Source organism: Ctenocephalides felis, unplaced genomic scaffold (assembly GCF_003426905.1).
Source record: "Ctenocephalides felis isolate EL2017-DRISC unplaced genomic scaffold, ASM342690v1 CF-g0.4_SCAFFOLD_00845, whole genome shotgun sequence".
In the NCBI taxonomy this organism is placed as follows: Eukaryota; Metazoa; Arthropoda; class Insecta; order Siphonaptera; family Pulicidae; genus Ctenocephalides; species Ctenocephalides felis.
This window is the reverse complement of record NW_020536999.1, coordinates 83064020-83136108: the sequence shown is the minus strand read 5'-3', so window position 1 is coordinate 83136108 and position 72089 is coordinate 83064020. Positions and strand designations below refer to the sequence as shown.

Sequence of the window (72089 nt, the reverse complement as noted above, 5' to 3'; positions counted from 1 at the left end):
AGCAATCGTACTGCTTTAACTGCATAGAGAAGAAATATCGAAGTGCGTAAGCGCCTCGTCGCCGTCTAACGGATAAACATTGGTACGGAACCCATAGAAATGTAAACAAAATTTATACTTATTGTTAAAATCTCTATAAAATATCTGATAATTTGATATGCATTTGTCTAATAATCATTTTTGACCGCCAAATGGCATTTTTTTTTACATTTTTTACTAGATCTCCAAAACCGCTAGACCTATCTTCATAAAAATTTGATCAAATCTTCATCTTGTTAATACAAGTAAAATGTTTTTTGAATTATACCAATCGGACGCTCCGTTCTCTTAAAAACTGAGTTACCGTTTTTGGCCCTTTTTGCCCCATATCTTCGGAACGGCTAGACCTGCCTTTGACAAAAAATAATCAGCACGTCTCCTTATCAATACGAATCACATATACATCAATTTTCTCTAAGGTATGCCAACATATTCAGAAACCTTTGAAACGTAAAGATATATAAAAAATTTCATTTTCGATTTTTTTGCGATTACTATGACTTACCCTACGGAAAGTTAATTATAAATAAATCAATTTATCATCTCCAGAATATTAAGAATCGTCATTTCATTTCGAATCAAATTTCAAAAAAAAAAATAGTTGCCAAATTTACACAAAATTGAAAAAGTGCTCCCGCATAGTCACAGTCTAAACGCATTTGCAAATAATTCTTGCGCTTAGCCTGGGTGATTTTTTGAATTTTTAATCCAAAATTACAAAAAAGAATTTTTGAAAAAAAAATTAGAAACAAAAAAATTTTTTTTTCTAAAATTAATTATTTTGTTGAAACAAGCAGAAAGTTCTTTGAATCATTTAAATCGGACGCCTAGTTCTATCAAAAACTGCCATTTTTTTAACATTTAGCTCTGTATCTCCGAAACCGCTGGGCCTACCTTTGCCAAAAACTAATCAGCACATCTCCCTATCAATAAGAATCAAATGTTTTTTAAACCATTCAAATCGGTTGATCCGTTCTCTCAAAAACTCGCTTTCTATTTTCTGCACTCGTTGCCCCATATCTCCGTAACGGCTGGACCTGCCTTTGCCAAAAACTAATCAGCACATTTCCCTATCAATAGGAATCGAATGTTTTTTAAACCATTCAAATCGGTTGATCCGTGCGCCCGAAAACGTGGATGAAAAAAAGCGGACATACAAAACACACACACACACACATCCATTTTTTCTGAGGTATGCCAAAATGTTCAGAAACCTTCAAAAGGTCGAGAAATGCAAAAATTTTCATTTTCAATTTTCGGCCCATTACTATAACTATCCTACGGGAAGTTAAAAAATCTAAGAAACTATGCATGTACCTATATAAGGAAGTGTTAATTTCTTAATAAACGTTGACTTTCGTTGATATCTATGTATGTATTTGTTATTTTAATAAATACACTACTTTATTCTTCATACATTCTATTATTTAAATATTCGATTATAGAAATGCCTATTGACAATAATTAGTCCGGCTAATCGAGGTTCTACTGTATAATAATAAGCCATTTGAACATGACGATTCCTACTGGTTTAATGACTCTGCTAGAAGATAAGTATGGGCAGAATGTACCATGTCCGAAGATGCTTATAGGACTCATTCGATTACAACCAACTAGTGCCGATAGAAGGACCACATATAATCTATATACAGATAGCTATTTTTTATTTGGGTAAATTTATGTGTCAATAATATGTAAGAGTCCAAAACGACTTTTAGTGTTTATTTTAAATCCTCAAATAACTCTCCTGAAGGAAAATACAAAAATAATTTTAAATGTATGTATAAGTACATACACAAAATGAAATTTAACCGAATTAAAACAAGTGCAACAATAGACATAAATCAAGATATACATGAACACTACACTAGACAACACAACAATTTTCACATTGAACACAATAGAAAAAAGAATTTGAGAGAAAATGTCATATGGAGTGCTAGCAAAATATATAACAAATTGCCAAACGATATTAAGATGACCAATGATGATGATAAATTTAAAAGAAAAATAAAGAAATACCATAAGGAAATTGAAGACAAAGAAGACTGAAGAGTTATATATAAATATATTTTAATTATACAGTAGAATCCGATTAGTATGACGCCGGATATATTGACAACCGCTTATTATGATGTAATTGCACTAGGATGTTTGGTTTCCATATAAAATTCCTTAAAAAACAGGTGTCTAGTCGGATATATTGACATCGCATACATTGACATGTCGCTTATAATGACCCATTTTTGCAAAAAATTATGTCCAATTATAATGACCGACATAATTTTACATGATGTGGCCAAGTCTACAAAAGCAATTGCTATGTCTTTTGTGCACAATAGCACTAGGGACTGTTTTTACAATAAAATTATGTAAAAAAAATCAATCAAAAATTACTGATTACTTACATTAAAAAATCATTTTAATGTATTTGTATGTTTATGAATAGGGTAGACCAATTATTAATGGTCCACTATAAATATCTTGTAAACAAATAAAATTAGATTTTTTTTTAACAAAAATATTTGATAGTAGAGGGCAAAAAATGTATAAATTCATAATCAGCCATCACCTTTATTCCTATGACTTTGCTATCAGAAGATAAGCAGCACATGAGTGGGATAAAAAGGACCAGCAGAACCTTTACTTTAGCAAAGGTGTAAGCAATAAAATAGTAAAGTTTTAAAAAAAGCGATTTTTCAAAAGAGATTAATTAAATATATTATTATTTCAGCTTGTCTGATGAATATTTCTGATCAATAGCAGATCAATGTAATATACTGTGCTATCTTTGTAACAGATGTACCCACAAGATTACCACATGTACGTAACAAATGTACCCACAGAATTAATATTTTGTATTGGTTCAATAATGTAGCGTAAAATCTCTTTAAAATTTAATAGAAGAAATTGCATCTGTTTGCCCCGTGGTTGCCCCACTTTACCCCATATGTGTGGTAAAATGGATCAGATACCAAATTTAAAAAAATAGTGAAAAAAATAATATTTATATAATTAGGAATCATGTGAATTTTTTTCTATACATAGTTCGATAGATGCTTTTTTGATGTGTGTTATGTGTTGCAAGGTTGTTCATTGGGTTTAGACATTATAATTACTGAAAGTCAAATTGGACCTTAGTGCCCCACCCTATGTCAATTTTATTTTATATTAAATTTTAATATGTGTCATTTTTATTTTTAATTAAAATGTATGTAGGCTCTTCTTTTAAATTACTGAAACATGTAACATATTTACATATTAAAATAGTTTTTCTTCAGTACGTGACAACCTGCTAGTATGACGAGATTTCGGTGTCCCCTCGATGTCATACTAAGCGGATTCTACTGTATATAGATATTATATTAATGAAATAGTCAAATGAAATGTATATATTATATGAAAACTGTTTTTCATAATCTCTCATATCAGGCACCTCTGCCTGACTGAGATATGAAAATAATGTATATATATATATATATATATATATATATATAAATAAATAAAAAAAAGTAGGGTTATGTTGTAAGATGTATATATAAGTAAACATATACATGTGTTGAGTATTTATATATACATTTAATTCATATTTAGTATTGATTGTCTTTTCATAATTAAATTTGTTTTATCTAATAAGCTATTATTTCCCTTTACATTATTTACCTAAAATCAATGTCATTTGCCCGCACAAACAATAATATAAATGCAATGGTTTTGTTTCACTATATTCCTCTTGATCTTTTGTGTCAATACAAGATATACTTCTGGAAATTACTTTCGGCATTTTAAATAACTAATCTAACGAAAAATAAATAAAAAGAAGTAACTATTTTATTTGACTTGTTTACGAATGATGAGGTTAGAGAATGAAAATATGACAGATTGCAAAACGCGTGTGAAGTTAGCAGTAGTTGCTGATATAAAACTTGATATTTAAATTGGCGGGATTTTTGAAAATTATTTTGTTTTTTTTTTGTATCTTAGGCCTAATAATAAGCTAAAAGTATATAATTGAGTTATATTATTCCAGTAACAACATATTTAATTTAAAAATACTTGGTTTCAATTTCAATTCAAAATTTTGTCATAAAATTTTATTAACTTAACATTTAATTGTAATTCAACATCGATTGCCATGAACATAAATAAACTAGTGGTGTATGGCATCGTGCCTTAAGGCAAATTGCGGAAACTTCCTGTACCGTAACGAAATGTTCGAGGAATATATAAATATAAATGTTTTCAGATGGATTATTATAAATTCTGTAATATCGTCTGGTATTTAAAAGAATTACATGAACTGAATTACAATGTTAAAATTATTTACATAAAGTATATAAGTGAGCTTTAGAACTTTAACCAGAATTAAAATTGAAATCTGAATTATTTTCGGAAAAAAATGAAATAAAAGTTTTTTTTCCTAAAGCAATTGTTTTGTCAACACAAGCAGAATGTTTTTTGAATCATTCGAATCGGATGCTTATATCTCTCAAAAACTGCCATTTTTTGTACATTTAGCTTTGTATCTTTCAAATGGCTGGACCTGCCTTTGCCAAAAACTAATAACCACTTCTCTCAATCTTTACAAATGAAATATTTTTAACTTCCCTTAGGGTAAGTTATAGTAATCGCAAAAAATCGAAAATGAAAATTTTTATATATCTTTATGTTTCAGAGGTTTCTGAATATTTTGGCATACCTTAGAAATAATGGACGTATGTGTGTGTGTATGTGTGTGTGCGTGTATGTATGTGTGTTCGGATACAAATTTTCGTTGACGATTTCGGGAACATGGATGAAGCAATTTGAATAATTCAAAAAACATTCGATTCGTATTGATAAGGAGACGTGCTGATTAGTGTTTGGCGGAGGCAGGTCTAGCCGTTCCAAAGATATGGGGCAAAAAGTGCCAAAACTGTTACCTCAGTTTTCAAGAGAACGAAGCGTCCGATTTTAATAATTCAAAAAACATTTTACTTGTATTGACAAGATGCATAATTGTTCAAATTTTCATAGGAGCAGGTCTAGCGGTTTCGGAGATCTAACGAAAAAAGTAAAAAAAATGCCATTTGGCGGTCAAAAATGATCATTAGACATATGCACATCAAATTATCAGATATTTTATAGAGATTTTAACAATAAGTATAAATTTTGTTTACATTCCTATGGGTTCCGTACAATGTTTATCCGTTAGACAGCGACGCGGCGCTTACGCGCTTTATATTTTGTCTCTATGCAGTTAAAGCAGTACGATTGCTTTGAAAAAAAGTTCAGATTTTCCAAAATATGTCAAAATAAAGAAAACATTTTTTTCAAAAAAAAAAATTAATTTTTTTTTTTTTTAAAAAGTAATTTTTTGTTCAATTTATAGTTTCTCAAAAATCTTATTTTTTCAAAAATGTTAATCGCTTTTAAAAAAATAATAATTTTTGGTACGGAAAGTTCCAGCAATTTGCCTTAAGGCAAGATGCCTTAAGACAGAATTCCACTTACAGCTAGTTGAAATTGACTTCGAAATGAAATAACGAATGTTAATGATGTTCTGGAGATAAATTGATTTATGATTTACATTTGATTTGCTCAGATATAACAAGATAGGAAAAATAATGAAAGTTACAGTATTTTAAATAATATATTTAAAAACGTTTAATATTCCTCGAATATTTCATTACGGTACGGGAAGTTCCAGCAATTTGCCTTAAGGTACGATGCCATACACCACTAGTTTAGATTAACAAATCGGATGCTGCGTTCTCTCAAAAACTCGATTTCTATTTTCTGCAATCTTTGCACCGTATCTCCAAAACGGATGGACCAGCCTTTGCCAAAAACTACTTTATTTAAACGATCAGACACATTTGCACAAATGATTTCAAACAGAACTTATAATTTTTATAATATTCAGTAGAAATACACATGCGGTCGAAGCTAATGAAGTTACACTTCTATTTACTTCTCTACAGTTATCTGCTCGCGCAGATAACACAATATTGACGGTCTATTGAGTCTCTACCTTTAATGGGTCAAGGAGACTACAAAAAATAGAAACTACAATAACAATAGCAATGTTGTTAATTAAATTATAAATTGTCACAGAAGCACTTTATATATATAAGATCTGAGCTGTACCACGCGGCGCGAGTTACCCAATTTCTTACTCACATTCAAAGTGTAACTGGATTAAGATAGAGAAAAAGCGATTAGTTTTGTAAGTATGCTTATATAAAGGTACAATATTATAAAATATTATTGAAAACTGATATCGAAAAATTCAAGCAATATGCTTTACATACACCTAGTTGAAAATACTATAATAAATAGTGTCAAGTTTTTAATTTACCAAAGAAGTTTATATTTTCGTCAGAAAATCCGATTTGCGAATTTATGTTTTCTACGCGTTTTATTTATTTTTATTTATTTATTTATTTAATTTATTCTGAATTGTTTGAGGTCAAACTCGGTGAACGTGTGTGTGTAAAGGCCGATTTTTTTTTGACATTTTATGAAAAATCGATGCATCTATTTCAAAATTCTAACAATAATTTAGACCATAGATAAAAGAAGAGTATGGGTCAGACGATTTTGTGTTTTTAAAGTCAATTTCCTTTTCAATCCCACAGTTTTACTTGTCTATTTTAAGACAGATGTAAAAATTCATATATAATAAAAAAACTGTTTCAAAAATATAAAAGCCATCTACGTAACGCGATTGAACACAATAAAATTAAAAAACTATTCGAAAAATATTAGGTTTGTTTCTAATAAAATTATTAAATAAATGTCGATTTAAATCATAGTTTCCCAAACTTGTTTGTGTCGTGGACCCCGTTTTGCCATAGACCCCCTATTTATCCGATATGGATTTAAAAAAAAAAATCTATTGTACTAATATTTAATGTTAAACATTTAAAGTATATATTCAAATACAGGTTTAGACATTAATTAATTGACTAAAATAATAATAAAAAATAGATATTAACAAGGTATGTTGTGATCCACTATCATGGATGTCTGAAATTCCTTTTTGCTGATGTAGACTCCTTGAAAGTTGTCATGGGCACCTGATGGTCCATATGGACCACTTTGGAAATCATTGTTTTAAATAAAACTTAATATCCATAGACTATATAATATAATAGATTTATTAATTCCTTATTATATATGTATTATACGGTCCTAGCCTAAAAAAAACGTGGTCCAATAATAAAAAAATAACTAGTGGCGCATGGGCGCATGGCATCGTGCCTTAAAGTAAATTGCTGAAACTTTTTCATAGAAACTTAATTTTTTCTTTAAAAACTTTGACAAAATTAGATTTTTGAGAATTTTTGAAAAAAATTGACTTTCTTGAAAAATTTGATTTTTTTATATTTCTATTTTTTTTGAAAATTTTGAACATTGTTTTAACGCAATCCCGCTGCATAGCTGTTTTGGAATTGAAATATTGAAGCGCGTAAGCGCCGCTTTGTAGTCAAACGTGTGAACATTGGTACGGAACCAATATAAATGTACACAAAATTTGATAATATAATGTGCATATGTCTAATAACCATTTTTGACCACCAAACACTTTTTATTTTATACTTTAATTAATTATTTTTTACTTTTTTCATTGGATCTCCTGAAACGCTGGATCTTTCTTTCCAAAAATTTTACCAATTTTTTATTTCGTCAATACAAATAAAATGTTTTTTGAATGATTCAAATCGGACGCTCAGCTCTCTCAGAAATTGAAATACCATTTTTGGCACTTTTTGCCCCCGTATCTTCGAAACGGCTAGACCTGCCTTGTCCAAAACGTAATCAGCATATTTCCTTCTCAATAGGAAGCGAATGTTTCTTGTATCATTCAAATCGCCAATGTCTTCACTAAGACAGATTGTAATTTGAATGGTGAATAAAAAAAACTAGTTGTGTATGGCATCGTGCCTTAAGGCAAATTGCTGGAACTTTCCGTGTCATAACGAAATGTTCGAAAAATATTAAATGTTTTGAAATAGATTATTATAAATTGTCTAATATTTATAAGAATTATATAAACTGAATTGCAAAGTTAAAATTGTTTATTTAAAGTATATAAGTGATCTTCAGAACTTTTGTTAGAATTAAAATTAAAATCAGAATTAATTTTGATACATAAAAAAAATTGAAAAATACTGCAAAAAATGCAATTATTTTGTCAAAACAAGCAATAAGTTTTTTAAATCATTCAAATATTATGCTTAGTTCTCTCAAAAACTGTCATTTTTTTGCGAAATTAGCTCGTTACCTCCAAGACATCTGGACCTGCCTTTGTCAAAAACTAAACATCATTTCTCCCAATCGTTACCAATTGAATTCAAATCGGATACTCCATTTTCTCAAAACCTCGAATTCTATTTTCTGCACGCTTTGCTCCGTATCTCCGTAACCGCTGGACCTTTCATTGCCAAAAACTAATCAGCACATCTCCTTATCAATGAGAATCGAATGTTTTTTGAATCATTGAAATTAGTTGATCCGGGTTCTCAAAATCGTGGACGAAAAATTTTATCGGCACATACATACATACATATACACACACATACATACATAATTTTTTTCTCAGGTATGCCAAAATATTCAGAAACCTTTGAAACGTAAAGATATACAATAATTTTCATTTTCGATTGCTATAACTTAAGTTATAGTAGTGTAATTACACTACGGGAAGTTTAAATAGCTAATAAATATGAATTCTTATTAATTAAATCGTATCGGTAAGTTCATGCAACTTATCTTAAAATAAAATTTTACTTACACCTAATTGTATGATAATCACAAAAAAATCGAAAATAATTTTTTTGCATATATTTACGTTTTAAGGTTTTCTGAACATTTTGGCATATCTTAGAAAAAATAGATGTATGTGTGTGTGTGCGGATACATATTTTCTACCACGATTTCGGGAACACGGTTCAACCGATTTGAATGGTTCAAAAACCATTCGATTCCTATTGATAGGGAGATGTGCTGATTAGTTTTTGGCAAAAGCGGTCCAGCGGTTTCGGAAATACAGAGCTAAATGTGCAGAAAATTGCAGTTTTTGAGAGAACTAAGCGTCCGATTTGAATCAAAGTTCTAAAATTAAAGTAAAAAAAGTATAAAAAGTATAAAAAAAAATTTTTTCTTTAAATCTCAACGGTCGATTTTTTCAGAGTTAATATTTAATTTGTGATACGGGAAGTTCCAGCAATTTGCCTTAAAGTACGATGCCGTGCACCCGTGCACCACCAGTTAATAAATATTCGTAAAGTTAAAAAAAGAGTTTGAGAATCACTGCGTAATCTGTCAACTGCTTCAAACTTCAAACCAATGTTCAAACTGTCAAACTGTCAACCTGTCAGAATCAAAATGTCAAAAAACTAATTCTAACCTGAATTAATAAATTAATAAATCAAAAGAAATAAAACATAAACCAAATATTATCAACCATGTCTTCTAAACCAGAAGATAAAGTATCCGAATTCGAATGGATAAAGCTAAGAACCGACATGGGGGGCCACGAGACTACCAGAGAAAAGTTAATAAGAAAAATGAAAGAAAACCCAGTAGTCCCCTTCGGTTGTCTCGTAACTGCCGTTGTCTTAGGAATGGGCTTAGCAAACTTTCGTAAGGGGGACATGGCTAAGTCTCAGAAATATATGCGCCTTCGAGTATTGGCTCAGGGCTTCACAGTAGCAGCTCTCATGGGGGGCATGGTGCTGGCTGCATGGAAACCGCAGGAGAAGAATGATAAATGATGTAATAGTCTTTGTATATAGAGCAAGTGTATAGAGGTTAATTTATTTGTATATGTATATAGTAGTATCGGCATATTTTTAACATTACTGGTTTGATAAATTAAAGAATATGAAAATTTAGAACTATTTGTTTTTATAATATTTATATATACACTGGCTGTACTGATTAATGCATCGCTGTCTTATATATAGATAGATGGATAGATGCGTTATTTAAATTCAATATTTACAATTTACGTCAATACAATTATTATTTTTATCACAATATTATAATATAACTATAGTAATATCAATGATATTTATGAAAAACTCAAGCTTAACCTAATGACTAATAATTAACTTAGATTAAAGAATTCATGTATTGTATAAATAGGTTTATCTATAAGATGTTTTTTGATAGTCGCTTTGAAACAATTCCCGCTTTAAAATTTCCATTCATTGGGAAGCTTGTAGTCGATCTCGACGCAACATTCTATCTATCTATCTATCTATCTATATATATATATATATATATATATATATATATATATATATATCTTATATATAAAATTCTTCTGTAACAATGTAAGTTTCATATTTCCTCCTAAACTATAATTCGGATTTTCATGAATCTTCCTGAAGTTTGTTCGGGAATTTTTTTAGAATGTTTTGATTCATAGAAATATAGTTAAATTGTAGAAATAAATAGAAAAAATTACAAAAAACCGCTTATCATTGTTTGCCCTTGAAAATATTTGAAGCTTAGTTTGACATTAAAAACTATTGAGGACTGTCATTTGCCAAACATTTCTATTCACTTATAGGCTAAGGCAATATTAGAATATAATAAATTCACAATTATGAATAAGGAAAATGTAATGTCTACATTATTAATGCCGAAAAGCAGCTGAGAATTGCCAAAAATTAAATTAATATAATATGCAAATAATATAACATGCGTTTGACAAGTGATGATGCAGTCTGCGCATGCGTCTGACGTGCGCGTGGCTTGCTTTTGCTTGCAATAATTTTGTTTGCGCACTTTGCGAACAGATTCGCCGTACGAATTCGTGCAAAAGAGACGAGCTATAAGTGACTGCGCTCAAAAATATTCAATTTGCGGTCGTTTTGCCTTACTATACTAAGTCACAATACAAAAAAAATTATTTAGAAGTTTCATTGTGTCAAAAATTCATATGTTTGTCATTGGGTACGGAATATTTACTCAATGGAGCGCTTTGGGTCTGAAATTTTTACTATTTTCCAATTCGTTTGGAATTTTGGAACTAGGTTCATCTTACTCTTCAGAAGTGAAAACAATTTAGACTCCTTTACCACTTCTCGGGTGGATGACATTTCTTTTCAGTGGTGTAATTTTACTTTTTTCAAAATAACGTTGGGTATCGATAAAAGAACTAATTATACGAGAAAAATATTTAATAATGTTTTTCAAAAAAGGAAATACTTTTCAAGTTACTGGCTACTGAATATTTGTTTCTTTTTTGCGTTTTTCATCATTTGTTGCTAACACCTTCAAACATATACATTTTAACGAAAATCATGTAATGAACAGAATAATATCAATTAAAATCTTAATAAATCGTTATTTTATAGTGTTTTAGGAACATTATTAGGCTAGATATGAAAATGGGTTTTTATAGTGCTCAAAATAAGCTTTAAAATGAGTACTTCTGCGTGTAAAATGAGTGAGCTATCATGCAGATAAAGGACGCATGCAATGTTTTTTTTTTCATTTAAATCAAATACTTTGAGTGCCATATCCACCAAAATTAAAAATAATCGTATTCAATCTAGAATTAACTTGGTTTAAGAGATCTTGATGGATTCTAGAAAATACCACAACTTTAGTACAAATGATTCTTAAAAAACTCATGATTTCATGAAAAAAAAACATTTAAAAAAAAACAACCAATTTCTCATCGTAATACCTCTGAAAGAATACGTATAAAAGTATATATATAAGAAAATTCGAGGTATTTTTCTGACTAATTATTATTGTTTATTATTTTTTCGTTACACAAATATTGATAGATGTATGATTAATTAAGGAGCTGTCCAACCAGAGGTCTTTCGAGCCCTTTAACCCTTCGCCGTTTTACAATAAGAGAAGTTACGGTAAAATTAATGATAGAGAAAGTTGTAGCTCATTTAATCACCTTTAAAATAGTGTATTACAAGTTCTGATAAAATCAGAATTAAAAGAGTAATAATCCAATTAATGCGATGGATGGTGACGGAGTGCAAATTGTTAAAAACATTGAAATTAAGATAAAGATTAGCCTATTTCCAAAATATCAAGTAAATTGGAGCACAGTAAAAAAATTTACAGAGCAATAATTTTGTTGATCGTAAGTTGAATAGAGCACATGTGAACAGGATTTGACAAATTAATTCACTTCAAATATAAACTTAAGCAATAATGTATATTGATTTATTAGAGAAAAAAATGCAATTTAGATATTAAAATTACTTAAAGCCAGTTAAAATATGGTACAAAATTATAAAAATTATAGGCAACATTATTGAAGCAATTATTTTGGGTAGAAAAATAAAAGGTGATATTGCACCTTTGCCGCGAATGCTATATATTAATTCTTTCTGAATTTGTTGTACTTTTTAAAAGATTTCAATTTTCAACATGAGTATCTTATGCTATGACCATAAATCAAAAAGGCAGACGATCATTTTTAGTGTGATAAATTTAGAAAATCAATGTTTTAGTCGTGAATAAACAAAAAATCATTCATTTATACATCCACATCTACAGGTATGGCTAAAAATACTATATAACCCTTAAATGCAATAAAATAAGTTGAGCTATTGGAAATAAATTTGTTCTATAAATCGCAGTGTATTATTTTTAATATACAATTTTATTGAACATTTTTTAATATTTGTTAAATAAATAATTAAAGTGTTAACTGTGGGAATTGAGAACAATCATTTTATTTGAAACAGTTCTACATTCAACATCACTTATATATTGGTGTAAATAGTAATTCAAAAAACAGTAATTATTATTTTTAACTAAGCAGTAAATATTAGTATAAAATATTGAAAAATTGTAGACGTAGGTACAGAACAACGTCTGTCGGGTCAGCTAGTATATATATATAATATTTAATTTGAGTTAAAAAGTCGGGCGTTACATCAATAAAAATAGTATGAGAGTTTTTAGAAATTTGTTCATTCAAAATCCATACGTTTCGGCTAGCATCTTAGATTTTGAAGATACCGAGCTAAATGTTTAAAAAATGGCAGTTTTTGAGAGATATAAGCATCCGATTTGTTTGAATGATTCAAAAAACTTTCTGCTTGTATTCACGAAACAATTGCTTTGGAAAAAAATTTTTTCATTTCAATTTTTTTTTGTATATCAAAAATAATTTAGATTTCAATTTTAATTCTGGTTAAAGTTCTAAAGCTCACTTATATACTTTAAATAAATAATTTTAACTTTGCAATTCAGTTAATGTAATTTTTATAATTATTGGGCAATGTTACTCTAGCTATAATAATCTATTTGAAAACATTTAATATTCCTCGAACATTTTGTTACGATATGAAAAGTTCCAGCAATTTGCCTTAAGGCACGATGCCATACATTCATTAAAAACATTTATTAACTATTTGCAAGTAGCATTTTGCCTTAAGGCAAGTTGTATAAATTTCCCAATATATGCAAATAATCGTCTTACAAGAAGTCAACAAGAGTATTGATTTAGTATGTGTGTGATAAATATAAAACAAAAACAATATTATTATATATTTATAATCGATGAAAGATTTATATTAACATTTTTAAATGTTTATTATATAATACATGTGAAGAAGAATACTTGTTACTGAAACAAAAAATCCTAATTTACATTTAATATCCTGACGATAAATATTGAACAAGTAAAAAGGATTATAAAGTTGGGCCAGTTTAGGGTTTCACAGTTATTTTAAATTTATATTGTCAGTTGCATTTTTTTAAAAAACTATACTTTGATGAAATTTCAATCTAAAGTGTGGACCTTTTCATGCTATTTTAATGTTTGTTTCATTTTGAATGTTTTATTACATATTGTATACTTATGTGGATTTAATTTACTTAAAATTCTCCAGTGTGAATCATTTTATGGTCTTTTAATGAATGTTTTATCACATTTTTCACATTTATGAGGACGTTTTCCACCGTGCAAAAATAAATGCCTTTTAAAACTACTTGAATCTAAAAATCTGCTATTGCATATTTCACATTTGTGAAAGCGTTCTCTAGTATGAATCATTTTATGTTTATCAGTTTATGTTGGTTTAGTGACAGTTTCATTCCAAATGTTTTATTGCATATTGCACATTTAAGATTGCAAATTATGGATAGTTTCACATTTTCCCAAAACTCTATCGGAAGAGGTGCTGAAATTGCTTGTATCAACCACCAAATTACTTGACTTACTGATTTCTTCAATCGTTCTTTCAGCAACTAAAAATGTATCGTGGCTGGTTGCATTTTGCTCCGGAATCGTTTCATGTTTCATTTCCTCCTCGATTGTTACTTCAGATTTTAAAAACCCCTGTAGATTTATTTCATCATTTTCCGGGCAAATATTATTGTAATCACTAAATTCTTGTTTTACTTGAGGATAATCATTTAATACTCATTTCACTTAAAAAAAGTAGCCAAATTTTTGTTCAACGTAGGATATTCGATCATTTCAATTTTAATTGTTGTGTTTGAATTTGTTTCTTTAGCCATTTTCAACTTTTGTAGGTAATGGTAATTGCTATCTACAAATGACTTCCTTCCTAAAAGTCGAGAAGCCTTGTAATTTATATGTTATGAACTTACAATGAATATATTTTAATATTTATTGATACGTTATAATACTAACACTGACCTGTTTAACTTTCCATAGGGTAGTTATAGTAATGGGCCAAAAATCGAAATTGAAAATTTTTACATTTCTCGACGTTTTGAAGGTTTCTGAACATTTTGGCATACCTCAGAAAAAATGGATGTGTGTGTGTATGTATGTATGGATGATACAATTTTTCGTCCACGTTTTCGGGCGCACGAATCAACCGATTTGATTGGTTCAAAAAACATTCGATTCCTATTGATAGGGAGATGTGCTCATTAGTTTTTAGCAAAGATCGCACAAAATAGAAATCGAGTACAGAGCGGTTTCGGAGTACAGAGCTAAACGTGCAAAAAATTGCAGTTTTTGAGAGAACTAACGAACTGAATAATAAGAACTTTCTGCTTGTACAAAACACAACAAAATAATTGCTTTTGGAAAAAAATATTTGTTCCAATATTTTTTTTCAAACAATATTTTTTTTGTATAGAAAATAATTCTGATTTTAATTGTAATTTTGACTTAAGTTCTAATATACTTTAAACAAATATTTTCAACTTTGCAATTCAGTTTATATAATTCTTATAAATATTAGACAATGTTACAGTATTTATTTATAATAATTTATTTGAAAACATTTAATATTCCTCGAACATTTTGTTACAGAAGTTCCTCAGCAATTTGCCTTAAGGCACGATGCCATACACACAATTGTATAAACTAAATTGACAATTTGACATTTCTCCTTCGTTCTGATTGGGCGACACCAGAAACACTTCATCTTCGAATTTAACGGCGGCAAAATTTAAAATAAAATTTTATCCATGAATATATCATATTCTATTATTGTCTAGGATATTATCATCAAACAGTACCGAGGAAAAGAGTTACATTGTGGTCTAATATTAGTGGAGAACCTATTCATTTTAATTTTCATTATCATTGTATCATTTAAAGCCAAAATGTTCAGAAACCTTCAGAACATGAAGATATGCAAACATTTTCAACTTTGATTTTTGGACGATTACAATAACTCACCCTATGGAAAGTAAATAAATCAATATGTATTAATTTTCAATGTCATTATTTCCTAATAGATATAAAATATGGTGTTGAAATCAATCAAAATGTTTTTATTAAAAAATATTAGAAAACAAACATCTCAAACTCCAATATGAATAAATCTATAATAACTATAAATAAATTAAAAATTAACAAAATAAAATCTTCATCCCTAAAATTCTTTCTATAGGCGTCATCATATAAAAAAAAATCATACTATATCCCCCTGGTACAATATGTATATTTTCTTTAAACCACTTGAATTTTTTTTTCAATATTCCAAATGAGTTTTTGCATGTCGTTTTAATGACCGTTTTGTTTTATATGCAATGCTGCACTTGTCACATTTATATGGACTTTCAATATGGACAACTTTATGTTGATTCAATGCTTGTTTTGTTTTGAATGATTTATTGCATGTATCACAATCATGCTCTCGATCTTCACTATGCACAATTAAATGCACTCTCAAAGTTTGTGATCGAGTAAACTCCTTATTGCATATTTCGCATTTATAAGGGCGTTCCCCAGTATGAATCACTTCATGGCACTTCAATGATTTTTTTGTTGTAAAAGTTTTGTAGCATATTTCACATTTAAAAAGCCATTGGCCAGTGTGGATCCTTTCATGTATATTCAATGATTTTTTTCTTGAGAATGTTTTATTGCATGTTTCACATTTATAAATGCTTTCAGAGTGAGTCAATTCGTGTGCAGTTAATTCCTGGCTTCTTTTGAATATTTTATCGCAATTGTAACACTGATGACAATATTCTCCATAATGACTAACCTCGTGTCTTTTTAAGTACTTTTTTGATTTGAAGGCTTTATTGCATAGTTCACATGTATAAGGTCTTTCTTCGCTATGGCTTATTTCATGTTGGCTTAATCTAGCTTTTGTTGGGAATGTTCTATTACAAGTTGCACAAGCGTAAGGACGCACTCCAGCATGTTTTAATAAATGTAGTTTTAAATTGTTTGCTTGTATAAATGTCTCATTGCATATTAGACACTTATGAGGGCGTTCTCCGGTGTGGACTGCTTGATGCATTTTTAATACACATAGTTTATTGAATGTTTTACCGCATATCTCACATTCATAAGAGCGTATAATGTGGGTCATTTCATGTTGGCTTAATATATATTGTGATAAGAATGCTTTATCGCAATTCTCACATTTATATAAGCGTGGTCTGGCATGGCGAGCTTTATGTCGGTTTAATATACCTAAAGCTTTGAATGCTTTATTACATATCTCACATTTAAAAGGGCGCTCTCCAGTGTGGATCATTTGATGATGTTCTAATCCTTGCTTTGAGGACAATATTTTATTGCAAGTTTCACATTTATGAGATTGTCTCCTATAGGTACTTCGTTTTTTTTTTGTAACCATTTTTGTATTACTTGTATTAGAATTTTCATCTACACTTATCTGGTCTGGACTTGTCACAGCTTCTTGACCTTCAATCGCTTCTTGCTTTATTTCTTCATCAATAATGACCTCAGATTCTAAAAACTTCTGAAGACATATTTCGTCGTTTGCATTCACATGATCAAATTCTTGTTCAACTTGAGAATCTTCGATTGGTTCCATTTTAATTGTTGTGATTGAATTCGCTACTTCAGACATTTTTGACTTTGGTAGGCTATGGTACTTTTGTAGGCTGTCTAAAGATTTCTTCCTTCCTAAAAGTCAAGAAGCCTTGTAATTTATGTATTATGAACGTACAATGAATATATCTTAAAATATATTGATACGTCATAATACTAACACTGACCTTTTTATTATTTTATATTTTCCTTTGCTTTATTTACTCGCTTTGACAATTTGACATTCCTCCTTTGCTCCGATTGGGCAACACCAAAAACATTTCAACTTCAAATTTAACGGTGGCAAAATTTAAAATCATATATTATTATCATAACCAGGAAAAGGAATAGATTGTGGCCTACTAATGGTGTAAAACGTATTCATTTAAATTTTCATTATCATTCAAAGTCGTCATTTTCAAATTCTCGGTAGCTTATTTATCTATGTTGGTAGCCTTGATAAACTCGCAATCGAAATGTTTTTAATGTTGTCTAACGTCTAACCTAAACGAAGTGGAACTGTCAAATTATCAAAGTGCAAAAATAAAGCAAATGAAAATATAAAATAATAACAAAAAGTTCAGTGTTAGTATTACAATATGTTAATAAATATCAAAATATATTTATTATACGTTCATGACACATAAATAACGAGGCTTTTCGACTTTTAGGAAGAAAGTAATCTTTAGACAGCAATTACCATAACCTACAAAAGTCAAAAATGTCCGAAGAAACAAATTCAAACACAACAATTAAAATTAAACCGATCAAATATCCTCAAGTTAAACAAGATTTTGATGATTATGAAAACAACGCAGGTATTTGTATGGAGAATGATCAGACTTGTCTACAGCAATTTCTAAAATCAGAGGTTATGGTTGATGAGGATATAAAGCAAGAAAGTATCGATGAGCAAGATTTTCGAGTGAAACAAGAATTTGATGATTATGAATATACATCAAATATGAGTATGGAGTATGATGAAATATGTTTACAGCAATTCTTAAAATCTGAGGTTACGGTTGAGGAGGGAATAAAGAAAGAAAGGATTGACAGGCAAGATGCTGCAACTAATACAAGTATAGAAAAAAAATCTTACATATTTTTTGAAGAAATCAGTAATTCAAGTAATACGAACAAATCATTTGAAACTGTTTCTGAAAAATGTAGAGTAAACAATAATCTAAAACCATATAGTTGTGAATATTGCCATAAATCATACAAAAGAAAGCAAAATTTAAAGCGTCATAAAATGGTTCACACTGGTGAGCGTTCTTTTAGTTGTGAAGTATGCAATAAAACATTCACAATAAAGACACTTTTAAATTTACATAAAATGATTCACACCAGAGAAAGACCTTTTGAATGTGAAATATGTAATAAAAAATTCAAAATAAAGCAATATTTACATAAACATAAAATAATTCACACTACAGAAAAACCTTATGAATGTGAAATATGTCATATAACATTCAAAAGAAAGAATAATTTTAATGAACACAAAAAGATTCACACTGGACAACGTCCTTATGTATGTGAAATATGCAATAAAACATTTGCAAGAAAAATGGGATTAATAGGACATGGAACAGTTCATACTGAAGAACGTCCTTATAGTTGTGAAATATGCAATAAATCATTCTCAACAAAGCGCTACCTTAAATCGCATAAAAAGTGTCACACCGGATTACTTTACAATTGTGAAATATGCAACAGAGGATTCACACAAAAGCCAAACCTTAAAAGACATCAAATGGTTCACACTGGAGAGCGTCCTTATAACTGTGAAATATGCGATAAAACATTCACAGCAAAACACTCATTAATTGAACATAAATTGCTTCACACTGGAGAACGTCCTCATAGTTGTAAAATTTGCAATAAAGCATTTGTAAGAAAAAATGCATTAATGCGACATGTAAAAGTAGTACATGCTGGAATACGCCCTGTAAGAAAACGTTCAACAAACTCTTGAATTTGCCGGAATCTATCCAACCTTGTTGAATTGCAATTTATGTATTTTTAACTCTGTTACTGATAAAAGTGTATTGTATATAATCGTTTAATAATGTAAATATAAATTTATTAGTTCAAATAATAGTGTTTCCTTCTGATGTGAACTTGCTGAATGATGACACGCATAAAGCGCCAAAACGTATACAATATCGACAACGTCGAACCAAAAATCTATGTACATTATGTGTGCATAATATATATATATATATATATATATATATATATATATATATAAAAACATAAAGCGAGAGGTTTTTCTTCAGATGGTGAAATAATATGATAAAAATGTTTCTTGGGCATCCATCCAGTAATTAAAAAACAGTTTTATTGAAAAATGTTTTTATTTAGAGAAACATAAGTTTCGGGTTTTGATTTGACCCATCTTCAGTGCATACAAATAAATTTAAAAAAATAACACAAAAAACACACAAAATTGCACGAAAAAATAAATATGAAATAAAAAATTGATAAGACGTCAAGGTTTGAAATTTTTTTTTTAAAAAATTGTAAAATTAAAATAAATAATATATCTTATTATAAAAAAGCTTCTCTAAATGTAAACATGTATGTTTCTCTAAATAAAAACATTTTTCAATAAAACTGTTTTTTAGTTACTGGATGGATGCCCAAGAAACAAGTTTACCATATATATATACATATATATATTAAATATATATTATATCTAAATTTGATTTGATTCAATTGTCTCAACTTTGACGAAGCTTATGAAGGTGAAACTAGTCAAAATTTACACAAAAGAATTGCTCAACATAGAAATAATTCAAACAACAAGAATCAGAACAAAACAATGCTCACAGAGCACATAAATAATATTTAGCATAACATCGATTTCCTTAACCTGAGTGTCTTACATTTTGAAACTAATTAATTTAAAAGAAGATTTAGTGAGGGTTATCTAATTTCGTTATGCAATAAAGCCATAAATAAACGACTGACAGTAATTCGCTTTGTAATGAATTCAAAATATTTCTCAACCAATTTTCAAACAGCATTAAATACTGAATGAAGCATGTTCCTGTCATTATTACTTTTTAAAAGCATGTTTTACCATTTTACATATTAAAAAAAAAAATGGAAATACTATTCATTCAGTGTTCAGCCTTATAACAACTATGTACACAAATCTAGTTTTTTAACGTAAAATCATATTTAGTTTTGAATGTTTGAGCTATTGCTAGCTGTTACATTTAGTGTAGTGTAGTGTTCATTTGTTTTTGTCTGTATGTAGTTGTCTTTAAGTCCATATATATATATATATATATATATATATATATATATATATATATATATACATATATTACAAACATGAGTTTTTAAAAATTACAATTTTATTCACGTCTATTTTATATATTTATTAATATGCATTAATTTATCCTATTTTCCTAATACATTCCTGTATAATTTTGTATCCCACTTCTAGAACTCCCACTACCCCTGCCGTCACCACTTTGCTCTTGCAACAAAGAGCTAATAAACTCAGAAAAATCCTTCTTCAGCACCTCGACTTCCGCCAAATCGACTTTGACCTGAGAAATCCTCAAAAAACTGGAACCCAATTTACCAACTCTATCCCCAGTATGGTTAAAAACCAGACAACACTTGGCACTGAGTCCATTCTGGGTAACAAAGTAATTATAAAGCAAATCCAACTCCTGTTGGGTCCCCTGGTTGTACTCGGTGTGCACCAGGACGACTCCTTGAGCCATGTGCCTGATAATTGGCCAGCAGTTGCTGAATTTGTGTTGGCCACTGCAGTCCCAGAGTTCGATCAACACGTTGGTTGACTTCTGGTTGACGTAGATGTCATTTAGTTCAAATTCGACGATTCGACAACCTTGTGTCGGATAGATTTCTAGGTTTTCGTTCACCTCGGACAAGGAGTTGGCTATCATTGATTTTCCGGACTGGGGAGGTCCTATTAGGACGATTTTTAACTTCTGCATTAATAACAGATAACTGATTGATATTAAATTTGATAAAATTAAGTATTTTGGAACATTTGCTCGTCAAAAGTACTTTGTTGAGTATTGGTTTTGTGTAACCGTGGTTACCACATTTTGTATGAAGTGGATTCATAGACATTACACTACATGTATTGCTAGTCCTCATATGTTTTCAGTTGTGCTCAAAAATAGAAGCATCATAGAAGTGCATAGAAAGGTATGTGACGTCACATGTCTGAGCGGACATTACCGACGACAATTGCGGACTCTCCTGATTGGTCAAATGACATATGTCATATGTTAAGTGCCTAACATAATAAGCTTCAAAATATATGAACCGATTTTAACAGGTGGATTCGATTTTTTGTACATTTATTTCACATTTCAGAATATTATTAATATCATTTCCATCACAATTGCCATTATATTATTGAAATAAAACTATCACAGATAATATTTGAATTAAATTAACTATTATGATAAAAATTATTAATATCATTTTTTACAAAATCATCAATCATCACAATTGCCTTTTTTTTTTTTTTTTTTTTTATATATATATACATTATTTTCATATCTCAGTCAGGCAGAGTTGCCTGGTATGAGAGATTATGAAAACAGTTTTCATATAATATATACATTTCATTTGACTATAATAATCTATTTCATTAATATAATATCTATATATAACTAAAAATATCTTTATATATCACTCTTCAGTCTTCTTGGTCTTCAATTTCCTTATAGTGTTTTTTTATTTTTCTTTTAAATTTATCGTCATCTTTGGTCATCTTAATATTGTTTGGCAATTCGTTATATGTTTTGCTGGCACTCCATATGACATTTTCTCTGAAATTCTTCTTTCTATTGTGTTCAATGTGAAAATTGTTGTGTTGTCTAGTATAGTGTTCATGTATTTACATAATTAAAATAAATGATATGACATATCACTTATCAATCGTGAGAGTTCCGCGATTGCCGTCGGCAATGCTCGCTCAGACATGTGATGTCACAGTTCCTTCTATGTTTGAGCACTTTATGTTTAAAACAATGTGTACTAGGTGTACTATATGTTATTTAAACAAAGCTACCAAGAATTTAGGAAAACCCACCATAAAAAATGCAAAAAAGTGCGCGTAAGGTTCACACGCGATTGAAGTAAAACTTTTTTGCTACTGTACAAGATGGCATTTAAGTAAAAATAAATACATTACATAACAATTTTAAATAATGTTTATTAACACTCGTGATGCACACATTTATTAGTGTCAACCATTATACATATTTATATAATAATAAATTATATATTTATAATAGCATTAAAAATATGTATAATATTTAAAAACAATAATGTAATTAAAGTCATACTTCAAATATGACATGATGGGTTTGTCATTGTAATTAGCATTTAGGACTTGGACCTTCATTAGAGAAATGAAGTAATTGCTGATTAATAAATTCTATAATATTCGTTCACGCAGTGGATTATAGTAAATAACGCCTAAACAAATATTGTTTTTGCAACTTCACTCATCATGTAATTGTGTTTGAAGAACTTCATGTAATTAAAATTAACATACATTCATTGACGGCTTGTATTTTTTTACTTTTTCGCTGGCGATATAATCTCATTCTTTGAACAGCTGTAATAACTGTATTGCCTAAAAATTATTTTCCATTTTAATAACTTCAAAGATTTATAAAAACTACGAATAATATAGAAATTATTTCTAATCAATAAACGTGCGTTTAGTACATGGCACAAATGCTTAATTTGCTTTATTATTTTCAAGGAACAGGGTAAAATTTTCTTCTGATTCGGGCATTTTTTATCAAATCAAGATTTGTACTACGATATAACTTTAAAATATTTATTTATCCATTCCGATTTCCTTGTTGATATCGGAACGCATACAACGTTGATGCCGGTACGCATACAACGATAGATCTCTATTCACATACACGACGTGTAATCACAATCGACCTGTATAGAAATGATTTCATCAATAGCGAATAACGTACAGTTCTGGCATTACGCATTTTCGTTGCATTTGTACGGATTTACACCCTAGTCGCGCCTAAAGAAGTTTTACTTCAAAAAAATAAATTTAAATGATTTTAAAATAATATCAGACTAAAATCTATCTTTTTTTCATTTAACTATATAATATATAATTTCAAATTTTTTCGCGTTAAATTCGCAGTTGAAATGTTATTAGTGTTGCCCAATTAGTAGAAATGAAATAAAACATTCGTACTTGAGAGTACAAACATATAAAACAAGCTATGAAAAACAAGATTTTTCCTTCTGTGCCACATTGCAATCACTGGCCTTAAAGATACAACCTAGGGGCCAGATGTTCTGAATACTCTGAAAATGTATTATACATCTAAAAATGATCTGAATAATATAAAAATATTCTAGATAGTCTTAAAACATTCTAGATAATTTGAAAATGTTTTAGGTGTTCTGAAAATATATAATACACTCTGAAAATGTTTTGGATAATCTATAAATGTTCTGGATAGACTGAAAATGTTGTGAAAAGTCAACATTATATTTGTTCATTGGTTTAGCATTAATGAAAATTATAAAAAGCCAATTTCATTTCCAACTAATTATTATATTTTCAATATCATTACATTTTTATAAAATATATAAAGCTCTCTTAAAGTACAACTAAATGGAATTTGTTGGAACAATTAAAATGTACAAGAAGTGGACTATACAATTAATTTTTCTTACTCCTGGTGCACCAGCTTTTGGGTTCCTTCTTCATCTTACTCTTTGGGAAACTGTTTATGTGCCATTTGATCCATGACTTCAAATTTTTCAATAAGAGAACCAAATAAGTTCTGATCTAGTAAATATACCTAGATAAATCTCGAAACTTCAGGATTCCCCAACTTTATAATGGACATATTCATCCTCCATATCTTAAATGATTTAAAAAATCTTAAATGACCTATTAAACAAGTTCATTTGATCTTGGGTATTCGTCCGCTTTTGTTTTCAGTATTCAAACCTCAGAAAAGAGGCTCCAGGTAATATTGTTAGGTAAAAGTACTCATCTGCAATTGTATTTATAATATAGTAGCACAATACAATAAATCAACAGAACTTTTGTCTGCAGTTTTCCAATTCCCTTATGCTTGAGACAAATTTATGTGAGTTTAACTCTGACAACACTGCTCGTGATATTTATTGAAAGAAAGCATTTTCAACTGATTTCTTCTATTGGTTGCAAATCAGCAGCAGTTGCAACCATATGAATCTTTATATGTTGTTTTAATCTTCGATTTGTCGCAAATGATTTGTTGCATGTTGCACATTCATGAGAGAGTTCCGTGGTGTGGACATCAATTCTATGTTGTCTTAATGCTGCTTTTGTTTTGAATGTTTTATCGCATTGTTCACAATTATAAGGTCGATCTTCAGTATGAGTTATGTCATGCCGCATCAATGCTTGTTTTGTTTGGAATGTTTTATTGCAACTTACGCATTTATGATTGCTTTCCCCAGTATGTATCACTTCATGCAGCTTTAATGCATATTTTGTTGTAAATGTTTTACCACATGTCTCGCATTTATAAAGACGCTCTCCAGTATGAATGATTTCATGTTTGGTTAACGAATGTTTAGCTGTAAATGTTTTATGACAAGTTTCACATTTATGAGGACTTTCCCCAGTATGGATCAATTCGTGCTGGATTAGTGCTCGTTTTGTTGTGAATGATTTATTGCATTTTTCACAACTGAAAGGGCTTTCTCCGGTATGGTTTGCTATATGTATTTTTAACACATAATTTGTTGTGAAAGTTCTATCACACATTTCACATTTATATGGCCGGATTCCAGTATGAACTGTTTCATGCTTGTTTAATTGAAATTTGTCAGTAAATGTTTTACCACATATTTCGCATTTGTGACGGCGATTTCCTGTGTGAACTAATTCATGCCGATTCAATGTTGTTTTTGTTGCAAATGTTTTGTCACATAATTCACATTTATAAGAGCGTTCTCCGGTATGGATTGTTTCATGATCTTTTAAGGTATATTTTGTTGCAAATATTTTATTGCATACTTTACATATATGAGGTTTCTTTTTTCTTTGCCTTTTAGTAGTGACTGCGCCTGGCTTATAAATTGCATCCTGTTCTATTTCTTCTTCTGATGCAGTCTCAGATTCTGAAGATTGCTGGACATATGTTTCTTCATTTTCCTGACATATTTCCATAACTTCGTAATCATCTACTTCTTGTTTCACTTGTGGATAATTATCTAATTCTTGATTCTCTTGTTGATGATAAACTAATTCTAGATTTTCTTGTGGATAATCAACTAATTCTTGTTTAATTTGAGGATAATCAACTAATTCTTGATTTACTTGTGGATTATCATCAAATTCTTGCTCCTCCTCTTGAGGATATTCAACTGGTTCCATTTTAATCGCTACAGTAGAACTTGTTTCTTCAGACATGTTTAGCCTCGATATAGCACTTATAAAATTTGTATCCAAAAATTTTAGTAAAGGGTAAAGAAACTAAAACGTTATCTCAACTGCAAGGAACGATAACCTAAAATACAAACGCCTATTTGTACTCAACAATTACTTCGGTATCGATTCAGTGAATTCATGTATCGACATTAAGATTTTATGCTATATATTTGACGCAGTATCATCATTGAAATAAAAATAACGAGAACGAGTATGATAACATACCTGGTGAAAATTTGCCCAACCAAATAAAATCACCTGTTGACATTCAGAAATATATTATCACCATAATTATTATGCAGAAATACATAAAAAACACAATTAATCAAGACGTATACTTGTTAATACATCTTATAAAATCAGTAGGTACAATAAATTAAACAATTAAATACGACAAATAAAAATGGCGTCTTCACTTCAGCCGACAGCCTTCACTCATGTCGCATGTCGCTTATAACTAAAATGTTGCCAACGTTATCATATAAATTTGTCAGTGCTGCCATACCACTAACAAATCCATTTTTAAAATATTATTCGATAGCACAAATCATCGATAAATATTTTATTATTAATATTTTTGGATAAATAAGCATTGTGGCATAAACGGTGCAAATGTTCCCCTCAATAATTTTTTATTTTATTAACTTCCCGTAGGGCAAGTTATAGTAATCGCAAAAAAATCGAAAATGAAAATTCTTATATATCTTTACGTTTGAGTGGTTTCTGAACATTGCCAATGGCATACCTTAGAAAAAGTGGATGTATATGTGTGTGTGTATGTGCGTGTATGTGTGTGTGCGGATACAAATTTTTGTCGACGATTTCGGGAGCACGGATCAACCGATTTGAATAATTCAATAAACATTCGATTCGTATTGATAAGGAGACGTGCTGATTAGTTTTTGGCGAAGGCAGGTCTACCTGTTCCGAAGATACGGGGCAAAAAGTGCCGAAAACGGTAACTCAGTTTTTAAGAGAACGGAGCGTCCGATTTGAATAATTTAAAAAACATTTTACTTGTATTGACAAGATAATGATTTCATAAAATTTTCATGAAGGCAGGGCTAACGGTTTCGAAGATCTAATGAAAAAAGTAAAAAAATGCCATTCGGCGGTTAAAAATGATCATTAGACATATGCACATCAAATTATAAGTATTTTTTTAGAGATTTTAACGATAAGTAATTTTTTTTTTCCATTTCTATGGGTTCCGTACCAATGCTTATGAGTTAGACGGCGGCGCGGCACTTGCGCGCTTTGACATTTCGTCTCTATGCAGTTCAAGCAGTACGATTGCTTTGAAAAAAAGTTCAGAATTTCCAAAATATGTCAAAATGAAGTAAACATTTTTCTTTTCAAAAAAATTTTGCATTCAAAAAAAAAAATTTGTTTTCAAAAAAAAAAATTTTTTTCCAAAAAAAAGTAATTTTTTGTCAAATTTATAGTTTCTCAAAATTCTAATTTTTTTGAAGTAAATTTTTGTCTCAAAAGGCCTAATTTTTTCAAAAATGTTAATCGTTTTAAAAAAAATCATAATTTTTTGTACGGGAAGTTCCAGCAATTTGCCTTTAGGCACGATGCCTTAATTGCCTTAAGACAGAATTCCACTTACAGCTAAGTAGTTATTATTTTTGGATAAATAAGCATTTTGGTATGAACGGTGCAAATGTACCTCTAAACAAGTTTTTATTTTATTAACTTCCCGTAGGGTAAGTTATAGTAATCGCATTAAAATCGAAAATGAAAATTTTTATATATCTTTACGTTTGAGAGGTTTCTGAACATTTTGGCATATCTTAGAAAAAATGTATGTACGTGTTAGTGCGCGGATACAAATTTTCGACGATGATTTTGCGAACACGGATTAATCGATTTGAATAATTCAAAAAGCATTCGCTTCCTACTGATAAGGAGACGTGCTGATTAGTTTCTGGCAAAGGCATGCCATCCGTTTTGGAGATTCGGGGGAAAAAATGTCAAAAATGGTAATTTCGTTTTTAAAGTAACGACGCCCGATTTAAGGGGTTACATGGGTTTCATGATTTCAAAAAATCAAAAAATTTTTTTTGTCTTATTAAATTCTATAACATCTCTAGTATAAGGTCCTAAATTTTTAAGTTGACCCGACTAATAGTTTCGGAGATACAGCCTTGAAAACGTGGACGCTTGAGGTCCACCTTTGTCGTCTCTTAAAACTTTAAACGCGTTTTTCTCAAAACTATGTTTTCAAAGACGGTTGTCAAGATTTCTTAGGAACTACTCAACTGATCTTGATGAAATTTTACACAGGTCTTTGAGATATCGTTTACAAGGTCTTAAACGAAGGATTTTCCTTTTGTTTAATTACAACTATTTAAGAATGTCGAAAAATTTTTAAATAAAAAAAAATTCAATAAAATATTTCATTTTTTATATGTAAAAAACATAATTGAAACTAGTTGGTATTGGTATTTTGCCTTGAGGCAAGTAACATGAACGTCCCGATATGTTAAAATAATCGACTTAATCAAAAAAATAAAATAATTTGAGTGATATTTGAAAACGCGAACACGTAAACTCGGAGTATTTTCTAAAAGCAAATGTTCACAAATCAATAATTTTCATAATTAAACCAGTTTCCGTAGGTCTTTAATGGTTTAGTATGTTCATTAAGACCATGTACTCTATCGTTATACCAAGTAAATCGTCTAATTTTAATTTTAACAAACGTCAAAAAAACTACTCATTTTCTCAAATTTTGATGAAATTTTAAAATTAAACTACTTATTGTTCTAAGACAGTAATATTTCAGTAAGTTCTGTAAGACCATGATATATATCGCCAAAAAAAGTTCCATAAAATCGGCTTAAATTTTTTTTTCAACAGTTAATTACAAGAAAACGGCTCGGTAGATTTTCACCTAAAACTATTCAGTATCATTCCCAACTAATATCTTTCGAACAGTTTTCGATTTGTGAAAATCGATTCGGTAGTATGAGCTTAATTGTGGACAAAAAGTTTAACACTTTTTTCCGAATTATAAAGAAACGACTTGGCAGATCACCGCACAAAACTGACAAGCGATAGTCCTCATTGAGAGACATCAAATGGTTTTTAAATTTCTAAAATCGGTTCAGGCGTTTTGAGCAAACGTCGATGAAAGGTCGAATTTTGACAAGTGCCAAAAATGCGATACTAAATTTTGCAAACTTTGACGAATTTTTAAAGCTAAACGAGTTGTCGTAGAGCCGTAATAATTTAGTATGATATAAAAGTCTATGCATAGACTTTTATATCATACTAAAATATTATGGCTCTGCGACAACTCGATTAGCTTGTCGATTGTGGTATCTACCGTCAAAAAAATAATAATAAAAATCGTCAAAAAATTTTTTTGCAATACTTTATTACAAGAAAACGGCCCGGCCGACCTTTACCAAAAACTAATCAGTATCTTTCCCAGCCAATATCTTTCGAACGGTTTTTAAATTTTCAAAATCGATTCAGAATTGCGGGCTAAAACGTGGACGAAATTTTTTTCACTTTTCTGCTATTTACAAAGAAACGGCTTGGCTGATAGTCGCGTAAAATTGACAAACGCTAGTCCTTATTGAAATACATCGAATGGCTTTTAAATTTTTGAAATCGGTCCAGCCGTTTTTGAGAAAACGTTGATTTACAGCAAAATTTCGTGCACACGCACACGCCCACGCACACACACATACTTTTTCCAAATTTGGTTTCATTCGATTCGGAATAGTTTGAAACGTCGAGAAAACATAAAATTAGCAAATCGGATTTTTTGATGAAAAGAAACTTCTCCTTCGGGAAGTTAAAAAGGCCGTTTCTTTGCCTGAGGAAACCCATGTAGCCCCTTAAATGATTTAAAAAATATTTCACTTGTGTTGATGAAATGGAAAACCGATGAAATTTTTGAAAGCCAGGTCTAGTGGTTTCGGAGATCCAATGCAAAAAGTTGCAAAAAGTGGAATTTGAAAATCAGCTGGTGGTGTATGGCAAATTGCTGGAACTTCTCGTACCATAATGAAATATTCGAGGAATATTAAATGTTTTCGAAGTGATATTTAAAACTTTATCTAGAATGAGAATTTAAATCCGAATTATATTTTGATATTAAAATTTTTTTTTGAAAATTAAAAAAAATAAATAAAAAAAAATTCTTTCCCAAAAGCAATAATTTAGTTCTCTCAAAAACTGCCATTTTTTGCACATTTAGCTCTATATCTCCAAAACGGCTCGACCTGCCTTTGCCAAAATAATTACGACTTCTCCCCATCATTACGAATCAAATGTTTTATGGATCATTCAAATCGGTTAATCCGTTCTCTTATAAACTTAAATTTTTAGCACTTTTTGCTCCATATCTCCGAAACCGCTGGTTTTCGTCAAAAGCTAATCAGCACGTCTCATCATCAATAGAATTCGAATGTTTTTTGAACCATTTGAATCGGTTAATCCATACGCCCGGAATCGTCGACGAAAAATTGTCTCCACACACACGCGCACACACGCATCCATTTATTCTGAGGTATGCCAAAATGTTCACAAACCTCTGAAACGTAAAGATATGCAAACATTTTCATTTCTTATTTATGGCCCATTATTATTACTTATACCATGGAAAGTTAAAAATGGTCTAAGTATATTAGAACCATAGTCAGAATTAAAAATAAAATCTGAATTATTTTCGATATACAAAAAATTAAAAAAAAAAAAAAATTGAAACAAATTTTTTTTTTCCAAAATCAATTATTTTGTTAAGACAAGCAGAAAGTTCTTTGAATCATTCAAGTCGGACGCTTAGTTCTTTCAAAAACTGCCATTTTTTACATATTTAGCTCCGTATCTTCGAAATGGCTGGGCCTGCCTTTGCCAAAAACTAATAAACACTTCTCCCAATCATTACTAATTGAATGTTTTTTAGATCATTCAAATCGGATACTCCGTTCTCTCAAAAAGTCGATTTCTATTTTCTACACTCTTTTCTCCGTATCCCCGAAACGGCTGGAACTGCTTTTGCCAAAAACTAATCAGCTCTTTTCCCTATCGATAGGAATCGAATGTTTTTTGAACCATTCAAATCGGTTGATCTGCGCCCGAAAACGTGACTGGAAATTTGTATCCATACATACATACATACACACACACACATCCATTTTTTTTGAGGTATGCCAAAATGTTCAGAAACCCTCAAAACGTCGAGAAATGTAAAAATTTTCAATTCCGATTTTTGGCCCATTACAATAACTTACCCTACGGGAAATGTGCGACACGTTTTCAACATTAAGCAACTTCAAAATTATTTCAGAAATATATGCAGAAATTTTACATAATCTTTGTTTAAGAAAATATTTCAGAGAATTTATTCAGCTATAGCTTTTTCAAAGAATATAATTATAGTATCCCACAAAGTTCTACTTCAAAAATATTTTAAAAATATAAGCACACATTTTACAATATTTTTGTTTAGGGAATTAATTTGACAATAACTTTGTTAAAGATAGTATTTAGTTATAACAAGTAATTTAAAAGTTATTGATAAAAATATAAATAAATTCCAGAATCAACTTCTCTCCATCAGACAAACACTCCTTATATTGGAATATTCATAAAAATTTTCATTCTACTTAATACTAATTAAATTTATTTTTTCTATTAATACATAAATGCATTCATACATTTTAGAGAAACATTTAATTTAAATGCTATAAAATGTATATAATTTAGTTACTAAACTAGTTGGTATTGGTATTTTGCATTGAGTTTCTGTAGGACTTTAATGGTTTACTATCGTTTACTTTAATAGCACTCAATCGTTATACCAACTAAATCATCTAATTTTATTTTTAACAAATGTCAAAAAACTACTCATTTTCTCAAACTTTGCTGAATTTTTAAAATTAAACTTTTTGTCGCAAGACCGTAATATTTCAGTAAGTTCTATGAGACCATGATATATATCGGCAAAAAAAGTTCCATAAAAATCGGCTTAAATTTTTTTTAACAGTTAATTACAAGAAAACGGCCTCGGTAGATTTTCACCTAAAATTAATCAGTATCATTCCCAACTAATATCTTTCGAACAGTTTTTGATTTTTTAAAGTCGGTTCGGTAGTATGAGCTCAAATGTGGACGAAAAGTTTAACACTTTTTTCTAAATTACAAAGAAACGGCTCAGCCGATCGTCGCACAAAACTGAGAAACGACAATCCTCTTCGAGATACATCAAATGCTTTTTAAATTTCTGAAATCGGTTCAGGAGTTTTTGAGCAAACGCCGCTGAAAGTTCTAATTTTGACAAATGCCAAATAGACCATACCAATGCAAACTTTGATTAATTTTTAAAATTAAACTTCTTGTCGTACGGCCGTAATATTTTATTATGATCTAGAAGACTATGGAATCTACCATCAAAAAATAATAATAAAAACCGACGAAAAAAAAATTTAACACCCTATTACAAGAAAACGGCCCGGCCGATCTCTACCAAAAACTAATCAGCACGATTCCCACCCAATATTTTTCGAACGGTTTTTGAATTTTCAAAATCGATTCAGAATTGCGGGCTAAAACGTAGACGAAAAATTTTTCACTTTTCTGCGATTTATAAAGAAACGGCTTGGCCGATCGTCGCACAAACAATAGTCCTCATCGAGATACATCGAATGGCTTTTAAATTTTTGAAATCGGTCCAGCCGTTTTTTAGAAAACGTCGATTCACGCACACACACACACATAATTTTTTCAAATTTGGTTTCATTTGATAATGGCTCATAATAGAACTCAGAAAACATAAAATTAGCGATTCAGATTTTTGGATGAAAACATAAAGTTTCCTTCGGGAAGTTAAATATTTCTTTAATATTTTTCTAACAAATTATTATACTTACTTTTTCACGTTAACATCTTCTACAAATCCATTATTTTAACTACAAAAATTAAAATCACTATTAAAATTATTACAATACAATTTAATTTCACACAAAACACTTAAATAAATCCGATTTAATTCGATTAATTATAATATTTATACAAACCCGACGAAAGTCACTTTAAAACTGATTTCAATTAAAATATTAAATGCATTATTACATTCACAGTTACTTAGTGCTCTGTAAATTCAGCACATTTATTCATGATTATATCGAATACTCAAAAACTATATATGAATGTTGTATAAGAAGAAATTGTAACTGGATAAATTATCTAAAATAATTACTGAGACAAAAATTATGTAAAGTTGTTATCTCTATTTTTAAAATTGGATAGACAATGTTGTTTAGAGTAAAGACATTTTTTAACATTTTTGTTAATAACTTCTAATCTGTATTTTGTAACTAAATATCATGTTAGATAAAATTATAGCTACTTGAATTATCTAAAACAATTTCTCAGATAAAAATATTATAAAAATATTGATTATATTTTTAAATTATTTTTAACCCTTTCGACTCGGATGCCGCACGCCGGCGGCATGATACGTTTTACCGTTCCACTCGGATGTCGCCGCTCCGGCGGCAAATCGTGTCGTCGCGAACTAAACTTACAACATGTGATTTTTTTTCATTTTTTTGAAATTAATTCACTATTAAGTTAAATTATTGATTAATTTATTTTTTCAGAAATAAAATATGCTTAAATTAATTTAATAAGCTCATAAACGCCATTATTTTTTATATAAAGGTTACTAGCGATTTCATTTTATATATTATTTGTAAATACAATGTAATGTATTATACATACATACACACGTATGTATATACGTGGTATAAAAAAATAACGGTATTATTGGGGTTGTTCTTAATACGGGCATGACAACTACTCTCTTTATCACATTTTTTATTTTTTTTTAAATTTCTATTTTATTATCATACTAACTGTATTTAAAAGAAACATTACCACATTTTAAAAAAATCCGATACAAAAAAATCCGAGATGAGAGATATATATATAGCACTATAATATACCCAGCGCAGCGCACCGTCGAGCACCCGAGTGGAAAGTGTTAAACTTGAATAATCTCGAAACTGATGGTAATGGCGACGAGTGTTGTCTAGTTTAAAGGCATTTTTTTATATTTTTTGAAATAACTTCTAAACTGTATTTCGTAACTAAATATGATATTAGATAAAATTTTAGATAATTAAATTATTTAAAACACTTTCCCAGATAAAAATTGGCTAAAACTATTGCAAAATCGTATACTCTCATAATAAATTGCCTGTAAGATTCTATTCGTCCGATAAAATTATTAGCAAACATATATTATTATAATTTCAAAAACTCCTACACAAAAAAGTTAAATAGTACTATATTAAAAATAGTTACAATTCGGCGTAAAACTTTTGTAAAAATCTGTATTCTAATAATAAAAGTCTGACTCAAATTTTTTCTTCTAAAGCAGTGATTCCCAAACTTATTTCACCTACCGCCCCCTTTCCAGAAAAAATGTTACTCAGCGCCCCCCTTACAAACTTTCCGAAGGAAAAGTTCGTTTTCATCAAAAAATCCGATTCGCTGATTTTATGTTTTCTCGACGTTTCAAGCCATTCTGAATCGAATGAGACCAACAACTCGTAACTCTTCATTTTCTCAAAAATGGCTGGACCGATTTGAAAAATTTAAAAGCCATTCGATGTATCTCGATGAGGACTAACGTTTCTCAGTTTTGTTCGACGATCGGCCGAGCCGTTTCTTTGTGAATTGCAGAAAAGTGAAAAAAATTTCGTCCACGTTTTAGCCCGCAATTTTGAATCGATTTTGAAAATTCAAAAACTGTTCGAAACATATTGGCTGGAAATCGACCTGATTAGTTTTTGGTAATGATCGGCCAGGCCGTTTTCTTGTAATAAAATGTTTTTTTTAATATAAGTAGTAGTGATTAATAAATAGTAGTAATTTTTTAGACAATTTTTATGTTTTTTTTTTGATCGTTCAAGTATTACGTAAGCAGATTTAGTACAATCATTTACCCGCCCATCCCCCTTTGTCAGCAAAAGTAAGCAAAGCTGTCACCAAAATATCACCCAAAATAAGAAATGAATAACCCAAAACGTATGAACCATTCTTTTCATTAAACCTTTTGCGAAACAAGAATTGGCGGTGTACAGTTTTAAAACGGATGTATTTACTAATACACCTATGCACTATGCAGATATGTTTGAATAACTTTAACTAAAATATTATCTTTATATAATTCAGTGTTAATTTTAATCATTTATTTATATATAATATTAATATTATATTTTTTTAGTTTTGTGCCTTAAACGCCCTTCACAACTAAGCATCGCCCCCTAAATACACCAAAGCCCATCACCGCCCCCCAGAATGGCCGCAGCGCCCACAAGGGAGCGCTGGCGCCCACTTTGGGAATCACTGTTCTAAAGTAATCCGAGTACTGAATGTTATCCGCCGGAAGTATCTATATAAATTTTTTTCAAAGTTTTTTCTCCTTGAGGTCATGTGTTTCGTCAATTTTTTTCATTCTGAAATTCTAAACAAGTAAATAGACAATGTTATGCCCGCTGGGCACCCTTAAATTCTATATTTAACTTCACGTAGGCCGTAGGGTAGTTATAGTAATGGGCCGAAAATCGAAGATGAACATTTTTGCATTTAGAATTCGGTGGTATTCGGTTATATATGTGTGTATATATATATATATATATATATATATATATATATATGTAAATTTTTTTGCAGCCCAACCGTCGAATTAAAAAAAAGATTAAATAACAAAATTATTTATTCCATTATACATATATATATATATATATATATATATATATAATTTATTTATATTAGGAGAATATAAATAAGCATGATGACATAAATGAATTTGCTGTTAATATTTTCCAAAAATATATATCGTTATATCGCTATAATCTAATATTCTTCTATTGCAAGGTTTGAATTTTAAACCACGGCGCCATGCATCACTAGTTTTTTATTTGTTTTATTTGAGCTTAAATAACATTATTTTTTAATATTTTAATATGTTGAAGTAGGAAAAGTTATAAGAAATATCTGTTTTCTGCGAATGCTCAGATTAAATTGCGGATTTTTTGATCAAATGTTTCAAACTCGGACTGCTCTGATGGAACGATTTACTGACAATCCACAACAGTTTGGAGTCCGAACTTTTAGATGGAACAGAAAAAAGTGTTCTGCACATGCGCGGATAGTTTCGGACTGTCAGTTTGGCTCGGATGGAACAAATCCCTTATTAAAGTTGTGGTCTGTTATATCAGGGAATAAGTTATTCGCCAAAATGTCCCCTTTGATCGATTCCCAATTTAGGTTTTTAATTTAAATAATCTAAATAAAATAATGATATAATCTAGAAAATGGTTTACAAATACTAATGAATATAAAATTATGCAACTAAGACTGGCCCAATCCGTACAGCCATTTTAATGTTTTACCCCGGATTGTTATATAAAATGGACATTTTTTCCTTATGAATTTGCTTGAAGAGATGTACATTTTCAACATGAGAACATATTGTCATTATAAATTTCAATGTGCTTATTTTGATTTTCCTTTTTGGAAACCGTGTATCCACATTAGTGGCATCTTCGTTATCACATGGATATCACCAGTGGCGTTGTGCTAATATTTTTTTTACCGGAACGCTAAAATTGAAAAAACCGGTTCAAAAACCGGTTCTCATGTTTGAACCGGTTCTGTTCGAAAAAAAAAAAATAAAAATCATTACAAAACCGGTCATAACCGGTTATGACTTCTATATAGTATGCTCGGGAAGTAATTGAAAAAGACCCGATCAATAACAGCATTAGTATCTGAACAACATAAGAAACAATCTGTAAAAATTTTATTATTACTATGTGGAATATGTTTAACTATTTTCAATTTTTTCATTGCAAACTGGAATGCTGGAAAAGTTCTTTCTAGAAGTACGAACTTGCATTATATTACATGATTTCATCATCCAAATAGGTCGTGCATAGAAAGAACTTTTTCCAGCATTCCAGTATCAGCTGATGCTTTCCATTATTCTGTGTCAAACCTTAAAAATATAAATGTCATGGACCATATAACTACAAAACTCATTTTAGTATCATAATGAAGAATTTCCAGTAAATATTTGTAATGATTACTTCCATATCTAATCAAACTGTACTTATTTTGATGTCACATGTCAAAATGCGAGCTTTATAAGCAATTTTCAAACAATTTTGTTTCCGAAGATCTTGTATTTGTATGTACACCAATGTACACGTAATTGAAATTTTTATTAATATGATTTCCAAAATTACTATCTGTGTTATAATCGAATTTTCTTATTCATATCACTGTCTATTTTAACTCGCAATAAGTGATTAGACAAAAATGTCTATTGTGGAGTCATAATGGAGTACGTCCCCATGAATGCAATATATGCTAAAGAACATTTATAGAAAGAGGTCATCTGAAAAGTCACAAGCTGATGCACAGTGGAGTAAAACCGCATCAATGCAATATATGCAAAAAAACATTTACGCAAATCTGTCATTTGAATAATATTGTGCATTTGAAGCCATTCAAAATCAAGTGGTGTATACCAACAATTTTCAAATTAAAATTGTAAAGTTTCTACTCGGTTTTGAAATAATTCCTCACCTTTCCGATAATCTCAGGATTGGCACGAATATTTCAAGACTAAGACTGGCCAAATCGGTTTAGCTGTTTTTGAGTTTTAGTGGATCATTTGATTGAGAGCTCCACTTTTATATATAAGATTATATATCAATGAAAAGATAATAAAACTTTCTACAATATCTTATAATAACAATAAAATTTTGCTATATTAAAAATAAATAAAGCAAATACTTAAACTTTGACTTTCATTCTACAGTCCACGTAATTGAACCAAAGTAATGTAGTGTTTATTGTATATTTCATACTATTTATACATTTCATTAAATGCAAGAAAATTTTACAATATTTAAATTTAAGTAAACAAATTCTTCACCACACTTCTAACTATGAAGTGCCATGTGTCTCTTCAAATCCATCGATTGAGTAAATTCCTTTTTACAGACTTCACATTTATCAGGATGCTCTTGTTTATGAAGCAGAATGTGCCTTTTCAAATTACTTAAATGTTTGAATTTCTTATTACATGTATTGCATTCATGAGAGCGTACTTCTTTGTGCATCAGCATGTGACTTTTCAGACCTCTTGATTGCGTGTACGTCTTGTTGCATATACTGCATTCATGGGGACGTACTCCACTATGTATCAGCATGTGACTTTTCATATTACCTAATAGTGCAAATATCTTATTGCATATACTGCATTCATGGGGACGTGCTCCACTGTGTATCATCATGTGACTCTTCAGACTGCCTGATTGCGTAAATGTTTTTTTGCATATGTTGCATTGATGCGGTTTTACTCCACTGTGTATCAGCTTGTGACTTTTCAGATGACCTCTTTCTATAAATGTTCTTTTGCATATATTGCATTCATGGGGACGTACTCCATTATGAATGAGCATGTGTCTACTCAGATCACCTGTTCGCATGAATGTCTTTTTGCATATATTGCATTGATGGGGTCGCTCACCACTGTGAATAAGCATGTGAGTTTTCAGATTAGATAATAGTGTGAAAGTCTTATTGCATATACTGCATCGATGAGGTCGCTCACCACTGTGAATAAGCATGTGACTTTTCAGATTAGATAATAGTGTGAAAGTCTTATTGCATATACTGCATCGATGGGGGCGCTCACCACTGTGTATGAGTATATGATTTTTCAGATTACTTAATCGATCAAAAGTCTTATAACAGATTTCGCATTTGAAAAGACGTTTTTTACTATGAATGGGAATATGATCAGCCACATGCTCTTTTAAATGATCTGATTCTGCAAATGATCTATTGCATACGTCACACTCATAAGTTGATGTTTCGACTAACTCCTGTTTGACTTCTTCTTCAATTGTCACCTCGAAATTCATAAATCTTTCTAAACACGTATTATGATCTTCAGAACACGATTCAGATTTAACAATAACGCCGGTATCATCAAAATCATCTTCTATTTCGAGTTTAAGGTCTTCTGGCGAATATTCTGGCGGTTCAATTTTAACTGCCTGATCATTCATAGACAAAATTGTTTCCTCCGACATTTTTAAATATTTCCACTGCTTATACTCACAAAAAATAATTGTGCACTAAATAAGAATAAAATAGTTGTGTACTAAATAATAGCCTAGTTTTATCAATAATTTTTCTGAATGTGATAAATAATTTCAACTTTTACATTATTATTTGACATTTGAAGCATAGAGTTAGAGTTAGAGAGACTCAGAGAGAGTAGAGACAAAGAGAACCAAGAAAAGACTCGCCACTTGTTTCTCGCTTCCGATTTGTACGTTAAGAGTGCCAGTTCAGAGTATATCCATAGATAAATAATAGATAGAGTTTACTTGACCAAACATTCAGACAAGAATTTGAGTCAACAGTAGGCCACCAGAAGGCAGCTCCACAGATAATGGTTTGGGTTTGGGCCGCTGTAACCGCAGATGGGCGATCTCCAATCGTTTTCATCGAGTCTGGCGTCAAGGTAAATGTGCAATATTATCGAGAAAGTATTCTGAAGGTTGCTTTAAACCTAAACCCATGGGCAGACAAACATTTCGGTGGCAGATCATGGACGTTTCAACAGGACTAGGTACCGTCTCATAAAGCTCGAGTGAACCAAGAATGGCTGAAAAACAACGTCCCGAACTTCATTACGTCCACATAATGGCTCTCGAATTCACCAGAGGCAAATCCTATGGATTATTATCTATTTGGGCCATTTTGGAAAGCAAGGTCCGAACTAAAAGGTACCTCAGTCTCGGGGCGCTAAACAAAACCGTTGTCCGCAAGTTACATATTCGGCCAAGTGCGATTCGTTTTGTAAAAGTCAATTGTTTTTAAATTTTGTATTATTTATACATATTTTGTACTTTAAATCGAGTGAAAGTAATTTTCCAAACTGAATTCATGGCTTTTTTAATTGGTTACACTTCGAGTGCCGGATCCTGTATATTAGCTCTAGTAGATACGCCTACACTGGGGGACTGGGGGTATCTACAAATTTGTAAACAATAAATTGTAAACAACTTGTCAGCATTCTCTGCTAGATGTAATTATATTTATAGAATAAAATTAAATAAAAAACGACAAAAAAGTTGAAGTTGAATAGTTATTAACATTTTAAAATTTACTTCAATGCACAGGTAGGTACAGTCGTAGATAAATAAGCATAAATAGATCGCTATCTCGGGCCATTTGACGTTACACTTGCTTGATCACAACATGGCAGCACATGCACAGTATGTTAATTAACCCCTGGTATTACTTCTACATTTGTACATATTATCAATACAGCCAAAAAATCTGAAAAAAAAATTATATTTGAAATAAAAACAAAACATACATTTGAAATAAGATGAAAATATAAACTTCTCCTTTGGGAAGTTAATAAATAAACAACTTTATTTGTAATACAAACAAACCTATAAATTCCGATAATTCAATATTTTGTGGAAAAGATATCTTTATCAGAATTCTGATGTGTGCCTATTTAGGTACAAATATCTAAATTATTATAGTTACTTACAAAAACTCCGGCTTGTATGCACAAAATTCTCATTAGTAAATAGAAATAGGTTACGGAAACTCGTGGACTAGCTCTCAACTAAAACTCTCAAAAATAAAATAAAGCTTTGCTTCTTCAATTCGCTCGTCATTTGCCAACTCAATCATGCCAATTCATGCCACACCACATTTCAGCCAGCATGAAGTTGCCGCCGAAAGAAATTAGCTGTCGATTTCAAAAGTTTTGGATGCTAAAACCTGTCAAGATTAATAATGATTTTTAAATTGTTTAGGACCAAGATGATAGCCTACCTTAGACAATATACTAATTTAAAATACAATATATCTGGTTCCCTAATAGCAAATATTATAGAAAAAAAACTAAATATATTTGTTCCAAGACTGTATGAAGTATTTTGATTTAGTATTATAATATAAAAAGTGTTTTAATTTTGTTATTTCATCGACTGAATCTGCTATTTGTTGTTTGCTGAGTTTTAATAGGTTTTATTTGAATGTAGTTAGCTTCCACTGAATTAAAACTAGGACCGTAGCCAAACTTAATAATTGCAAAGGAACATAGAAATTTGTACTTGCTGAAATGTCTGATTATATAATAATAATTAATATATATATATATATATATATATATATATATATATATATACTCGTATATATATATATATATATATTAATTATTAATTTAAAAGTTACAGTGAAATTGTCAAAGAACATTCATTATAAGATTAAGGGAAGTAATAGAAATCAAATAGTTTATATATATATATATATATATATATATATATATATAAATATACACCTAAGTCTGTTTTTACACGGTTTTTTGTACACGGTTTTGATATAACACGGTTTGAAATTTTATGTACTTAATTTTTTTTTATCAAATTTAATTTTTGCGAAGTATGTTCATATCACAAAAAAGTATTTATGAAAAAAAAAGTCTGAAACTATTGATAGTATCGATAGTTTGCAAACACTAGCTTAAAGATTTAAGTGATGAATTCCCCTTTAGCGCGTACAAACAATTTTTACTGGTCAAAGCAAATGTGAATAGCACTAATTTAGGGGAATACATACCCTGAAAATTCTTGATTTTCACTAATTTTAATAGGTTTTAGAGATTAGGAACAAATTACCCACTTTTGTATAAGATCAATGTCTTTTTTTACACGTTTTTTTTTTACACGGCTTCTTCTGGAACCAATCTACCGTGTAAAAACAGACTTAGGTGTATATAATTTACAACATGAATCATAATATAGAACATGTATAGAAGGATAAAACAAATAAAAATAAAAACTTGTTTAATTTATTATTTATTAATTATAAAAAATTCAATAAATGAAGATGGCGCGATCATAATTTCTGCCGCCGCGATAGTAGCCACCGCCGCGATATCGAGCGCCGCCGCCGCCACGACGACCGTCGCGATGATTATAGCCGCCACGTTGACAGCCGTCTTGTCGACCGTCGCGATAATTACCGCCGCCACGTCCACCGCCGCGATAGTAACCGCGGCCACGGTAACCCCGGCCGCTGCCAACTTTTGAAGCTACGTCTTCGCCGCTTTCGCTATACGTCGAAGATGGACCGGTGGGGCCCCAACTTGCTTCATCGGACTAAAATAATAATTATTAATATTATAATAACTGATTGTTCAATATATCAATCAATGTATTTATATATTATTATATAAATGTAATATTACCTTATCATGATAATATATTCGAATATCCTTCTCCTTAAACACTTCATGAAAATAGAGCCCCACATCGTCACTATTCTCATACTCTACCGGCATAAGAGATATAGTTTTGTTGTCCGGGAGCGAATTTGATTTAATTTTCTGGAAGATTATTCCGACTGCAGTCATGTCATACTCTGTTATAAAAATATGGTAATAATGGATTTTGTGTATAATTGTAAATAATATTACTGAGCTTATACAAAATTTTCAAATTTCTGCGAGGATAGATAGAAAATGAATTAAGTATTTCTTCTTTGACCTGCTTTTTGAAAAGATTCGAGTAACATTCGATGAATTAAAGTAAATTTAATAAAAAGTATATATGTAGAGCAGGGCAAGGCACAAAGGTCCAATTTGACTTTGAGCAAATACAAACTATACTATAAAAATCAAACCAATTATATCACAACAAATTACGCTTCTATAAAAATTTTCAAATTAAAAGTGTAAAGTTTTTACGCGATTTTGAAATAATATATCACCTTTATATATATACGAGGTCTGTTCAAAAAGTACCCGGAATTTTCGTTTTTTCAAAAAAATATTTATTTATTCGTCTACATTAATGTGGTCCCCTTCAAAGTAGTCCCCCCCAGATATAATACACTTATGCCAGCGTTTTTTCCAATTTTCGAAGCACCCTTGATATTCACTTTTTGATATGTCCTTGAGCACTCTCAGCGATTTTCTTCAATCGAGGAAAACCGCCGTCCTTTCATGGGTCTCTTCAACTTTGGGAATAGGAAAAAGTCACACGGAGCCATATCTGGTGAATTTTTGCACTTTGCAACACTTTATTTCATTTTTTACGCAAAATTTAATACAAATTCTTTGACTTTTCAATTCTTCCATTGTAAAAATCGCCGAGCTCAGAAAAACACGTCGAACCTTAGCGACTACCACAGACAAAGTAAACAGTGAATATAGCTGAAAATTTCATCATACTTTAGGGGCATGTATACCAACACAATAAAAAAAGAATTTTGACAATCAGACACTCCAGACCCGCGAAATTTAATTATTAGTAATTCCGGGTACTTTTTGAACACACCTCGTATATATATATATATATATATATATATATATATATATAAGTATGTATATGCTATAATATAGAAGAAATATATACCATAATCTGTGGCGGATACGGCACACAGCCCAACTGCATGCTGTAGAAAAGATTTGGCCCAAAAGACCTCTCCTATTCGGGTCGGTCTCTTGGATGCATCATCCAAACTATAAATATAATATTTTTTTAATTACGCACATGTCCTAAAGAATAAAAAAGTGGATTTAAATAAATTACTTACACAATTCTCTTCTCCCAATTTGATTTTTTATCCAAATCTGTAAACACTACCAATATTTCATTGCGCGGGATTTCACTCACGCTTCTAAATCTATGAATAGCGTTTGCCATTTTTTTTTATTCCTTTGTATCTGTAATTGAAATTGCACACTACAGGCGGGCCGGGTAATAACTGATATAATAAATTCAAATCTATTAATCAATAATTTCTTTTTTATAAAGAATAAAAATAAAGAATAAATGAAATATTATATGTAAGTACTCGTGTATCCGAGACCAAAGCCAAACAATAATAAGCATAAATATTATATATATATATATATATATATATATATATATAAATACCTTGTATGAAATCCATTCTATATTTTGCTTTCACTCAAGTAACCAAATTTTTATTTAGATATTCTCAACTCAACAAATGTTATACAACTGACCCCTCCAAATTGCATTTGGGCCTTTTATAACTTTATTCATCTTGTTGTTTTCACAAAGCTAGAAATTTTTTAATGATATTTAATAATAATTTAAATATAACTCCAGCTAATATTGTGTTCGTATTTTCTATATCTAATATGTCTATGCATAGAACCATATAAAACACAAAGTTAAAAATATAAGTAGATATATTATAACACATGATTAATGATTTCGGAAAGCAGATTTTACAGAAAAACTATTTTTATTTATTCCAGGTCGATTCTACAAAATAAGAAACCATATTTTCCACCCCAATCGAGCAATACAAATCCGAAAAATATTAAAAAAAAAATAAATTTGAAAATGATTTCTAAAATATTAAATTCTGCTTCAATAAAACGTATAAAACAATATGCGACTTATCAAACAGATGCGACAATTGAAAGAGTCTTTATATATTACGAGCAAATATTTATATTATTTCATAACACTTATCCTGTCGATTGTTTAATTTTTAATAATTGTTTTAATAAAAATTTTAAATTGATACTTGTTTCCCGAATTTTTATGACATCTGCTTGATTTATTCTCGATTGATCCATATGAAGAAAAATTTGAATTCATTAAATTGATATACGGTCTCGGAAACAAGTATTTGTTATCTAAATTAGATAATATCATAAAATCAATTAGCTCACATTAAATTTTTAAAATTCTATACTGTTTAAGTAAAATAATAACGTTTTATAATTGTTGAATATTTTAGTATGGAATATTTTAAAATACATAGCTTTTTACTTCTGAGAAATTATGTTTTTAAATTTAAGTTAATACCCCCCATGTGCACTGGGCATAATTCTATAAATGATATAGTGAATGAATTCCGTGAACGTTCGTCCAATATTATATCCACTTATACGACATGTCGCTCATAATGACCCATTTTTGCAAAAAATTATGTTCAATTATAATGACCGACATGATTTTACATGATGTGGCCAAGTCTACGAAAGCAATTGCTATGTCTTTTGTGCACAATAGCACCAGGGACTGTTTTTACAATAAAATTATGTAAAGAAATCAATCAAAAATTATTGATTACTTACATTAAAACATCACATTTGTATGTTTATGGGTAGGGTAGACTAATTATTAATGGCCCACCACGGATATCTCATAAACAAATAAAATTAGATTTTTTTTAACAATTATATTTGATAGTAGAAGGCGAAAAATGTATAAATTCATAACCAGCCATCACCTTTATTCTTATGACTTTGCTATAAGAAGATAAGCAGCACATGACTGCGATAAAAAGAACCAGCTGAACATTTACTTTAGCAAAGGTGTAAGCAATAAAATAGTAAAGTTTAAAAAAAAAGCAATTTTAAAAAAGATTAATTGAATAAATTGTTATTCCGGCTCTTCTGATGAATATTTCTGACCAATAGCAGATCAATGTAATATACTGTGTTGTCTTTGTAGCAAATGTACCCACAGAATTAATATTTAGCATTCGTTCAATAATGTAGCGTAAAATGCCTTTAAAATTTAATAGAAGAAATTGCATCTGTTCGCCCCCTGGTTGTTCCACTTTACCCCGTATGTGAAGTAAAATGGGTCAGATACCAAATATTTAAAAAAAAGTAAAAAATATAATATTTATTTAATTAGGAATTATGTACGTATGTATGTAAGTTTTCCTGAACATAGTTCGATAGATGCTTCTTTGATGTATGTTATGTGTTGTTCATTGGGTTTAGACAGTATAATTACCGTAAGTCAAATTGGACCTTTGTGCCTCACCCTACCTATGTCAAATTTTATATTAAATTTTAATATGTGTCATTTTTATTTTTAATTAAAATGTATATGTATAGTTTTTTCTTTTAAATTACTGAAACATGTAACATATTTACATATTAAAAAGTTTTTCTTCAGCATGCTTTGTATGACGACTGGTTAGTATGACAAGATTTTGGCGTCCCTTCGATGTCATACTAAGCGGATTCTACTGTATATGTATATGTATATATATATATATATATATATATATATATAATAAAAGAAATATTATGTATTTATATTATATATTATGTATGTGAATATATACCATAGTCTGAGGCAGAAACGGCACACAGCCCCACAGATTAAGAAAAGATTTTGTCCAAAAGACGTCTCCTATTTTCTCAGGCCACGTGGGTACATCAACCGAACTATAAATATTTTTAATTATGCACATGTCCTGAAGAATAAAGAAGTGGATATAAATCATTGTACTTACCTGTGTTTTAAGTGCATTGAAGTAAATTTTAAAATGTCAATAACTATTCAACGTTCACTTTTTTGTTGTAACTTGTTAATTATTGTTTATAACATTTCCTTAATAACCTTTTTCATTCACAAAAATATAAGAACACATGAAAAGCGCACACTGATAGACTCGTAGATAAATAAGCGTAATGGATAGCATCATAGATAAAAGAAGAGTATATGGATAGCATAGCATACAGCCATAGATAAAAGAAGAGTTTGCTATGTGCGAAGGCATGGAAGGGGAAGTCAAATCGACAGAAGCGTTCGTAGTGGCTAACTTGGAGCACTAAATGGGGCTATTATAAACAAAATTTTAAACAAAAACACATAAAATATTTATTTATTTCAAATTTAAATAAGATAATTAAAAATGAGCCACCAAAGCTGTTGTGTAGTGGTTTGTAGAAATACCAGCAGCAAAAGTGACTGCAAATTCTATTCATTTTCTACAGCAAAGTGGAAAGAAAATCAACGGGAAAAGTAGATCGCTGCGGTTAGAAAAATAAAGTAAGTATTATAACCTTATTGTTATAAAAATACAATTCGGAGTATTATGAATAGTTGTAAAATGCTGAAATCATGGCCGGTAATCTCGGAACAAACATCTGTAATCTCGTTTTTAGTTCCGTCTCCCGCGATTGGAGCGCTGGTAGCGCTACAAAACGGGCTAAAGAAAATATTTGAGAATCTAATATGGCGGAATAGAATTTTAGTGTCAAAGTGTCAAATGTTTGTTAAAAGTTTATAACAAATATCATGTTAAAGTGCGGTGTACAACAATGAGGAACACCAACAAATATGCAAAAATGCATGTATTTCCTGCAGAAAATGACATAATTTCCTGCAGAAAATGACATAATTCGTAAAATGATTAGTAAAATAACTGAAGCCCGGGCTGAGCACTGATGGTGAGAACTAGGGGAATAAGAAGTTTTATCAATATGCACACAACAAAATACTCGCATGTATTACTAGCACTTCTGATATAATTTTTTATTGTAGCTTAATAACTGAGACATTTAACAGTATCAATGCTAGGAATTTTAAGGTTATAAATACAAGACACCCGTCTTACTAAATCCCTTTCTGGAAGGTATGTTATTGAAAAATTATTCTTTTTATAACACTTTTTTGTATTATTCTAATATAACATTTTATTGTAGCTTGTAGAGACACAAGGAATGTTTGAATCGTCTCATAATGCATGCGTGAATGATATGGACAGGCAAAGTAAATAACTTTTATCATTAAATGAGCTTTCATCTGTTTATATTATTCTAATATAACATTTTATTGTGCCTTTCTTGGACTTTACAGCAGTAGAGCAACAAGGAATGTTGAAGCCTAAAGAAAGGCAAAACCGAAGAAGGAAAACCGTCCCTGAAAGATTTGTTATTTAAAATTTTTTATACTACAATTTATGTTCGTAGCAAATGATTCTAGATTTATTTTTTTTTAGCAGAGGTTCTTAACTCAAGATATAAGCCGTGCAGAGACCAGTTATGAAAATAACAAAATTTATACAATATAACAAATGTGTTGAGAAAAGAAATCAGAAGGATAAATATACAAAAAAAAACATTGAGGCAGAAGTTACGAGAAAGTCTCAAATGTGCTGAAAATTTTGCTTAACTCCCAGCAACATTAAATAAGAGTGCTCCTAATTTTATATTAAGTCAACTAAAAGAACATACGAAAAAGCCAAAAGGTTGAAAATTTACACTTAATGATAAAATTCTTGCTTTAACTCTGCATAAAATTTCTCCAAGAGGTTATTACTTGTGGAGAAAAATATTTGTTTTGCCTGCTCCTCAAACATTGAGAAAGTTGCTCTCAGCAATTCCTTTGTATAGTGGTATTAATGAGACCGTTTTCCAAACATTGGGTTCAGCTATGGCACAGAAAAAATATGTGAATAGCAAAAACTGTATTCTGATGTTTGATGAAATATCATTATCATCTGCATTATTTTACGACTGTAAAAAGGATCATATTGTTGGTTTTCAAGAACTGGCAAATGGTAGGGAAAGTTTATTTGCTGATCATGCTCTTGTCTTTTTCAAAATTTTTCAAATCAAATAGTTGATACTTGAACTGTGCGCAATGTTCATATTTTTTGTGATTGTTTCATGAATGTGTTTTTTTTTATAAATTTATAGTAATAAATAATGAAGTTGTTGAATGTTTTAGCAAATGTAGAAATTGTAAATAAGTGGCTACTTCATGGAGTATATTTTGCTATACAGCTTATTTCTATTTATTATTGGTGATAATACGTTTAACAGATATCGAGAAGTATATAGATCATGAATTGTACAATAATTTACCGGATAATAGCAAAATAGTTTTCAAATGACATACCCATACAGTAATTCATTTTAGTAAGCTGTTGATATGCTTTTCAGATGAAAGTAATTTTGGTTTTATCTTTTAATTAAATTGGCAAATGTGTTTGCATATAACTTTCTTGAACTTTTACCAGTTACTGTTATGAGAACATAATAATTTCTTTTTCTTTGTGATAATGATGATAATGATATTTTGTTCAACATTTTAAAGCAGATTAACACAATGTGCAGAAAAGGTTTTCAGATAGAGACTATACATAGATTTAATGTAACTTAATCATTATTTGATTGAGCACCAAGATGAATATAAACAGAGTTATTTTACAAGAATATCTTAGGCATAAATTTTATTCCTTATTTTTGAATATGTTCCTCTTTTTTGATTGCAATACAAATTTATGACCTTTTTGAATTGTTGTTGCTGGGATTTTAAGTTACCTTTTGAGCGCATTAAGAGAGTTCTAGTAACTTCTATCTCTTGTTTGGTATTTATTATTCAGATCAATTCTCAATACTTTAGTTATATGGTATAGCTAATGTCTAAATTATATTTAAATTTTTTAGAAATCTAGAAAAAGATATATATATATAATTTAGATAGTTTTTTGACATGAAAGCACACACACACACATAATAAGAGTCTGTGCCCTTGGGCAGGTCTGTGAGCTAGAACTCGATCTTAATCAGGGAAGAATAGTGTGTGATATGAAATTGTCATTTCATTTTGCAGTGCTGCAATTGGGCTATTTTTGAATACAAGAAAGCGAGGCTTGGACACACCACCCTGTCCACACAAGACATTGAACAACCATATGTACATATATATATATATATATATATATATATATATATTAAATGGTGGATAATGTGTACATATATGTACACTATGCTATTCGTACAAAGTTTATGAATCTTAGTAGCATCTATTGTAATCATATATAATGTTATATATATATATATATATATATATATATATATAAATGGTGGATAATGTGTATGTGTATGTACATTTCTATGCTATTCATACATAGTTTATGAAGCTTAGTAGCTTCTATTGTAATCATTTATAGTGTTAAATATATATATATATATATATATATATATATATATATATGTATATATATATATAAATAGTGGATAATGTGTACGTGTTGTACATTTTTATGCTATTCGTACATAGTTTATAAAGCTCACTAATCGTCATACATTTATGTGCATTATATATATATATATATATATATATATATATATATATTACAGTACACATTATATATGTGTATATATACAAATATATAATATATACATTTATGCAAATTGCATATCTTATAAATATGTATTGTAATAGTATAATGTAACATGTCATTGTTGAAATTATACGCTTTTTTATATTCAATATGTATTGTAATAGTATAATGTAACATGTCATTGTTAAAATTATACGCTTTTTTATACTCAATTTTGGTTTTTTAATTTAAAAAAAAATTTTGAATTCAAACGGTCTATATAATATTGGTGCATTTCTTCAGCATTTTATATTCGCACCCATGGTCGACGCTGGCGCCATCTACATCGGGAGACGGAAACTAACCCGGGCAAATTGACAGTTTTGACCGAAAAACGTGGCAACGAGATATGGCCCGAGAGAGCGATCTATATACTCTTCTTTTATCTATGGCTGAAATCATGGCCGGTAATCTTCGAACAAACATCTGTAATTTTGTTTTTAGTTCCGTCTCTCTCGATTGGAGCGCTGGTAGCGCTTCAAAACGAGCTAAAGAAAATATTCGAGAATCTAATATGGCGGAATAATATTATAGTGTCAAAGTGTCAAATGTTGGTTAATAGTTTATAACTGTACAACAATGCGGAACACCAGCAAATATGCAAAAATGATGTATTTCCTGCAGAAAATGACGTAATATGTAAAATGATTAGTAAAATAAATGGAGCCCGGGCTGAGTACTGACGGTGAGAACTAGGTGAATAAGTTTTATTAATATCCACACAACAAAATACTCGCATCTATTACTAGCACTTCTGATAAAATTTTTTATTGTAGCTTAATAACTGAGACATTTAACAGTACCAATGCTAGGAATTTTAAGGTTAAAAATACAAGACATCCGTCTTACTAAATCCCTTTCTGGAAGGTATGTTATTGAAAAATTATTTTTTTATAACACCTTATATTCATAACAAATAGTTCTACATTGTTTTTTTTTCAGCAATTGTACTCTTGAAAGTAATGATAAAATATCAGTGAGAAAAATAAAAACACAGCAATCAATATTATAAGTTACAAGTGCAAGCCTAAAATTAGCTGACCAATATTGAAAATAGGACTCACAATTTTATGTCAATTCAGTTAAGAGAACACATAATCATATAAATAAAAGAAAATTCAAGGTAATGGTAAAATTCGACCCTTCTTTTAACACTGCTAATGTTAGTTGGGGATGTACTATGCCACAACAAAAGTTTGTGAGTAAAAAATTGCCTTTTGATATTTTATGAAAAAAATATGTCTACTAATAATTGTGCGTATAGTTTCTAAAGCTAAATACCATATTCTGTAATCATGTATGTAATATATAAAAATATATGCTTTTTAAAATTCAATTCAAACGTCTATAGTGGAAGACGGGAACTAAGCCAGATAATCGACAGATTTGTCCGGAAAAACGTAGCAACAAAATATGGCCCGAGAGAACGATCTATATACTCTTCTTTTATCTATGGCTGAAATAATGCAAAATATATATTTATAGTGTTGATGGATCACCGCCGTGGGTTCCTAAGCCCTATGATCGCATTTGCAGTGAACATTTCATTAGAGGAAAAAAATCGGACGAGGTATTGAGTCCTACCTATTTGCCAACAATATTTCCTTCAATTTACAAGCCTCGAAAAGTTAATGTAGTTTTTTTTTTGCAATTGGAATCAAATCATGTCTTTAAATAATGTCTATTGTAAGTCTTTAGTTTGACCAAAAATAATAAAAAAATGAGCAATTTAATTTATTATTTACTTATTTTATTGATAAAATATTTTTATCATTATTTTATTGTTTTTATTAAAAACTATTCCTAAATTACGACATAAGCTTTGAGGCACTTAACCTTAAAAATGTTTACTGCATTTCTTTATTTAATTAATCATTATACTGAATTATGTTTTAAGTACGTTGAAGTAAATTTAATAATTTCAATAAACATTCAGTGTTCACATTATTACTGTTTCTTGTTATTATTATTTATAACAATTATTTGTTGATATCTTTTTTCTTTAACAAACATATAAAACCCATGAAAAACCACTCACTGATAGACACAATTAGTTCATATTTATTACGGCGCTGCATAGGCGCTGCAGTCACGCATACAGCGAATAGAACTGAATAGAACCATAAAGAATTTGAAAAAACGCGCCACGATTAATGTCTCATCTTTCTGGAAATATACTCTCTATGTTTCAAATGTCATATAGTAATAGATAAATATAATGGGTGCGTTCGACTTGGACGCTTACGCGCTGTGAGCGCTCACGCTTATAAGCACGAATTTTTAGCGTTCGACTTGGCCGATAAGCGCTCAGAATCGATAACTAAATTCCGTTCGTTTTGGATACTGTGAGCGTCAATAAGCATCAAAATGGCGGCAACTGACGGTAACGGTAATTGTGTAAATTTTATTACTTTCTGGATCATTCAGCGGGATTATAAACAATTTAACAATTAATAAATAAATGAAATTTGGTTTGCTTATGCTTAATTCATATTAATATTAAAATTAAAATTTAAAATTATTTAAAATTAATTAAATTTAAAATTAATTAAAATTAATATTAATATTAATATTAAAAATAAATGTGATATACAACTTGGCATTTTTGCGGGATTATAAAAAATTTAACAATTAATGAATAAATGAAATTTGGTTAGCTTATGCTTAATTAATAGTAATATTAAAATTAAAATTTAAAATTATTTAATATTAATATTAATATTAAAAATAAATGTGATATACAACTTGGCATTTTTGCGGGATTATAAAGAATTTAACAATTAATAAATAAATGAAATTTAGTTAGCTTATGCTTAATTAATAGTAATATTAAAATTACAATTTAAAATTATATAAAATTAATTAAATTTAAAATTAATTAATATCAATATTAATATTAAAAAAATAATTGTGATATACAGCTTGCCATTTTTGCGGGATTATAAAGAATTTGACAATTAATAAATAAATGAAATGACAGATAGTAAAAACAATTGACGCTCACGCTCACGCTGCCCTACCTCTGTGGCGTGAGCATGTGTGAGCGCAAAATATGTGCTACGAGCATCCTACGATGATGCTACGAGCGTACTTATGCCACACTCACAGCGCCAAGTCGAACGATGAAAGCGCGCTCACGGCGCGCTCACAGCGCGTAAGCGTCCAAGTCGAATGCACCCAATATGTTGTAAATTAAGTTGAAATCATTTATCACATTGAAAAAAGAATATTAATAAAACTAGACTATTGTTTAGCGCATAATTATTATCTATTTTATTTTTGTAAAAATATTTAAAAATGTCAGAGAAAACAATTATGTCTATGAATGATAGGGCAGTTAAAATTGAACCACCAGAAGACATAAAACTCGAAATAGAAGATGATTTTGATAATCCCGACGGTATTGTTAAATCTGAATCGTGTTCTGAAGATAATGACATGTGTTTAGAAAGATTTATGAATTCCGAAGTGACAATTGAAGAAGAAGTCAAACAGGAGTTAGTCGAGACATCAACTTATGAGTGTGACGTATGCAATAGATCATTTGCAGAATCAGATCATTTAAAAGAGCATATGACCGATCATATTCCTAATAATAGCAAAGAAAGTCCTTTCAAATGCGAAATCTGTTCCAAGACTTTTGGTCGATTAATGGTTCTGAAAAGGCACGTGCTCATTCATAATGGAATACGCCCCCATGAATGCAATATATGCAAAAAGCCATATACGCGATCAGATAGTCTGAAAAGACACATGCTGACACATAGCGAAATACGTCCCTATGAATGCAACATATGCAATAAGACATTCGCAGATTTCAGTAATCTGAAAAGTCACAAGCTGAGACACAGTGGAGTACGTCCTCATGTTTGCAATATATGCAATAAGACATTCACACAATTATCTAATCTGAAAAGTCACATGCTTATTCACAGAGGTGAGCGACCCCATCGATGCAGTATATGTAATAAGTCTTTCACACTATCAACTAATCTGAAAAGTCACATGCTTATTCACAGTGGTGAGCGACCTCATCAATGCAATATATGCAAAAAGAAATTTACACAATCAGGTCATCTGAAAAGTCACATGCTTATTCACAGTGAAGTACGCCCTCATGAATGCAATATATGCAAAAAGAAATTTACACAAACAAGTAATTTGAAAAGGCACATGCTGATTCATAAATGAGAGCATCCTGATAAATGTGAAGTATGTAATAAGGAATTTACTCAATCGAAGGATTTGAAGAGACACATGACACTTCACAGTCAGAAGCATGGTGAAGATCAATGCATCATAAGCATATTTGTTCACTTAAATTTAAATATTGTAATTTTTTTTCCATCTTATGGAATGTATAAATAGTATGAAATATACACATTACATAATATCAATATTATTTCATAATTTTTTATTCATATTTTAATTTTCATAAATTAAGTATTAATAATGTGGATTAGTAACCATTGGTTTTCAGTTCAAATACAAATTGGTCTGGAGTAGCTTTAACTTTCTCTAAGACCGTATTTAATATTAAACAGAAGTTTAGAAGTAAAAGATTGGTACAACATTCTTGTCTAATTATAAGAAAATGTTTTAGAAAATTTATTCAGCTACAATTTTCTTAAGAATAGAATTTAGTTATAGAAAGTAATATAAAAGTTATTAATAAAAACACCGAAAAATATCTTTGAACCACAAAATGTCCGACAAGTTTTTAGCATTAAGCAATTACAAAATTATTTTAAAAATATATGCAGAAATTTTACATAATTTTTGTGTAAGAAAATGTTTCAGAGAATTTATTCAACTTTAGCTTTGTCAAAGACTATATTTGGTATCCCGCAAAGTTCTACTTCAAAAATATTTTAAAAATATAAGCACACATTTTACAACATTTTTGTTGAAGAAAATGTGTTAGGGAATTTATTCAACAATAACTTTGTTAAAGATAGTATTTAGTTATAACAAGTAATTTAAAAGTTATTAATAAAAATATAAATAAATACCCATATCGACTTCTCTCCATCAGACAAGCACTTTATATTGGAATATTCATAAAAATTTTCGTTCTAATTTTAATTAAATTTATTTTTTCTGTTAATACATAAATGCATTCATACAATTTAGAGAACTATTTAATTTAAATGATATAAAATATATATAATTTAGTTACTAAATTTTTTATTTAATATTTTTCTAACAAATTATTACTTAATTTTTGGTACTTTCACGTTAACATCTTCTACAAAACCATTATTTTAACTACAGAAATTAAAATTATTACTTACAACACAATTTAATTTCACACAGAACACTTAAATCCGATTTAAATCGATTAAATAAAATATTTATACAAACCCGACGAAAGTCACTTTAAAACTGATTTCAATTCAGAAAAATATTAAATGCATTATTACATAATATTTACTTACAATTACTTACAATTAGTGCTGTAAATTCAGGACATTTATTCATGATTATAATCATATATATCTATATATTATAATTATATATACAGTCGGTCAAGTAAGAGCGTGGTCGGGTTAATTTATAAAAATAATTATTTTATGAAACTTTAATATTTATATATGCATTGTATACGTTAAAAGCAAGGATGCAATTTTAGTCAATATGTGTCCAGTCACCACCGGAGTCGACAATTGCCTGGCATCTCCGACGCCTGCTTTTTACTAATTTAACGGATTATTTTAATTTTAACGGAGTCCGACGGCTCGTATTTTAATTTAACGGCACGACGAGAGCAGTACGTGCTCATATAGAACTTTCATCAGTGAAAATGACATTTTCAAAATCTCTAACAATATTTTCATGTGCTCAAGCGGAAAAGAAGCACATGTTTTTCAGTTTTCCTCCCCGTTGTGTTGCGCCATTTCAGATCATGAATACGAAGAAAGGTTCAGATAGTTTTGTAGATATTTTTGTAGATATTTCTAAACATTTTGCCATTAATTTTGCTCGTCCTTGCTGCAGTGTTAAAGCAGGATTCCGCAAATACCCATTCACTGTTTTTTTTTCTTCTTTTTTATTTGAATCACGTTCTGATAAATCATCGACTTTTTTTAGCAACTTTATATAGGTGTATCGAATTCTGCACAAATGCCTTCAACTTTCTCATATATTTAGCAGCAGCTGATTGCTACATTTGGGTACCTTTTAGGTGCATGCAAAAGGGCGCAGCCTCGTAGCGCGACGCGTAACTTAGCACTCATGGCGTTTAACGTAATTTTTTTCTCAAAAGATCAACTGCAACTAAACCTTTTTTGACAATGCATCAAGGACAAAGCTTCACTTTATTGGCTCACGAAAGAATAAGACCGAAAATCTTTCATTAACTGTCGTTAAAGTCGACCACGCTCTTACTTGACCGACTGTATATCGATATATACTCGTATATCTATGAATTATATATTAGAATTATATATATATATCTATCATAGACTATGATTATAATCATATATATATCGATTACTCAAAAACTATAAATTTTATATGAATGTTGTATAAGGGGATATTATAGCTGGATAAATTATCTAAAATAATTACTCAGACAAAAATTATGTTAATTTATTATTTCTATTTTAAAAATATTTTTAAAATTGCATAGACGCAATGTTGTTTAGAGTAAAGACATTTTTTAACATTTTTGTTAATAACTTCTACTCTGTATTTTGTAAATATCATGTTAGATAAAATTATAGCTAATTGAATTATCTAAAACATTTTCTCAGATAAAAATATTATAAAATGATTACTTATATTTTTAAAGTATTCTTAAACTTGAATAGTCTCGAAACTGATGGTAATGGCGACGAGTGTTGTCTATTGTAAAGGCATTTTTTTATATTTCTTTAAATAACTTCTAAACTGTATTTTGTAACTAAATATAATATTAGATAACATTTTAGATAATTAAATTATTTAAAACATTTTCCCAGATAAAAACTGGCCAAAGCTATTGCTTATATATTTAAAATATGTATAAAGTCGTATACTCTAATAATAAATTGCCTTTGTAATATAAATTCTATTTGTCCGATAAAATTATTAGCAAACATATATTATTATAATTTTAAAAACTTCTACACAAAAGTTAAATAATATATCATGTTACTATATTAAAAATTGTTACAACTTTTGTAAAAATCTGTATTCTAAAAGTCTGACCATTTTTTTCTTCTAAAGTAATCTGAGTACAAATTTTGATATATATATATATATATATATATATATATATATATATTCAAAGTTTTTTCTCATTGAGATCACGTGTTACGTCAATTATTTTCATTCTGAAATTCTAAGTGGACAATGCTGAGGTTTGGTCTAGACAAGGAGACCCACAGAGGGTCTATGTACCTCTTATAATAGAAACTTATGTAATTTTAAGTATTATAATTTTTTTGAAGTAAAACTTCTTTAGGCGCAACTAGGGTGTGAATCCGTACAAATCCCAGACAGCACAAGACATGCCAGGGAATGTCCCACTTGTCCTCACAATCTCCTAATATCGCGATATCCTATGAATATGCAACGGGACGTCTCAAAACCAAAGGACTCGAGCAGGTATACGCGCACGGCTTGAGACCTCGAAACGTATATGTTTGTCCCTTTCTCTTTCGTCGCGTCGGCTGTAGGCATGGAGCGTCCTTTAAGGTTTAAGCGTTATCAATAGACGCTATATGCCGAATTATCATAGTTTTTGAGTAATTGAGTAATAATAGTGAAAATTTTATTTGTTTTATATAATTATATGAGCGTGTGTTATAAATAATTAATATTATTTATCAAAATACTCTAAAATTGAGTAATAATAGTGAAAATTGTATGTGTTCTATATAATTATATGTGCGTGTGTGTTATAAATATTGCAGCAACATATTGAAAGGGGGGCAGATATAAACGATGGTAATTAAAGCTTTCTGTGTACTGTTATTTGAAATACTATGTTACTAGTACAAATAGAATTTTTAATTTAATGCTGACATTTCTACCCTGCCAGCTTATCCAGCAGCCATGCCTAATTTTGTATCAAATGCTGTGTTTGAAAGAGAATTAACAAAGAAGAAATGCTCTCCACTATGTTTGTTGGAGGAGCTTCAACTTATGGAGGCTATTCTTCTGAGCAAAGATATCAAAATACAATTGGTAATCAAAAGTTTATATAGATTTATTTTTATTTGTTAACTTTATCATATACTAAACAAACTTCCTCTTTATATTCTGTATTTAGCCATCAGAGTCCAGCTATGAAAATCCATTTTTGATGATGGTTTGGACAAAGAATTTTGCTAGGGACGAGGAAAGGGCAAAAATAAATTTTGTGATCTAGTGCCTTGCGATGTCATCACAGGTAATTTATATATTATACTTATGATGTGTTGTAAATTATGAATTCAACTAATATATAATTAATTCCAGGAATTGCTTTGAAAAATTTGCCGCATGAGACATAGTTTACTGTTTCAGAGGCTGCAAAAAGCTGGCTGCGACGTGCCAATAAATATTATACAAGGTATTTTTGTGAGATGTGTACTATATGTTTTTCCTATTTACAAAAAAATCATGATTATTGACTGGTTAGTTGTATCAATGTTAGTGCAAAATTTGTGCTGTGTACACATTTTTAGATGTAAAAAACCAAGTTTAATATTCACTCGTAATGACATCAAATTGTGTTGATATATTTGGAATTAGAGATTATTTTATAAATCTCTGTCTATTTTGATTGATGTATCGCTCTTAAAGAACTTACTCATATATATATATATATATATATATATATATATATATACATATATATGCATTTATTCATTTGTTTTCTATTTCAGGAGAGAAAATCAACCATGAACTAGGATTGAATGCCGAATTAATTATATTTTTAATATTGTAAAATAAGTTATTTTGGATTAAAGTTGTATATATTAAATTTTGTTATAAAATTATCTCAGGATTTTGTTATTTTGTAATAAAAGTTTACTTTGTGAAATTGTGTTCTTTTATTTTATTTTTAATCCAAATTTATTTTTCATCTAAAAAGTAAAAAACAATTCCATAATTATATCCTATTCATGTCCGGAATATCCCGCGCGGGATATCCTACAGAACGTCCCATAGGTGCGACATATTAACATGTTTCGGATAAGATCAGGATAAGCTGGATATCCGTAAGGCTATCGCAGGGACAATGAATGTCCGCGCGTGGATATCCTGTGGACGTTTTTTAGGGTGTCTTGTGTTGTCTGGGATGCAACGGAAGTACGTTAAGCCCGAACTGTTCGTCATTCGCTCTCGATAAGATCATTTCTATACGCGGGTCGATTGTGATTAGCCGTCGTGTATATGAATAGATACTTGTCGTTGTATGCGTACCGATATCAACAAGGAAATCATTTCTATATTATTCGTAGTTTCTATAAATCTTTGAAGTTATTGAAATGAAAAATATTTTTTAGACAAAACAGATATCGATATTGCAGCTGTTCAAAGAATGAGATTATATCGCCAGCGAAAAAGTAAAAAAAATACAAGCAGCCACTGAATGTATGTTAATTATAATTATACGAAGTTCTTCAAACACAATTACATGATGAGTGAAGTTGCAAAAACAATATTTGTTTAGGCGGTGTTTAGCATAATCCATTTGTGTGACCGAATATTATAAAATCTATTAATCAGCAATTACTTCATTTCTCTAATGTAGGTTCATTTATAAATGCTAATTACAATGACAAACCGATCATGTCATATTTGAAGTATGTCTTTAATTACATTATTGTTTTTAAATATTATACATATTTGTAATGCTATTATAAATATATATTTTATAATTTATCATTATATAAATGTAAACTAGTTGGTTTGGTATTTAACCTTGAGGCAAGTTACATGAACTTCCCGATATGTGTAAATAATCGACTTAATCAAAAAAAATGTGTAAATAATATACTTCATCAATCCTATACTTTAAAGAAAACGAAAGTTTGACGAATTTTTAAAATTAAACTACTTGTCGTAAGGCCGCAATATTACAGTAAGTTCTATAAGACCATGATGTATATGGCCAAAAAAAGTTCCATGAAAATCGACTTAAATTTTTTTTTAACAGTTCATTACAAGAAAACCGGTCGGTAGATTTTCACCTAAAATTAATCAGTATCATTCCCAACTAATATCTTTCGAACAGTTTTTGATTTTTTAAAATCGGTTCGGTAGGATGAGCGTAAATGTGGACGAAAAGTTTAACACTTTTTTCCAAATTACAAAGAAACGGCTCGGCCGATCGTCGCACAAAACTGAGAAACGATAATCCTCATCGAGATACATCAAATGCTTTTTAAATATCTGAAATCGGTTCAGGCTTTTTTGAGAAAACGTCGATGAAAATTCTAATTTTGACAAATGCCAAAAAGACCATACTAATTTTTGCAAATTTTGACGAATTTTTAAAGCTAAACGAGTTGTCGTAGGGCCGTAATATTTTAGTATAATCTAGAAGACTATGGTATCTACCGTCAAAAAAATTATCATAAAAATCGTCGAAATTTTTTTTTAAAAAACTTTATTACAAGAAAACGGCCCGGCCGATCTCTACCAAAAACTAATCAGCACGATTCCCAACCAATATCTATCGAATGGTTTTTGAATTTTCGAAATCGATGCAGAATTGCGGGCTAAAACGTGGACGAAAAATTTTTCACTTTTCTGCAATTTACAAAGAAACGGCCCGGCCGATCGCCGCACAAAACTCAGAAACGATAGTCCTCATCGAGATACATCGAATGGCTTTTAAATTTTTGAAATCGGTCCATCCGTTTTGGAGAAAACGTCGATTTACGGCAAAAAATCTGTTCACACACACACACACACACACACACATACTATTTTCAAATTTGGTCTCATTCGATTCAGAATGGCTTGAAACGTCGAGAAAACATAAAATTAGCGAATCGGATTTTTTGATGAAAACATAAACTTCTCCTTCGGGAAGTTAATAATGGTTGACACTAATAAATGTGTGCATCACGAGAGTTACCATATTACTACTAATAAATATTATTCAAAATTGTTATATGATGCATTTATTTTTACTTAAATGTTATCTTGTACCGCAGCAAATAAGTTTTACTTCAATCCCGTGTGAACCATACGCACACTTTTTTTTGGTCGTGCGTTTTTGCAAAATTTTGGATGTAGTTTGTGAAATACTTTTTGTAACTAAGTACAGTATTAGATTTTATAGTATATTGCAATATTTTTGTCTAACATTGTAAAATTGTGCGAATACTTTTTGTCATATAAAATTGGCCTTCAAAGTACATGTCATGCTTTACAAGCAACTACTGGACATTTTTCCAGTTTTACAAAATGTCCTCAAACTTTGTTAGAAGTCATATAGATAGATAGGTGTATAAACACTTTATTCAAATCCAATATTTACAATTTGTCAATACAATTATTATTTTTATCACAATAATATGACTAAAATAATATCGCAGTTATGTTTATGAACAACTCTAGGATTAACCTAATGACAATATTAATATTTATCTTGGATTGAAAAATTCATTAATTGAATAGATAGGTTGATCTATATACAATATGTTTTTTAACAGCAGCATTGAAACCATTCCTGCTTTTACACTTCCACTCCTTGGAAAGCTTGTTGTAGATATCGACACCTAGATTGTTCCTTTGGAGGTACAACAGCACTCCTGTTCCGCGTGTTGTGGCCATGAACGTCACTCCTCAGTACATAGTTTGTTCTGTCAGCATGGACCGCAATCGCCTGCTGGTAGATGTAAAGACTGGTAACAATCAGTATTCTAAATTTGGTAAACAAGAATCTGCAGTGCTCCCGAGGTGAGACCCCTCAGATTGCCCTTACAGCCTTCTTCTGTAAGTCCATGACAATATTCCATATGAGAACACAGAGTGAAACATGGCCTCTCTGGCGCATACCTCATTTATAATGTATCTAACTCTTCTGATGGCATATATTGATTTTGAGAACTTAGTGCATATCGAATCTATGTGCCCAGGTTAGCAGACTGTCTATAGTGAGACCCAAATATTTAACTTTCCCTCCATTGCAGATCCTTACTCCTACTGGAAGTAAAGTTAATATGGACTGTTTTTTTATTGTTTAGTACAATTTTGTTGGCTGAAAATCAATTTTCAACTTGCTTTTGAGCATACTGAATTTTTTGGTTCATATTCGCGATGTTCTCGTCCGCAGCCGCCAATGCTATATCATCTGTAAACTGCGTCGTGTGGCAGCTAAAGTTCGATGGTAGATCATTCACGAATATGACAAGAAAATGTGGTCCAAGAATACTCCCTTGAGCAACCCCTGCATTTAATCTTGCTATCTCACTTTGCTTACTGTTCCATTCCACAAACTGATACCTGTTACTTAAGTATGATTGCATAAGTTTAAGAGCTACGCCTCTAAATCCATAATATTCTAATTTTCTGAGAAATATATCATGTGGAACACAATTAAAAGCTTTATTTATATATATTATTATATATCAATGAAAAGATAATAAAACTCTCTACAACATCGTGATATAACAACAACATGTTGCGATATTAAAAATAAAACAAATACTTAAACTTTGACTATCATTCACAGTCCACATGATGGAACCAAAGTAATGTAGTGTTTACTGTATATTTCATACTATTTATACATTTCATTACATGCAAGAAAATTTTACAATTTTAAATTTTAGTAAACAAATTCTACACCACGCTTCTAACTATGAAGTGCCATGTGTCTCTTCAAATCCTTCGATTGAGTAAATTCCTTATTACATACTTCACATTTATCAGGATGCTCTAGTTTATGAAGCAGCATGTGCTTTTTCAAATTACTCAATTGTTTAAATTTCTTATTGCATGTATTGCATTCATGAGAGCGTACTCCTTTGTGCATCAGCATGTGACTTTTCAGACCTCTTGATTACGTGTATGTCTTGTTGCATACATTGCATTCATGGGGATGTACTCCACTATGTATCAGCATGTGTCTTTTCAGATTACATAATAGTGTGAATGCCTTATTGCACATACTGCATTCATGGGGACGTGCTCCACTGTGTATCAGCATGTGACCCTTCAGACTGCCTGATTGCGTGAATGTTTTTTTGCATATATTGCACTGATGCGGTTTTACTTCAATGTGTATCAGCTTGTGACTTTTCAGATGACCTCTTTCTATAAATGTTTTTTTGCATATATTGCATTCATGGAGACGTACTCCATTATGAATGAGCATGTGCTTATTCAGATCACATGTTCGCATGAATCTCTTTTTGCATATATTGCATTGATGGGGTTGCTCACCACTGTGAATAAGCATGTGACTTTTCAGATTACATAATAGTGTGAAAGTCTTATTGCATATACTGCATCGATGGGGTCGCTCACCTCTGTGAATAAGCATGTGAGTTTTCAGATTACTTAATTGTGTGAATGTCTTATTGCACATACTGCATTCGTAGGCGCGCTCACCACTGTGAATGAGCATGTGCCTTTTGAGATTACTTCGACTAAAAGTCTTATGACAGATTTCGCATTTGAAAGGACTTTCTTTGCTATTATTAGGAATATGATCGGCCATATGTTCTTTTAAATGATCTGATTCTGCAAATGATCTATTGCAAACGTCACATTCATAAGTTGATGTCTCGATTAACTCCTTTTTTACTTCTTCTTCAATTGTAACCTCGGAGTTCTTGAATCTTTCTAAACACGTATCATCATCTTCAGAACACGATTCAGATTTAACAATAACGTCTGGATCATCAAAATCATCCTCTATTTCCAGTTTAATGTCTTCTGGTGAATATTCTGGTGGTTCAATTTTAATTGTCTGATCATTAATAGGCATGATTATTTTCTTCGACATTTTTAAATATTTTAACTGCTTATACTCACAAAAAATTTACGAAAATAGTTGTGTGCTAAATAATAGTCTAGTTTTATCAATAATTTTAGTCAATGTGATACATAATTTCAACTTCTACATTTATTATTTGACATTTGAAGCATAGAGTTCATTTATTGCAGTAGAGAGAATAGAAACACATTCGCTATTCGTGAAGACGTGCAAAGGAAACTCAAATTGACTGAAGAGCTTGTAGTGGTCATTTTGAGCACTACGGGAAGCTATTACATAAAATAGTGAACAAATGCACGAGAAATATTATTTTATTTCAAATTTAAATAAATTACATAAAACTAAAGCCGGCCACAAACGTAACTGTATAACTGCGCAACCTGCGACTTGCACCTGTATTCTGTAGCGTCTGTGGGTGTTTTTTGCGCAAATTGACAGACTGGTGCAAGCGAGTAGGCATGAGCACTTTTCGATTATTTTAATTGCGCAATCATTCAAGTCGGCAAGTTCATTCGTTGGCCGCGTGTGGCTGCACATGTCCCGTTTTTATTTTACTTTGTACCGAATTCATAATACAAGTTTATGAAGTTATCGACAATTAAAAGTTACTAAATTAGACCTCTGAACACTTTGAATTCTCTTCTGATGCTGTAAATATATAAATTAATAAAAAAGATATATTTTTAGGTTATGTCTTGACGTTTCTTAGTTGACATTTGTGATATGCTTGCGCAAATACTTGCATGTAAACTTGAGCCGTCTGTGGGCACTGTAAAAATACGCCTGGTTGCGCATTCATTCAGTTGCGCAAGTATACAGTTACGTCCATGTTACGTCTGTGGCCGGCTTAAGACAGACACGACAATCAGTTGTGTAGTGGATTGTAAAAACAACAGTAGGAAAAATGAGTGTACATTCTATAAATTTCCTGCAGCCAAATGATAATTAAATCAACGTGAATCAGTGGATATATGCTATATATATATGTTAAAAGGCTAAACTAAGTATTATTATAAAATTATTGTTATAATAAAAAACAATTCGGAGTAGTATAAATTGTTGCAAAATTGTTATGTTTAGCAAAAAGAAAATTTAAAAGTCAATAAATTGTTATATTGTCAAAATTTACTGACTAAAAGCATAAAAAAATATTTTGCAAACAGTTTAATTAATACAGGGTTGAAATATTGAAGAATTCAAATTTATTATATTAAATTAAATAGATGAATTTTAATTGAATGATTAAGAAAAAAATAAAAGTTATCAAAGATCGTTTTTTTTCATTTTGCAAACAGTTTAATTAATACAATGTTGAAATGATGAAAAATATATATTTTGTAGTGTTGATGAATCACCGTGGGTTCTGGTGACCTTTTCATTGGATGTAAAAATCAGAAGAGGTGTTGTGTCTTAGCTACTTTTCAACAATATTTCCTTCAATTTACAAGTCTCTAAAAGTTAATATAGTTAATGATTCGGTCAGACGGAGATTTTGATTTTAAAGTAGAAAACAGGGAACTGAGTTTGTTATCAAAAGTAAAAACTAAAAGAAAACCTTCAATAGAAAAAAGTTTTTTAAAAAAATAAGAAAAGCTACCCAAATAAGGTGAACAAATAATGCCTTTATATTTGCTAAATAAAGAAGAAGAATTTGAATCGGCAGTAAAATATTTTTGAACAACGGATGTGACATTATTTTTATCAATATTGGTAATGTTTAAATATTTTAACCTAATTTTTATTTATATTATTGATTAAATGTAAAGGATAAGAGTTATTTGTGAGAATGGAGCGGACTAATCTTCTATATATATAAAAATAAGTCGGGTTTTCCTTCCTGGCGAAATAACTCCAGAACGCACGAACCGATTTCGACAATTTTGCATTCGTTGGAAAGGTCTCGGGCTCCGCAAGGTTTATAGCTAAGAAAATTAGTTGTGCATGGCATCGTGCTTTAATGCAAGCTGCTGGAACTTCACGCACCGTAATTAAAAATTCGAATAATGACATTAGTGAGAATTATCAGAATTATGCTTGGTTAAGTCAACGAGCAATTCTTGCCGCAAAGAATAATGATGTACACGCCCTGAATTTCACCATTCAATCAAAAATTGCTGGCGATTTGGTGACATACCAATGATTCTGACTGGTCTTCCGTTTGACTTCAAACGATTGCAATATCCAGTTCGCCTTGCGTTCGCAATAACAAGTTGCAAGGCCAATCACTTAGTGTTTGCGGGATAAATTTCAAATAGATTATTTAGCAAATCATTGTTTTTCACATGGGCAGTTATACCTTGTCTGTTCACGAGTTGGAAAACCATCCGCTTTGTTTGTAACGTCAGACCAAAAACCAAAAAATGTGGTTTACCAAAGAGCACTTCAATGAAACGGAAAATTTGCGGATTTACTTTCATTTACTTAAAGAAGTTCAACTAAAATATACTTCATTTTTGTAATCGAAATAAATTCATTACTGTTGTATAATAAAATCAAATTTTTCCTTTTCAAATATAAAACAAACAAAAAATTTCTTCAACTTTCTCACGAAACCATCTAGTGGCGAAACAGAGTTTGTCGGGTTTGCTAGTTTTATATAAAGAAAAAAATGTAGACCTTAGAAGATTTTCCGAATCATGTTTTATCATTTTAAATTCAAATTGAATTAAAGTGAAAAAACGCAGTTCTTCTTGCTCACTCTCAGAAAGTTATCAAAATATAATTAATTTCTGTAAATCTGACTCCCTACTACGCCCCTGATATCCTTTCCCACATGCTCGCGTGTTGGTCGGATAGCGGTCTACACGTCTCTCGACGCAATCTAAGTCCTATCGTGTTGCTATCATATCTCTTGAAAACAAATAATTATGTATTTTATACAATTTTACGTTTACCTTTTTCGGTCTTTTCTTAAATTATTTTTGTTTTTCTACAGTAGTGTCATGTGATTGTGGTGTTGTAAAATGTGTTAGTAAAGTGTGTTTTTTCCTGATCTGCAGATCAGGTGTGTATGCACACCATGGTGTGTATAATTTGTTGTTTTTTCAATTAATTTTTCCAATGTATAAATTCATTTTTTAAAACTTTTGCTTTATATTGTAAATTTCTTTTAGCTGAATGATGAGACACATCTAGTCTCGAAACGTATAAAAAATTAAAATAAATTTTCTACATTCGACGCATTGGCTGTTTTATTCATTTCAATATATAAATATATATATATATATATATATATTTAAGATTTATAAATTTGTTATTTATTCGTCAATACTCCTTAGTTTGTAACAGTGTTCAAGTTTCTAATATATTATAATTAAATTATTGAGTAATTAACACTAGTCGGTCATTTATGAGACATTCTTCTTTATTAATTCTGCATTTTGATAGTTATTTTGCTATCTAATGAATTAATAGTAAAGTTGCATTTAACGAAACGTTTGAATGGTTTCTGTATGAGTGTTTTATAACATTACATTTAACCATGGTCGCAAGGTCGGTAACAAATATATCTTGAATATAAACAGTATATTGGAATGTTGCTCAAGTTTCATTTGAATAATTTTATAACACTAACTTTCAATCAAAATACATTAATAGTGCTAATAATAATTGAAATATTAGGTATGGCATCGCTTTAAGTGTTCACATTTGCTAATGTAATAATCTTATTTAATATAACAATGACCTTATGTTCATGAACATTTAAACCAATACTAAATAACTTCTGTGCAACATAAACAATATGAGATTCAATCCAATCATATGACAATTCTGAAGCATATGATATTTCATCAAACATCAAAACACAGTATTTGCTTCTAAATCTTTTTAAGAGAAATAGCTGAACCTAATGTTTTAAATAGACACTCAATAATACCCCTATATTATTGTTTCTCTGAATGCAACTTCCTCAGCTGAATATTTTAACCCGAACTTGACACTTTTTTGGTACTATAAAAACACTTTGCCATATTAAATTTCACTTAAATTAGAAACAACGCGAGTTCACAAACCTAGGTACAGCGATCAAATACTTGACACCTTGACAGCCTCGCGTGTTTGCTCCACTTGCACGAAGTTGAACGACTTGTAGTTGAAATTGAGCACACTTGAGCCATCTGTTTTCATAAATTCACACTACTCTATGCCAAAACAGTGAAACGGGCGTTTGTTCAGTGATAACGTGATAACTCCCCATGCTGATAGCCATAGCTGGGCATTAACTCGTTAATCCGTTAATCGTTAATTAACGAAGTTAACATTTTGATTAACGGATTAACTTTTAAGTTAACTTTTAAAAATGTTAACGGACACGTTAACTTCCGTTAAAATGCGAGAAGTCCGTTAATCGTTAATCCAATGCCTACTATTTACCGCACGGCACAGCTTTAGCCAATGCCTTATTAAACGGCATAGAGAAAAGATTTGGACTACTCCTGAATGATGAACAGTGCCAACTTGCCGCGGCATTTCACCCAAAGTTTCGGTTAATGTGGCTGGAAACGTATGACAGCAGTAGAGAGGAATGCAGAAACTATAAACTATTGGACAAAAAATTAATTTTTTTTTGAAAAAAAATGTTTTCTTTATTTTGACATATTTTGGAAGATCTGAACTTTTGTTTTCAAAGCAATTTTACTGCTTTAGGACTGCATAGAGACAAAATATAAAGCGCGTAAGCGCCGCGTCGCTGTCTAAAGGATAAACATTGGTACGGAACCCATAGGAATGTAAATAAAATTTATACTTATTGTTAAAATCTCTATAAAATATCTGATAATTTGATATGCATATGTCTAATGATCATTTTGACCGCCAAATGGCATTTTTTTTTACTTTTTTCATTAGATCTCCGAAACCGCTAGACCTGCCTTCATGAAAAATTTATCAGTTCTTCATAATTGTCAATACAAGTAAAATGTTTTTTGAATTATTAAAATCGGACGCTCCGTTCTCTTAAAAACTGAGTTACCGTTTTTGGCTCAATTTTGCCCCATATCTTCGGAACGGCTAGACCTGCCTTTGCCAAAAACTAATCAGCACGTCTTCTTATCAATACGAATCGAATGTTTTTTGAATTATTCAAATCGGTTGATCCGTGTTCCCGAAATCGTCGACGAAAATTTGTATCCGAATACACATACATACACACACACACATACATCCATTTTTTCTAAGGTTTGCCAAAATATTCAGAAACCTTTGAAACGTCGAGAAATGCAAAAATTTTCATTTTCGATTTTTTTGCGATTACTATAACTTGCCCTACGGGAAGTTAAAAAAACTCTTTCCCTTTATTTAGAAAAAAATTCTTGTAAAAACAATATGCAATCATAAAAACGGAAAGTTGACCAATAGCGTTATCACGGCATGTGATAATTGTGCCATTTTCCTTATACACACGGAAGTGTGCATAAAACGCGCGAGGGGTTAAATTACACATTTGAATTATACAAGTATTTTGTTTTATTCATAACCTGTTAACTTCCAGAACCTAAACTAATAAGTTTTTTAAGTTCACTAACGCAACGATATAAAAATGTAATTTTACACATATTAACGGATTAACGATTAACGTTAACTTGCGTTAATTCTTCCGAAATGTAACGCTTTAACGTTTAACGAAGTTAACTTTTTTTGTAGCGGATTAACGATTAACGAAGTTAACTATTTGATTAACGGTGCCCAGCTATGCTGATAGCCATAGCTGGGCATTAACTCGTTAATCCGTTAATCGTTAATTAACGAAGTTAACATTTTGATTAACGGATTAACTTTTAAGTTAACTTTTAAAAATGTTAACGGACACGTTAACTTCCGTTAAAATGCCAGAAGTCCGTTAATCGTTAATCCAATGCCTACTATTTACTGCACGGCACCGCAAGATTTGGACCACTCCTGAATGCCGCGGCATTTCACCCAAAGTTTCGGTTGATATGGCTGGAAACGTATGACAGCAGTAGAATGGATGCAGTAAGAAAGTGCATGGAAAAAAGGTAGAAGGTTCCTTACGGCAAAAAGCAGCGGAAAATTCGAAGGACAGAGGTAGTTTAAGTGACGGAGGGAGCAATGCGAGTAACAACGATGATGACGAGGAGGAAGACTTTTTCAATTCTGTCACTCAGTCTATAGAAAAACCAATGACCTTCAACTCTTTGGAGAATAAAGCGCAAAGTCTCGTTAAAATGTGGCTGGACATGAAATCAAAAGACTCGTTCAACGATGCTGCATTCCTCGGGGAACAGATATTCATAAATCTATTTATTAAATACAATACTGCTATACCTTCAAGCTCTGCAGTTGAACGTTTGTTTTTCACGAGTAAAGACATTTTGACACCAAAACGAGCCACGCTTTCAGACAAGAACTTCAACATGTTAATGTTCATGAAGGGGATAAATGCACCTTATGCCCGACGCTTAACCCGTCGCGCGTTTCCTATTTTTCGCAAAAAAAACTCTTTCCCTTTATTTAGAAAGTTAGTTGTTATTGGTATTTAGCCTTGAGGCAAGTTACATGAACTTCCCTATATGTGTAAATAATCGACTTAATCAATAAAATATGAATTAATTTATAAGTGATTAAAAGTATTCCGAGTGGATTTTTTACACATAATTGAAAGCGAACGAATACGTTAACTCGGAGTATTTTCTAAAAGCAAATTTTCACTAATCAATAATTTTTATAATTGAACCAGTTTTCGTAGAATGTTAACGGTTTAGTATGTTTATTAAGACCAAGTAATCTATCGTTATACAAAGTAAATCATCTACTTTTAATTTTAACAAACGTCAACAAAACTATTCATTTTCTCAAACTTTGATGAATTTTTAAAATCAAACTACTTGTCGTAAGGCCGTAATATTTCGGTAAGTTTTATAAGACCATGATATACATCGCCAAAGAAAGTTTCATAACAATCGGCTTAAATTTTGTTTTCAACAGTTAATTACAAGGAAACGGCTCGGTAGATTTTCATCTAAAACTAATCAGTATTATTCCCAACTAATATCTTTCGTACAGTTTTTTATTTTTTAAAATTGATTCGGTAGAATATGCTTAAATGTAGACGAAAAGTTTAACACTCTTTTTCAAATTACAAAGAAACGGCTCGGCAGATCGTCTCACAAAACTGACAAACTATAGTGCTCATTGAGATACATCGAATGGCTTTTAAATTTCTGAAATCGGTTCAGGCATTTTTGAGCAAACGTCGATGAAAAGTCTAATTTTAACAAATGCCAAAAAAACGATACCAATTTTTGCAAACTTTGACGAATTTTTAAAGCTAAACGAGTTATCGTAGGGCGGTAATATTTTAGTATGATCTAGAAGACTATGATATCTACCGTCAAAAAATCATAAAAATCGTTGGATTTTTTTTTAAAAAAACTTCATTACAAGAAAACGGCTTGGCCGAGAGAACGTCGATTTACGGCAAAAACTCTGTTCACATACACGCACACACACACACACATATACTTTTTCCAAACTTGGACTCATTCGATTCAGAATGGCTTGAAACGTCGAGAAAACATAAAATTAGCGAATCGGATTTTTTTATGAAAACATAAACTTCTCCTTCGGGAAGTTAAAAATTCTTGTAAAAACAATATGCAATCATAAAAACGGAAAGTTGACCAATAGCGTTATTATCACGGTGTGTGCATAAAGCGCGTCGCGAAATTATTTACCCTTCCCATCACCCTTGTCAGCAAAAGTAAGCAAAGCTCTTACCCCCTACCCCCATGCTTACGTAAACATTTTGCAATTAATGTAAAAAAATAAAAATACTACTTATGACGTAATCATCATCCAGACTCCCCTGCCCCCCATGTCAACCCAAAATAAGCAAATCAACAACCCTCCTTGCCACCCTATAGTGCTTACGTAATACTTGAACGGCCCCATATTAACGGATTAACGATTAACGTTAACTTGCGTTAATTCTTCCAAAATGTAACGCTTTAACGTTTAACGAAGCTAACTTTTTTTGTAGCGGATTAACGATTAACGAAGTTAACTATTTGATTAACGGTGCCCAGCTATGCTGATAGCTATGGGGAGTTATCTCCGAACAAATGTATATTACCCTGTTTTGGAAAGGACTACTATTTTTAGCGAAAAAAAATGTCGCTACTAGTTTCAAAATATGAATAAACGTCAAAATTACTCGCTTAAATTTGGTCGCCATTTTCTCTCAAAGTTTGTGGTTCGATGTTCAACATCGAATGTTGTTTCTGTAATTAATTGTATTCAAGTGAGCATTTATGTGAAATTTAATATGGCAAAATGTAACGCACCAACTTGTGGTAACTTCAGAAATATTATAAAAATGCACT

At 30.4% G+C, this 72089-nt stretch overlaps 9 protein-coding genes and 1 long non-coding RNA gene across 10 annotated transcripts in view; 4 read left to right on the top strand and 6 right to left on the bottom strand.

Moving 5' to 3' along the window:
• Positions 1–3864, bottom strand: part of LOC113370575 (UPF0428 protein CG16865-like) — a 13471-nt gene extending 9607 nt beyond the window's left edge. Inside the window, exon 1 of the mRNA XM_026611267.1 lies at positions 3703–3864. Within this exon, the coding sequence (XP_026467052.1) occupies positions 3703–3823 (121 nt within the window). The 5' untranslated portion in view covers positions 3824–3864. The remainder of the gene's footprint in view (positions 1–3702) is intronic.
• A 5549-nt stretch (positions 3865–9413) lies between these two features.
• On the top strand, positions 9414–9866 carry LOC113370585 (HIG1 domain family member 2A, mitochondrial). The gene has a single exon (XM_026611276.1). It carries the CDS (start codon positions 9492–9494, stop codon positions 9798–9800), a length of 309 nt encoding a protein of 102 aa, XP_026467061.1. The 5' UTR covers positions 9414–9491; the 3' UTR covers positions 9801–9866.
• A 6012-nt stretch (positions 9867–15878) lies between these two features.
• Positions 15879–17592, bottom strand: LOC113370538 (zinc finger protein 93-like). The gene is made up of 2 exons (XM_026611220.1): positions 17485–17592; positions 15879–17392 (listed from the first exon to the last, which is right to left on the bottom strand). The coding sequence occupies exon 2, from the start codon at positions 17334–17336 to the stop codon at positions 15978–15980; it is 1359 nt and encodes a 452-aa protein (XP_026467005.1). The 5' UTR covers positions 17337–17392; positions 17485–17592; the 3' UTR covers positions 15879–15977.
• Positions 17593–17749: 157 nt separating this feature from the next.
• On the top strand, positions 17750–19286 carry LOC113370555 (zinc finger protein OZF-like). The gene is made up of 2 exons (XM_026611245.1): positions 17750–17881; positions 17968–19286. The coding sequence occupies exon 2, from the start codon at positions 18018–18020 to the stop codon at positions 19269–19271; it is 1254 nt and encodes a 417-aa protein (XP_026467030.1). The 5' UTR covers positions 17750–17881; positions 17968–18017; the 3' UTR covers positions 19272–19286.
• Positions 19287–20715: 1429 nt separating this feature from the next.
• Positions 20716–21276, bottom strand: LOC113391083 (intraflagellar transport protein 22 homolog). Its single transcript, XM_026627054.1, has one exon. It carries the CDS (start codon positions 21274–21276, stop codon positions 20716–20718), a length of 561 nt encoding a protein of 186 aa, XP_026482839.1.
• Positions 21277–23946: 2670 nt separating this feature from the next.
• On the bottom strand, positions 23947–26111 carry LOC113370549 (zinc finger protein 501-like). Its single transcript, XM_026611232.1, has 2 exons — positions 26001–26111; positions 23947–25854 (listed from the first exon to the last, which is right to left on the bottom strand). The coding sequence occupies exon 2, from the start codon at positions 25755–25757 to the stop codon at positions 24498–24500; it is 1260 nt and encodes a 419-aa protein (XP_026467017.1). The 5' UTR covers positions 25758–25854; positions 26001–26111; the 3' UTR covers positions 23947–24497.
• Positions 26112–37756: 11645 nt separating this feature from the next.
• Positions 37757–38914, bottom strand: LOC113391082 (zinc finger protein 525-like). Its single transcript, XM_026627053.1, has one exon. The coding sequence runs from the start codon at positions 38912–38914 to the stop codon at positions 37757–37759; it is 1158 nt and encodes a 385-aa protein (XP_026482838.1).
• Positions 38915–53114: 14200 nt separating this feature from the next.
• LOC113391080 (zinc finger protein 768-like) lies at positions 53115–57426 on the top strand. Its single transcript, XM_026627052.1, has 2 exons — positions 53115–53672; positions 57265–57426. Exons 1-2 carry the CDS (start codon positions 53115–53117, stop codon positions 57424–57426), a joined length of 720 nt encoding a protein of 239 aa, XP_026482837.1.
• A 263-nt stretch (positions 57427–57689) lies between these two features.
• On the top strand, positions 57690–58720 carry LOC113370594. The gene is made up of 5 exons (XR_003366581.1): positions 57690–57749; positions 57844–57989; positions 58075–58194; positions 58263–58356; positions 58673–58720. It is a non-coding gene; the product is annotated as an uncharacterized LOC113370594 (long non-coding RNA).
• A 3982-nt stretch (positions 58721–62702) lies between these two features.
• On the bottom strand, positions 62703–63756 carry LOC113391079 (gastrula zinc finger protein XlCGF8.2DB-like). The gene has a single exon (XM_026627051.1). It carries the CDS (start codon positions 63754–63756, stop codon positions 62809–62811), a length of 948 nt encoding a protein of 315 aa, XP_026482836.1. The 3' UTR covers positions 62703–62808.
• Positions 63757–72089: the final 8333 nt, after the last annotated feature.

Excerpts from the sequence above, each read along its gene's own strand:
- LOC113391082 (XM_026627053.1), bottom strand. The coding sequence starts at position 38,914 with ATGTCGGAGGAAACAATTTTGTCTATGAATGATCAGGCAGTTAAAATT.
- LOC113370555 (XM_026611245.1), top strand. The coding sequence starts at position 18,018 with ATGTCCGAAGAAACAAATTCAAACACAACAATTAAAATTAAACCGATC.
- LOC113370585 (XM_026611276.1), top strand. The coding sequence starts at position 9,492 with ATGTCTTCTAAACCAGAAGATAAAGTATCCGAATTCGAATGGATAAAG.
- LOC113391079 (XM_026627051.1), bottom strand. The coding sequence starts at position 63,756 with ATGTCGAAGAAAATAATCATGCCTATTAATGATCAGACAATTAAAATT.
- LOC113370538 (XM_026611220.1), bottom strand. The coding sequence starts at position 17,336 with ATGTCTGAAGTAGCGAATTCAATCACAACAATTAAAATGGAACCAATC.
- LOC113370549 (XM_026611232.1), bottom strand. The coding sequence starts at position 25,757 with ATGTCTGAAGAAACAAGTTCTACTGTAGCGATTAAAATGGAACCAGTT.
- LOC113391080 (XM_026627052.1), top strand. The coding sequence starts at position 53,115 with ATGTCAGAGAAAACAATTATGTCTATGAATGATAGGGCAGTTAAAATT. Across the intron at positions 53,673-57,264 it reads ACAAGCTGAGACACAGTGGA|GCGCAACTAGGGTGTGAATC; the intron begins GTACGTCCTCAT and ends AAACTTCTTTAG.
- LOC113391083 (XM_026627054.1), bottom strand. The coding sequence starts at position 21,276 with ATGCAGAAGTTAAAAATCGTCCTAATAGGACCTCCCCAGTCCGGAAAA.